Here is a 72,089-nt window from a genome sequence, read left to right as displayed (position 1 = left end):
AGTATAGTTCTATTTTTAAACTCTTACCTCAGGTGTCTAAACAGTTCTTATGAGCTTTCTACTGCTCTGTTTAGTCTAATTCAATACAAAGCAGGAAATAAGTTATAAAAACCCTTTCCTAAAAACATGCAAAACAGATGCTTGAATTAAAATACAGGTACATGTGAACACAACTGATAATATTGAGATAATCTGATAAAACAATGGTCAGCATATTTAAGTAGCACTTGACATGTTATGCATTTTAATAATGTTACATATTAATAATATAGTTGGCTGCTTCTCTGTATAAAATCAATAACTGTGTTTGTTTTGAGTTACAGACAACAGTGGGATTAAACATTGTCCTCTTCTGGAACTTTGACTTAATAAGTTAATTCTCAGAAGGAATAAACACATAGGTAGGAGGCAAGGTGAACACAGTATGCCAAGATAGAGATCAATAGTGAGATTTGATATCTTCAGAATATTGCTATAAGCCAGTTCATGAAACTACAGAATTAAAATTATACTGAAAACTCAATAGCAAATGAATTTATGAATTGTACTTGTTGGAAAACTTGAAAGCTCAAAAGGTTTATAGAAAAACAAATGAGAGAAGAACCCAACTTAACTTGACTAGAGATGCGGTCATTATGGCTTAATTTCCAAGTGATCACATGCTTGTCAAGAGTTCCCTAAATAAAGGCAGAGGGAAAAGTGGAAATGGGACTAGGGATTGTAGATTTGACAAACTCCAAAGAGGGAGAGAAGACTGTCCAGAGACTGTATCCTCCACCTTTGTACTCCTTGGTTTGGTTCTTGTATCTGAGGCAACTCTCATTGTTCTAAATTTCATAGCGAATTCAGTGTTGGTGACAGGAGGTGGGACTGGGGCTGCTTGATTCCATAAATAAACTCAAGGGACTATTTCCAGTCCTTCAGTAAGGATGTAGTATTGTAGAATGACTGTTCCCTTCCCATACTCCCGGTGAATCTTAAATTTTGGTAAGGTCAGATTTTGACTAAGTAGCTCAAGGCTAAGAAAAGTTCTATATCAAGGGATTCTCCCATCAACCTCTAGGAGAACCAAGTGAGCTTGTGTGACTCAGTACAACCCATGACTACAGAGGACAAGTCAGCCCAAAGTATATTTTTCTAATATTGGCAGGGGGTGGGGATGGGTGGTGAGTAACATCCTCCTCACTCAGGCTTCCTCATACACAAGTGTTCAGGAAACTACTTAGGTAATAGCCACTGTAATACAACAGAAACTTATTTTTTACCAAGATGCTCCTCTTAGGTAGTTCTTCCCCTGGGAAAACAAAAATATGCTTATCAATGTCTTGGAGTTACTGACCTGAGCCTGAACAGAGCCCAGAACTTACAAACATAGCAATGTCTTCCAACCTCAAATGTGATTTAAATTATTTTGTTAAAATATTAATTAAATACAGGCACACTTGAGAGAGAGAGAGATTGAAGGTTTAGTTTCAGACCACTGCAACAAAGTGAGTATCCCAAAAAAGAGAGTCATATGAATTTTGGGGATTCCCAGTGCATATAAAAGTTATGTTTATACTATACTGTAGTCTAGCAAGTGTGCAATAGCATTACGTCTAAAAAACCAATAATACACCTTAATTAAAAAACTCTATTGCTAAAAAGTGCTAACTACCATCTGAGCCTTCAGAGAGTCATAATCTTTTTGTTGGTGGAGGATCTTGCCTTAATGTTGATGGTTGCTGACTGATCAGGGTGGTGGTTTCTGAAGGTGGGGATGACTGTGGCAATTTCTTAACGTAAGATAACAATGAAGTTTGTCACATAGTTTGGCTCTTCCTTTCACAAATGCTTCCTTTGTGGCATAAAACTCTTTTTGATAGCATTTTACTGACAGTAGAGTTTCTTTCAAAATTAGAGTCAATCCTTTCAACCCCTGCTGCTGCTTTATCATCTAAGATTAGGTACTATTTTAAATCCTTCATTGTCATTTTAACAATTTTCACAGCATCTTTTCCAGGAGTAGATTTCTTCTCAAGGAACCACTTCCTTTGTTCATCCATAAGAAGCAAATCCTTATCTGTTAAAGTTTTATCATGAGATTGCAGCCATTCAGTCACATCTCCAGGATCCATTTCTATTCTAGTTCTCTTGCTAGTTCCACCACATCTACAGTTACTTCCTCCACTGAAGTCCTGAACACCTTGAAGTCATTCATGTGGGTTGGAATCAACTTCTTACAAACTCCTGTTAAGATCAATATCTCTTGACGGCTTCCCATCAGTCATGAATATTCTTAATGACATCCAGAAGGGTAAATCCTTTCCAGAAAGCTTTCAATTGACTTTGCTCAGATCCATCAGAGGAATCACAATCTATGGCAGCTATAGTCTTATGAAATACATTTCTGAAATAATAAGACTTGAAAGTGGACCCATGAGCTGCAGAATGGATGTTGGGTGAGCAGGCATGAAAACAATATTAATCTGGTTGTATATGTCCATCAGAGCTCTTGGGTGACCAGGAGCATTGTCAGTGAGCAGTCATGTTTTAAAGGGAACCTTTTATTCTGAGCAGTAGTTCTCAACAGTGGGCTTAAAATATTCAGTAAAACATGTTCTAAACAGATGTGCTGTCATCCGAGCTTTGCTGTTCCATATCACAGGTAGAGTAGATTTAGCATAATTCTTAAAAGATCTAGGATTTGGGGGGCAGTAAATGAGCATTGGCTTCAAATTCAAGTCACCAGCTGCATAAAGTCCCTAACAAGAGAGCAGCTTGTCCTTTGAAGCTTTGAAGCCAGGCCTTAACTTCTCCTCTCTAGCTGTGAAAGTCCTAAATGACATCTTCTTCTAATAGAAGTCTGTTTCTTCTACATTGAAAATCTGTTGTTTGGGTGTAGCCACAGAGTATCATTCCAACAAATGGCAAGTGTTACTTGTGTCATAGATTATAAATTCATATTTTATAATGTAAAGAGTTAATCTGTCCTAAATAGGAAAGTTCTGTTGATCTCACTTAAGTTCATTCCCCTCAGAAATAAAGAGATAAGCTAGCCAGAGGACTATTTCAGTAATCTGCTTTGTTCACACTCTTTCTTTGTCAAGTTTTTCTCAGCAATGTTTATGGTGTATTTTCTCAATGATATCAGGATATACATTATTTATACAATCATAGAATCTTTACTTATTTATTAAAGCTGGAAATACTTTAAAGATCATCCTGCCTTACTCATCTTTCTGGTAAACAAGATGCAGCCCAAGGAAATATGCAATTTAAGATGACAGAATTAGTGGCAGAGCTTATGCAAAATCCAGCCCTGAACTCTTAATTTTCTTGTCTTTTTATTTTCCTAATTTTTCCCTTCTTCTGCTCTCCCTCCCTAGTCATACACTGGCTTTTTGTTGCTATTATGATTAGCAAAATGGTATTTACATATGGTTAGTTCTGTTCACAAGCCAGTGATATGACTGGTGATTTAAAGCCTTTTAGGCAGATTACAACATAGATGATCAGGCATTGTTATGAACTGAATACTTATGTCCTCTTTAAATTCATGTGTTGAAGCCCTAAACCCCTATGTGATGGCATCTGGAGGTAGGGAAGTGATCAGTTTTAGACGAGGTCACTTTGGGGAAGTGATTAGGTTTAGATGAGGTCATGAGAGTCAAGTCTTCATGATGGAATTAATGCCCAATAAGAGACCATGTTCTTTCTTTCTGCCATGGAAGGACACAGCAAGAAGGTAGCCATCTGTAAGCCAGGAAGACAGCTCTCACCGGAACCTGACCATGCCAGCTCCTGATCTTGGACTTCCCAACGTCTGTTCTTTCAGCTACCCAGTCTATAGCATTGTAAAAGCATCCTGAGCAGAATGTGACATTTAGGAAATGCTGTATCGTTGGGTATTCACTAGGGTGGATGAGAATAAAGCAGTAGGCTGGCTGCCGCAAGAAACCTGACTGACACAATTAGGGGAATTTTCTTGGCCAGTTTACTAAAGTTTTCCCATCTTGATGGTGAAGTGTCAGTTTCAAATTTACGCATACCTGCTTAAAAAAATCTGCTTTAAATCTGGTCACTATTGATATTATGATGTGAAGGCAAAAGTTGAAGATCTAAAAGAAAAATACATCCTAATAATATTGTATTAGGGGACCTGGCAAGGTCTTCTAATGACTGCTCCCATCCTGCTGAAATACATCAGTGTCAGAGAACAGCTGTTGAATTATTTGGGCTTGATGTAGGTTAAAATGTAGGACTATTTTGTGCTTGTAATTGAGAATTGGATCTTTGCTAGTAATTTTTTTGGTGACGTATGAGTCAGAGGAGACTACAATTCGCTTCAAAAGCTATACTGAAGATATAGTGCTGACACTGGGGGCAAACGGCTTTGTCGGTAAATAAATACTATACAGACGCAAGGAATTGATGTATATAGTAAACTTGGTCCTCTGTTACTTTTATAAAGTCCCCTGGCCTCCTGATGCTTAAGAAAATATACTCGTAAATAGCCCCTTGAAAGGGATGAATTAGTTGAGATACTGCTTTTCAAAATTTAGACTCAAGTCCTCGCCATAGAACAGAAGATGCCTGAGTGCTTAGAACCAAATATTTAACAAATGAAAAATAAAGGCATCAGTTGGCCATTGCACACACTGTCTTTGTATCCTATTATATTTACGAATTTGTTTGCAGAATATCTGTAGTAATTCTTCAATACTGGGGTAATGGGAACAGCCTTTGGCACTGAAGACTCCTACATACTAATCTGAGATTTGGTTTTTTTAATCTTTGTAATAAAAATAATAACGCCTACACTGAGGGTTGTCCTAAGAGTTAAATGAGATAATATATGTGAAATGTGGCCTAAAAAACCCACTAAACAGATATTATATATCCCCCAAATTAGTTCACTTCCAAATTGGAAAATTCAACACAAAGGAAATAAAAAGTAGATCTGTTACCAATATTGAATGAAGAATGAGTGGCTTGTAAGCCATGGGCATGTGAGTGGAAGGAAAAGAATCCAGCGACTAAGCTTGTTGAAGGAAGCCGGCTTAAGAGGTCTCAACATCCAGAGCCAGGCAGGAAAGCTCTTCCAGCAGAGCAGTTAGCTGCCTCCCTGGAAGCCAGTTTGGAAGGAGAGCTGGGGGCTCTGGACAAGGATGTGGGAAGCAGTGGAGCCTTCTTTTCACCTGGTTCCCAAGTGAGGGCCACTAGAAGCTGGCTGTGCACGGGGCGGCCTGTAGCAGCTGAGAGCACTGAGGCCTAAGTGGAAGGAGGACTTCTCTGCGGGGTGGGCTGACGGGTGCAGTGGGCAGGGGGCTTTCCTTCCACCAGCATGCCCACTCCCAACGCCAGTACAGAGATCTTAGTAAAAAGCTAGCTGGCCCTGCGAACAAAGCCTTAAGGCAGGTCTCTGTTCCATCCAGCTTGCCTGTAAGACCTTCCTACTTAGAACTCCTGCAGCTGTCATTCTTTTCTGCACTGTTTTAGAAGAAAAAAAAATTTTTTTTCTTAATTTATTTAGAGTTTATCCTTTTCACCAGACAATAAGCACCATGGGATGTTCGTATTGTCAGTTTTGCTTCCCACTGTGTCCTCAGAGACTGGCCCAGTGCCTGGCAGAGAGCAGAGACTCACAAAGAATGAATTCATAGCACAAAGTAAGTAAAAGGAATATGTAAATAAGAAAGGGGTATGGCCTTGGAGATGCAACATTTACTGACTCTTCATTTGCATTACTTTACTCACAGTACTCTGCTTCTTCAAACTACCCTGGAGATAAATGTGACTGAACAGTTTAGTAAACAAGGAAACGGAGACTTGGATAACTCATCAAACTTATTTCTGGTCTCACACCTGGTAAGTGATATAGAATTTGGACCAGATTTGACCAATGCCAAAATCTACGATCTTCCTCTACCTACCAAGGTCCCCCCAACCCTGGAATAGCCTGGATGATGCCACAAGGAGGGGCAGATCTAGATTCTATTCTAAAGAGGCCCCAAGGCAACTCAGAAGCCAATTGTGATTCCGGGGAAGAGAACTGAATATTCTATCTGTTATTAAATAAAGCTTGCATTTGTTTGAACTGATTTCAATGTTCCCAGTGAGTCAGTAACATGGATAAACATACTTAAGACATGGTAGAGACTCAACACATGTTTGTAGCACAAATGAGTGAAAAAAAATTAATGAAAGAAAGAAAACAATAAATCAACCAGAGTGGCAATTTTAACCTAAAAGCCATATGGATGAGCATGACTAGCTGCAGGGAAATGGAAAAGTCAAAGGGGAGGAAACCGTAAAAATGGGGAATTAGAGCAATCCCTGAGCCTGCAAGTCATAGAAGGAAACAAGAAACCAGGCAAACGCATTTAAAGCCCACACGTAAAGGTTCTCTAAATGATAATAATGTGTTTCTTCAGTTCATTAAGTAATCTATTAAAAAAAAACCCCACAGCCTTTAGAAAGTCAATGAGGCTTTCTAGGGTGGGTTTCCCAGAATCAGGCAAGGAACCTTATGAGCCCTCTGGTGCCCTAAATAGTTACTGCTTGTGGATTGCAAATGTTCCTTGTGCTGTAATTATAATATAAATTGTAAGCTTTATTCATTCACTTTTACTCATTAGGCAAGTCGTTTGCTATTGGCTGTGACTAGAATGAGGCCCTTCACCCCCAATCCTGGCAGGTCAGGATGAGGGAGAGTCACAGTTTCCTGATAAAGGAAATAGGCTGCTAGATATCAATGTTCCTAAGAAGAGCTGCTGTGCCTGGCTTGTCCTCTGACACTTCGGAGTGACTGACATCTTGCTGTCCTACACTCCATCCCTTGGTACCATTCCCAGAGGCAGAATCTTGACATGAAAGGGGCAGGGGCCTTCTGATGCTCATCTGCTCTGTCTCCTTCCTGTGAAAGTGATGGTGAGTGAGGATGGCGCTGTCCTGGACCAGCTCAAGCATCTGCTCGGGTGTTCCCTGTGTCTTCCATTTGCACTAGGGAAGCTGAGGGAAAGAGCTGAGTGCCTCACAAAAGCTTAACTGCAAGTTGTTTTCCATTCATTCTTATCATTTGAAATGGTTCCATGAATTTAAATATGGGAGAACCAAGAATGTGTGAGTTGTGATTTATCCAGCTTGGTACCAGAAATAATATTGATGTATGCGATAGCTACTCAGTGGCCTGGCCACATTTCTTGGAAAAAGAGTTAATAAAATGATACTGAGATAAATTGATTCTTATTAATTAATCTTAATGACTTTTGCTGGCTACTGCACTATTAATTAGGAAGCATTTTGATACACTGATGAAACACATGGGATTTGGAATTAGATAGGCTGGCCTCAAATCCTGGCTTATTTTCTAGCTCTGTCATTTTCAGGAAATAACCTTACAACTTCAACCTTACAACCTTTGTAAAATGGGCATAAGAGCTGTAGCTTCCTAAATTGTTATGGGAATTAAACCATGTGAAGAACTTAGTTTAAAAGGTCTACCACATATTAAATCTCAGTGAAAGAATACTATATACTTGCTTGATAGCAAGAGGTACATTTCCCACATTTTGGCATTTCTGAAATTAGAGTGTGTCTTAAAACCTTTCTAAAGAGACTCCAGGTGCTAGCCAGAGACCCTGACAAGTTACCATCGCTTGGCCATGTTCATGTGCCAACTTCACCAGGTATTAAAGGTAGATATTCACCCCAGTTGAGTTAGTACCATTGGTAGAAGTACAGGTGCTATAATATTTAAATTAAATTTGGAAGTGTAATTGTAAGAATCAACAAAAATATTTTTAAACAAGCTTGTACCATAGTGCAGCTTAGAAACACAAAATTATTGTTTCAATAGAAGACTGCCTTTTACACGTCAGGCAATGCAATTAAAGACATCAGAGAAGGTCAAGTTTTTCATAATACATCTGAGAATTTTCAAAGCTAGGAGAAACATGCCCTATAATCAATTTTATGAAGGTCTATCACTCACGCTCAGAACATTAGAGGAAAGCTTTTAGCTGACTTTCAAGAAAAGCACTTTAAATTCCAGTGATATGTAAGTCAATTAAAAAATCCTATAAATATAATCAAAACAGAAATTTAGACAAAATTCCAGATTCTTTGATATAGTTTTAAATTATATAACCAATCCCAAAATTGCTACATCTGTCAAGGCAATGGACTTAGGTAATAAAAATTAGAATATCATTATGATCCAAGAGTGACTCAGAGTTATTTTTGTACTTTGTAAATGAAGCTTAGTGTCAAATTTTGACGGTCATACTGATTCTGGAGAAGAGAATGGTATGTGATTATATGAACAAATACAAATTTTTATAGACTCAAAAATATATATATATTTAACATGGTGTTTCCTTTTTCTGAATAGTTGTCAGTAATTGATGCTTTTTACAATGGATGATGTCTTAGAATCCAGGGAATATTATAATCAAGGTGATGAAAAGCTTCATGTTAGATACAGCAGCATCTTTTTGGAGTGTGTGCCCAGCTCAGAGCACCTTCCTGGCAGCCATTTTATACAAGAGAACACTGCTTCCCTGGCCTCAGTTGATCAGACAAGGCATGCATCCCTGGTTCAGGTTGAGCCAGCGTCCCCTCCCCAGGAATGTGGAATTGAGGCACAGAGAAGGAGTCTCTGAACTTGGGAGGGATGGCAATGCCAAACACACAGAGCATCAGAGGGGCTGCTGCGGCAAGGAAAATAGCAAAGCAGGCTGCCGAGAGAAGTAGCAAGGAGAGATGCAGAGAGAGGAACCCCTGTTGCTTGTGACTTCCTACTTCTCAGCTCCAGCCATTCTCAGGCCTGGCTGATTCCAGTCCCGCGTCCCTTCAGTCACCTCTGTGTTGTTAAATTCTCCATATTTTTGCTCAAGTTTGTTCAGGTTGTTTTCTACGATCTTTAACCAAAAGGGCCCTAACCGATCGGTTTGTCTACTCATGGACGAAGCCAAGCCTCACTTAAAGAGACCTTCAGTGACTTGCAGTTACAGCTGGAACAAAGTCTAAACTCCTAACCACAGCCTCCAGGACTTGCATGGTCCCATCTCTTCTTTTCCAACCAAATAACTTGCCTTTCTCCTCTTTGGTGAATGGAATTCACCATACTTTTCCCTTGCTCAAAAATGCCATGGTCTTCCCTGCTTCTTAGTCTCTGCGTGTGCTATTTTCTCAAACTTAGATTCTCTTTTTCTTTTTCCTCTTTTAGTCTCAGTTTAAGTGACATTTCTTTAGAAAGGTCTTCCTTGACTGTCTAATAGAAGGTTCCCTTTGTGATTCTAAATGTAAACCTGTTGCTTTTTTCCATAATGGCTTGAACCATATTATTAAGCTATTTTATTTATTTGACTATTTTCCCCCTTAACTTTTTCTCCCTGATGTCAGGGTCAATGTCATCTCATTTGCTTTTCTACTTCTATGACAGTGCCTGACTCAATTTGCTTTATGAATAGACAAGACATTTGGAGAAATTAGTTTATATAAAGGCAGAAGCTCAGCAATCCTTCCCTTTCTGTAGGGGAGGCATTTTCTGATCATTTGAATGGCATTAAAAGCAGTGGTAAAATTTTAGTTATGGAAATAGTTGGGTAGTTTTATAAATAGTAAAACTAATAGAAGAATACGTGTAACTGTGGTGTTTTAGGAGCCTCTGAAACTTGAGATGGTTGAAATCAGTCTTGGGGAGCTGGCCCCATGAAACAATATCCTGATACTGCCACAAAATGTCCCTTGTATCACCTTTTGGCGGCTGGTGGTATATTTTATTAAAAAAGAAATATGTTTTCCTTGGAATTTCTTGTAGAACTAACAAAACTCTGCTGATTTTTGTAATTGCTAAACTTCCGTTTATTTTTCTCCCAATGAAGATGGAGAGGAGGTAGAAACTTGTTAAGTGCTATGATGTTTCTTTCTAATATATTTCAAGCCCAGGTGTTGAAGTGAGCCTGTGTCAGGTTTTAGTCGTTGGTCCTTGTTTTTTCACAGGGCATATTGCTATTTTGTGCCTCTGGATATCAGATATTCCTCTTCTTTCTCAGTTCTCTGTTGATCTAAATCATTAATTTTTTGATTTTATAAAGTATTTTTTATATATTTTATAAAGATATTCACCGTAGGTGCAAAGATCTTCCTGGACATGTCAATTGATGAAGAAATTTCTCTTCAGTGATTTTTAAAGAAAAGCAGACTTTACCCTAAGGTTATTCAATAGCAGGAGTTCTTAATTCTACTATGAGCTACTGATTCCTTTGAACATCTAACCTGAGCTATGTGATCATATGGTAGAAAAGTGCATCCACCTGCCTGTACACACATTTTGGATGTTCATTTATGAGTTTATGGACTGACTGAAGTCCATTCATGCCCCTTAAGCTAAAAACCACTGTTTGCCATGATCTCTCACAGACCCTGGGAAATTCCTTTAGTTTCCACATATAAATCTGACAAATCAAGTGTTCTTGATGGCGAAGACATCTTTAAGGCCAGAGCATGAGGGTTCGATTTCTTTCAACCCTCAAAGAGTTAGGGGGTCTTCCTTCATCCTGAGGTTAATCTTCTAGTCTTGAGAGTTACATTACATAACGTCTACCATTGCTGGAACACTGTCTAAGTGCCAAGAACTGTGCAGGGCATTTCAAAGTATTTCATTTTTATAACATACATTGAGATAGATAAAACCATTCTTACAGGAATGAACAAAATAGCAGAACTAAATTCCAAAGCCAAAGAGAACAAGATTAGGCTAGCAGAGGGAAGCGCTTCTGCTCTGAGTAGGTCATGTCCCTGTTTGTTCATTCAACAAGTATCTCTTAAGAGTGTACAATGGAATTTGTACTATGCTGGAGTATTTTGCTATCATCAAAAATATCAGATATAGTTCATGTCTTCAAAGAACTTGGTGCCATTAGGGAGATAAGACAAAACAGCTTATTAGTTCTAGGCACTGGGCTCCTCGCTCTGGATGACTTCAAAACAAGTAAGACCTATTTTTGTACTCAAAACACCTATGATCTGCTTAGAGGATATTGTAAGTAGACATATGGTATTGACACAGAGGCAAATAAAATAGGTGTTGGAGGAGTGGAATAAATCGAAGGAGACACCCTGGATGGGAAAGTGAGAGGTGGAGGATGGCAGACTGCATCTCTGTGCTTGCTCTGTGTTAAATTTCCTGGGGGAACCATGGGGAACACGCTAGTAGAAGACACTATCTGTATCAATCCCCTGACGCTGAGTTCTTGAATATAGGGCCTGAGCCTTGTTATTATTTTTAAAACATTTTTTTCAGGTCTTAGCACAGTATTTGCCAAAGAGAAGGTGCTGGGTAAATGTTGGTTGCATGCAGTTGGAAACAAAACAGAAAAACAGTACCCTTAAAACAAAACCACCAGTCCCACCAGAATGATACATAAAAGCCTATTGACAAGTGCTCTTGTCCTAAATGCTGACCAAAGAATCACTTTGGTCCCTGACCACTAGGACTTGACAGTCTAGTATAGACAGACTACGGTAGACACAGGAAATACTGTGTATATATCACAGGCCTCCTTACTTTGTGAAGAAATAATCCAACTCATTGGAGGAAGCAGTGTAAAAGGAGGACCTCTAATTGGTTACTTCTATTTATATGGCTGTGTTTTGTTCATTGCTTTTTTCTCTTTGGTACATGATGATTTGCGAGATCATCATCTAAAAAATATTGATTTGCTTCCTGGCTGTCATAAATTACTTTATCCACAGACCATCCTGTATTATAATATGGGGATATAACAGTTTGATAGATCTTGTTGCTTTTATTTGTCTTTTGTCATAATTTCTAGTAATTTTTTTTCATTATTGGCAATGCTTACATAACCACATACTAACACCTACAGGAGTGAATCACAGTTCATCTTGCAGATTTATGGCATGCCTACTGAAAAAATACCTTATATTAAGGTTGAAATGATCTAGAAGTCCCACAGCCAGGCCGTGTGGTTTAGAGGCGAAATTAAAAATGAATCAATTTAAACTCTTTTCTTCTTTATTTAAATAATGAGACAAGTAAAGAAGGATTGGGAAATGCCATTAGCAAGCAGATAAGTCATTTATTCACAACACAGTTGAAGCAGAAAGCTTCCATGCGTGGGAGGATGCGTGAATACTTTCAGCCAGTAGATAGTTTTTCAAAGCAATGACTTCTTAGCCATTTCCATTTGCCCTGGTACCTGGTTGCTCTACCTAGTTTTCTCCCATTGATAGGCATCTTCAGAATTCCGCAAGAATTAGCAGATATTTTTGTAGGAGTAGGGAGTTGTGTAGTTATGTTTATGAGTTAATCATTTTTCTTCATTTTTTTTTCCCCACCATGGCTTCTCCTCCCTTTTTTGTTTCTCTTTCTGTGTCTTCACTCCTATTTCTCTCCTTCTCTCTTCTGACTCTTTTTATCTGCATCTGTCTGTCTTCTGTCTCTTCTTTTTCTCCATCTGCCTCTCTCTTCACATATGTGTTATGTGTGACCACATGCCAGGCGCTAGAGATTATAGAGATTATGCAGAAGGCAGTTTCTACTTTCCAGAGTTCTCAGTCTAATCGGGTACGGGTTGAGAGGAGGGAGATGGCACAGGAGGAGTAACAATATCAATTCACAGAGGCAGAAATGAGATGTCACAGTATCACAAATAAGCATCTTACTCTGTCTGAAAAGGTCAGGAGGAAGTGAAATTTGAAACAAGCCTGGAGAGAAGCTACTCCAGAGGGGATAGCTGTGCAAAGGCATACAGGTGAGAAAATAGTGAACGTTGTGGAAGTGGCAAACAGGACATGTACTTTGTCCACTTAAAACTAGAAATGGAGTGTGGATCACAGAGCAATGGTGCCTACAATCCAATGGTTCTCCTTCCCTATACACATATGTTACATCCTGTGAAACTGATGCTTTTGGTTTGTTTTTGGCTTCCTCTCAACAACCACTCTGAAATATATGTATTGAAGCCATGTTGGGAAGCTGTTCTCCCCTCAGCCTGAACCAGAGGCGTCGGGCTGAGGGGAGCCCTCGATTTCTCTGATGAGAGGGGTTTATGTTTTTTCCTAAATTGAAAGTAGAAGCCAAATGTTGGAGATTTGAAGGCAGCTAATACACTATTCTACTTTCCTTTCTATGGACTTCTGAACCAGTTGAGAGATAGAGAGAGAGAAAGAATAAGGTGGATGGAATTCCAAATATCCCCTTTACTAGTAGACTTCTGGTAATACTGAACTTCTTGGTTTCTTATCTCAGAATTAGGGAGGCCCACCTAACCAGTTATAAACAATGTACTTCTTTACAACCCCGAGAACATGGAAGATCAGACGAAAGTTCTTCGCAGGCAGGCAGAGGAATGGGGAAATGAGGCCGAAGTGCTCACCACCCATGGAAATTACTCCACCACCATGGGATAAGGTGAGTGAGTGTGAGGAGAGGTCATGAGCTACCCTGATGATGTTCTGTGGAGACCTGAAGCCAGGTCAAAGAAGATGGTGCATAAAGTCCAAGTCCAATATCTGTCTGTCCTCTTCGTCACCGTCAGAAATGGACACTTGGGTGAGAAGCCTGTGTGGAAGGTGGTCTTGTGACCATTGTCATTTGAACCCCTGGTGTGAACTGGTGTGGCAAGCAGAGATGCCTTTTGTAAACAATATTTGTAGCTATTTCTTCCTTAAAGGAAAGGAATGATGTGTTCGCTTCCCAGGAAATCTGTGACTCTCGAGTATTGTGTCCTGTTAAAATTAGTGGATTTGAGAAACCTAGCATTATGGTTTAAAATGTGTGAGAGACCCAGGTCTTTAGAATAAATCTAGAACTGAGCTCAGGATTGCAGATCTGTGGCAGGGCGACCTTTTGAGTAAGCTATAAATTTGGAAAGAAGGCTTTCAGATTGTTGCTGAGACTTTCAGAGTCCGTTCAGGACATTTTGTTCTGGTGACATTTAACGGCAGTCTATCAAGCTAACTCCCCTCTCCAGCTCTCACAGACTTTTTGCTTTCCCTCTGATGTAGATTTTATTGGGGTGCTGTATTCTTTCAAGATTAAGACACAACTGGACTCTAGCTAGCTTTGAGATGCCTGCCTTTTAGTGTCTTCGTTTGTTTTTTAAAGTGAAACCAGATTTACAATTTAATTAGTAAGGAGCTGTAATCTGTTTGCATACCATGACTTTGATAGCTCCCGAGACACGCCTGGAGGGGAAGGCAGACTGCGGTTTTCCAAAGAGGTGCTACTCGAGTCCAGAAAGTGTACTGAGACCCTGACATCACCTTTCTGGCTCTGTGAACTTGTCTCGTGTCCCTGCTGTTGCTGCTAGATTTGCCCACAGTCTCTGCTTTATAGCCTTGCTCCTGCCCAGAGTAGGCATTTTGGCTTATGGACTCCAGTTTTCCCTGACCCCACTTGCCCTTGAAGTCTGTCTCTAGTGTTGGTGAGCACACCAGTCACTCGGTGCTTGTTCAGAATGCAGGCTCCGGGCTGCGCCTTAGAGATTCTGATGCATTAGGTCTCTGTTGTGCCCCAGGAATCTCACCTTGAACTGGCGCCCCCCCAGAGATGCTGAGGAAGGAGGTCCACAGGCCTCACTGAGAAACACTCGCCAACTGTGGTGCTCTGCTCCCTGCTAATGTTCACTCCAGTGTGTGGCCTCGGTCCACCTCCAACTTCTGTGCTCACTGCTCTCACTGAGGTGCGGAAAACCTGAAGGGGCTGGGCTTCTCCGGCTTGAGGTAGATGCTTTCCATGAAGTACGCTGAAGAGAACCAAGTTGGTGAAGTGTTTTGAGATGAAAGGGTGGCCTAATCAGGTCGTTAGCATGCGCTTCCCCTACGGTTAGAAGGGTTCAGCTCTGGCCAGTTCAACTCAGCCTCTGTGCTTCGTGACAGGGATCCAGCCCCCCAGGAACCTGGAGTTTGAGAGGACTCACCGTGAGAGTCTTGTGCTTCCTCCCCAGGCAGCCGGCCAGGAAGCTGCTTGGCTTCTGTGGTTGTGTTGTCCATGATGGGATATCTTGGTTTGGTCAGTAGTCGGAACTGTGGTCTACAGACCATACTGTGAGACACTCTGGGGACCACTTGCATCTGTTTAGGGATATTTACCAGAGATATCAGGCCTCGTGAGACTGCAACGGTGACCTCCAGGTCAGGAAAAACTACCATTAGTCATCCTGCTTCGAGGGACTCTGTTTACTTCTCAGAAGGGCATTGCTCTCAATAGGGAATTAATCACAGGACTTCTGAATTTCTAGAAATGTTTGTAATTTTATTTTCTTGTTTTCTGGTATTCTTTTTATTGATATTTACTTTTAAACTATTCTCATGCTACTTAATTCTTCTAGAATATCCGTTTATCTAACATTATTCATTTTTATTGGTCTTAAAACTCTCAGTTTACCATTTGCCATTATCTTTTAAATTGTCTATTTAATCATGCTTTGTTTATGCCATTCTATCTTTCTTATCCACTTTTTAAGCTTTAATATTATTTATTTAACTTGATCATTTCATAGCTATGACTTTTTGAAAACAGTGAAATTGAATTTTGGGTGAATCCTTTGCATTTTTGTTCGTATAGGAAATTACTTTCAAGTTACACAGGTTTGTTGTGCCAGTTCTTCTGACTTACTTTTCATAAGCTCTGCTCCTGATTTATACTTTATAGAAACCATGTTTTACTCAAGAGTTGTTTGAAATCCAAACTAGTCACTGTAAGCTGCCTCCGGGAAGTCTTATGAGAATCCAGTCTGTTTAGGAGAGTGTTGGCATGGTGCTGGCACGTCAGCTATTTTCAGTATAGACTGTACATCAAGTTGGCGTGACCAGAGGCCAGTAACTTACAATTCCTGAAATTGTCATTGTGCCAACCAAAGCACAAAATTACCTTGGCCAAAGGGATTGCCTCATGGTTGGAAATACAACCAAACCCAAGTCAATGAGAGCCCTTCCTGGGATTTCTGCTACAACTACAAGGAACAAGGCATTGTCTCATTCTCAGAGTCTGAGTGCTAAGTCCCCATAAGCGTGGAGCTGCAGGGACCATCTTTACTCCCACATGGGGAAAGCTTGCTTGAAAATTAAGTCAACCCAGGGGAAAGAAAGCCGGGCTGAGAGATGGAAAACAAGAGACCATTTCCTGCAGACATTATACAAACGTTATTTGAAAACCTGACTTCAGCTATGTTGATCCATGGATTTATATTTTAAAGTTATATAAGCCAATACCTCCTCCTTTACATTAAAGCTAGTTTAATCTGAGTTTCTGTCACTTGCAACTGAAATAGTTCTGATTTATACACAATCTGCTGGACAATGTTCTAGGTGCCCCAGGGACAGCCACTTTCAACAGTTTTAGGTCTTTCTTTTCATATTTATTTCCAAGTAGCTAAACAATAGGCCTTTACTGCTGTTTCTTGATTGGTTGATTTTAGTCAGTAGTGATCGATTTCCTGCTATGGTGATGAATGCCCTCCTCCCTTTCCATTTCTCCCTCCCTTCTTCCAGTCCCTCTATAGTTATGTTACAATGTTTAGCTAAATCATTAGTTAGGAATCACATTATTCTGACTTCAGCCAAAAATCAATTTATCCTATATAATATAAAGAATCAAAACCTTCTAAAAAGGCAAAGGATTAAAAAATAATTTAGGAAGAATTTTACATAGATTCTTAACAATGTATCAGGTAAACTTGAAGAGCACAGAGAATACGTATAAGTTTCTTCTAGTTGTTGAATTTGCTGCAGGCCAGGAAGTAACATTTATTGGTATCTACTTGGTGCTATGCCCCATGTTGGTATTTTATTGGTTATGTTTTTGATGCTTACAGTAACAAAAGCATCATCATCCTTTTCAATAATATAGGAGTAGTCCACGTGCTCATAAACGAAAGGTAAATCCTTTTTAGGAAATTTTATTTAGTTATGAAATAAGGGCAGAGGAACTCAATTTAACAGGGGCTCAACTTGCTCAGATCTGTCCCTTTATTCTAAATAAGCATAGCTAATGACCCTGGTGGATATTATGGGATTTGGGCTGGTAGATTCCATTTTAGAAGCAGTAAGAATTCAGCCTTGTGGCGTCAGTGAATATTTTGAGGGGCAGAATTGGTGGCTTCACAGTAGGTTAAGTAAGAAAATGGAGTGAAAAGTAAAACTTTCATTTGGAAATCAGCAGAACTACAAGCGATTCGAAGTTTTTCAATTGTGGTTAAGGTGGTGGAGGAATTGGAGAAGAAAGTTGATTCAGGGATGGGGGAGGGAACTTGATATTAGAAGGAGCTCCAGCGCTCTTGTCTAGAGACCTGAATTGAAATCCAGCTCCAGCAGTTACTTGATTGTGTGATCTCGGGCAATTCACTTACTCATTTTTCTATTTCCTTAGATATAAAATAGTTGTAGAAACTGCTGTCTTGCTTCTACTACGTGATTGCTATGAGAAGCAAATGAAATGTGTGTAAGTAATTGTGGATCTGTAGTCGACACGAGTGGAAGCTGTGTTCATCTTAGGTTACCTGAGGCCCAGGAGGGCATATCTACTGGCGACTTATTTATATGCTCAGCCACCCAGAACCCTGAGAAATGGCTTATTTAAAAAAAAAGGGATAGAGTGAAAGCTAACGTACACAAGTTTGATTCAAGAGTAATGGCCATAGGGAGGGTGTCCCGATTCAGAGCATAATAGGACTTGTCTGTCCTGTGGAGGCGGAGGGTGAGGGTAGTTTTCAGTAAATAAGCAAGCCAATACCGAAAACCAGAGCTTTTCTCAAATGTCTGGGCAATGCTGAGACCGCAAGGAAGTTCTCAGCAGGTTGGTGGCAGCAGTGATGGGAAGTGGCCTTTGAAGTCGTTTGGAGCACTCTAATTCTCCCTTCAGCATGTGGGCTCCAGCAGCTGCATCACCAAGAAGAGTAGGCTCTGAGACGGGGCCACCCCGTGGGCCTCACTAGCGGTGGCTTTGTGGGCTCCTGCTAGCAGCAGCTACTGGGGATTTTACCAGAGTGAATAAAAGTGGGAAAGGAGGCGAATGTTTCCATGTGCCTGAGAAGGAGTTTAGTTCACACAGCATATGGGAGACAGCCCCAGGGAACAACTTCTGTGACAGATTTGAAGGTGGGCAGGGAGTTGAATCAGACAGCCCTCTCAGAGAAACTGGGAGCAGAGCCCCCCAAAGTTTGCCATTTTATGACTTTTATTATAATCCTATTTTTATCCCAGCAAGAATGGCCCAGGGAACTTGAGTGATACTGGTTAGGTAGCTATGCAAATGTATGGGATCATTATGAAGGCATTTTACAAGCTCATGTGTGCTTCTCTCTGCCAGGTAGACCTCAGAGTGTGTATAAAGCAGGGACCAAGAGTCAGCAAGCTTTTATTGCTCAAAGTGAAGTTGCATTGCATACTCCTGGGCCTCAGATTTATATCCTTAAGTTTTGCTAGGTTTTCATTTATGTATGTCAAATTAATGCTTTGAAATAAGAATGTTAAAATATTGAAGTTGTTAACTGTGTCATCAAACTGAATAGAAAATGTAGAAATTTGTAATAATTTAAAACCAAATTGCTGTGCATTCATTCAGCAAATACTTGCTGAGAACACATGAGGCACCAGGCAAGTTGCCAGGAAGCCACTCATTCATATGTTTATTTAATGAGCATTTAGTGAGCACCTTGTTCTTGTCGCTGGGATACAGTGGAGACAAGAAAACAATGTCACTGCTCTCATGAAGCTTAATTTAAATGAAAGGAGCAATCAACAAAGAAACAAGTAAATATCATATAGCAGTAAGTTCTATGCAGAAAATTTACAAAGGGGAACATGACAGGGAGCAACTAGGTGGCTGCCTGTGATTAGAACATCAGAGGTGGTGACTCTGCTGGTATTTGAATGCTGAGAAGGAACCAGCCATGTGAAGGAAGGTTGGGGGCAGTGCCTTTGAGGCAGAGAACTTGAGGGCCAAGGCCCTAAGGCTGGGATGGACTTGACCTAGGGCCCAGGCAGAAAGAAGGCCTTAAAATGAGGTTGGCATGGCATGAGGTGGGAAAGGAAGGCACAGGTCAGGTTTTGCAGGACTTTGGAAATCAGGTCAAGGGGTCTGGGTTTTACTGTAACTGTGTTCTGTGGCCATTGTGCAGAGAAGTATTTTGGGGTTGCAGGAGTAGGAGCAAGATGCTATGGCAATAACCCAGATGAAAGGGGATGAAGGGTTGGCCATTGATGACATCAGTGAAGATGGGTGTAGTGGGAGGAGTCAGGATGTAAATTAGGAGGTAGAGTTGATTGGATTTGCTAATAAGATTCTTAGGTGGGGCGGTGTTTAGGAAAGACACAAGTCAAGGATGACTCCTTGAGGATAGAATGTGACCTAAGACAGATATGACCTCTAACTTCCTGGAGGCTGGGGAGACATAACATATTAATGAAATAACCCCATAAATACAATGGAAAATATAACAGTGAGGAGATCAGAGGAGGCTTGTTTGGACTAAAAACTAAATCTGAAGCTATACATGGAAGGGAACATCGCATTTTCTCCAGTGTGGTAAACTCTGCTTTATCTGGGGAAGCTGTTCAGCAAAGGAAAGAGTCAAACTTGTACCCGGAGCAACCTCACTCCCATACTCCACTTCCCTTATTCCCACGGCCTACAAAAGTATGTTTTGTTTTGTTTTTAAGAAAGTGCAAGAAAAAAGGGGAAAACTGTGTGTGAGAGAGTTCCCAGAAGTTGCCTCTTGCCAGCAAAAGAGCCTGTTCTTTTTATCTGTTAGAAGGTCTACTGAAAAGAGCACAACCTTTCTTTCCCATGAGTCCACCAGCCAAGAGGTGGCAGGGCCATTTCTTTTTCTCTCCCTGTCATGACTACCTTGTGAGCCTGCCTTCACCCACATCTAAGAAAGGTTTGAAATGATGAATTGCGTGGGACTTGGCGTGAGGATCCCGAGCTGGATATCTGGCTCCCCCACTTACTAGCTGCGTGTGTGTGCCCTTAGGTAACATTCCTAATGCTCAATTTCTTTACCTATAAAAGGGGATGATACTAGCTGGTGTTCCCCCAGCCCTAGCCCTCAGGAGTGATCAACAGCTGACTTCTAACCCCATTGCCTAATGTTGCCCATTCTAGAACCTCATAAAAATACATTCTCGTGTCTGGCTTCTTTTGCTCAGTGTTATATTGCATGGAACTGTGGTTTATTTGTTCCTTTGTATGAATTCATTACAATTTCTTTCTTTCGTTGATGGGCATTTGATTTGGTTCCAGTTACAAATAATGCTACCAACGCACAGTTCCTGGCTTTTGGTGAGCGCGTTTGTGCCTTTCTGTGAAGTATGTATCCGGGGATGGACCTGCAGGGTGAAGGACTTACACAGCTTCAGTTTTTCAGTAGACTCTTTGAAATTGTTTTCCAAAGCTATTTTTTTTCCAATTTATACTCCCATCGGCAACATAGGAGCACTCCAACTGGGCCACACACTGACTTGGTATTGCCACTATTTTATATGTTAGCCATTCTAATGATATTGTGACATTTATTGCAGTTTTAATTGCATTTCTATGATGACTAGTGATGTTAAGTGATTAATAAGCCCATGAAAAGATATTCATCTACTTTTCGTAGTTTAAATATTTTGCCTCATGAATAAAATGGGATGATAGTAGTAACTGCCCCTGAGAGCTGTGCGGCAGAGTGGAGTAATGAGGGCTAAGCTTTTAGGGCAGTGTCCACCTCGTTGTAAGTGATTAGGATGTGCTGCTATAACAAGTTGCCACAAACCGGGGGCTTGAAACACCACATTATTATTTCATGTTCTGGAGGCTAGAGTCTGAAATGGGTTTCACTGGGCTACAATCGAGGGGTCAGCAAGGCTTCCTTCTGGAGGTTCTGGGGAGATTCCTTCTCCTTGCCCTCCCAGCTCCTAGAGGCTATCCATGTAAGTTGGCCTGGGGGCCCCATTCATCTTCCAAACCAGCAGCTGCACCACTTTGACCTCTAACCTGGACAGTGGGAGAGGCATTGGGAAAGTTGGGGAGCATTCCTGGAGGAAGGGGTCTAGACCCATAGTGGGCAGGAGGGGAGCTCCGTGGGCTCTTTTGGGGGAATGAATAGTAAGGGGTGGAATGGGGATTGGATTGACATTAGGTTTTGGCTGATCTGAAGCATTTGGACAGTCTCTCCAAGGCAAGAAAGACCCTCTGTAGACTTTAGAGAGGTTGGTGGCATGTTCCAACAGTGTTTCGGGAAGATTAATCTGACTGATGGGCAGGACTGAGTAAAGATGGTGAGGCTGAGGACTGGGAGTCTGGGTAGAAGGCTATTGCTCTAGGGCTGGAGTGAGGCCAACAGCTGGGGTGAGGGAAGTGGAAATGAAAGGAAGGGCTGATCCCTAACAACGAAAGGTGACTGGATGTGGGGGATAGAGAGGAAAGGGTTGGAGAAAGCATTGTCTCAGATGACAGGTGTTACTGTGAGGGGCAGAATCAGCCCCTTGGCGTTGGCAGTGATGGAGTAAGTGTAAGCTGTAAAGATTTCATGGCAATTTGCACCATGTCAGCACACCTGTTTTTATACAGTAATATTTGATAACTTTGCAAAAAAAGAAGAAACTCGGCATGCAGACGGCATGAGTCAGGCCTCTTTCAAGTGACATAAAACTCTAATACTTTAATACTTTTTGAGCCACTGTAAGATCTTTCATCTGTGGCCTAAGTGTTCACTTAGGGCAGGAGAGGGTGTTTTTTCCTTCCAAGAAGTTGCCTAGATGAAAAGGAGTTCTATAATGTCAAAAGGAAGACTAAAATTCTAATCCTTCTCTTCCCTTGAAAAGGGAGAGAGGTATAAACCACAGTGCAGCCTTCTCAGTTGTCTGAACCCCCGAGGCCAACGCACAGGGGGTGGGGGTAGGCTATAGGAATAATTAACGGAGCTACTTCTGTGCCTGTGACGTCAAGAGTTGACCCCAGGAAGACACAGATGGAGGCGGTCAGATCATTCCAAAGGGGCATGGAAAGAGCTGTGGTATGAACAGGAAGACGAAGTAATAGAAAGCCCTCAGGTTTGTATATGGGGACAGCAGTCAGAGTTCTTGAGAATTCCCAGAGAGTGTTTTAGTATTTGGACACTTTTGCCAAACCCACCAATGTGGCCCCACTGAGCATTGTGTTAGATGCAAATACGAATCCTTCTCTTTCTTCCACTAGTGGCGCATGTTGTGAGTACAGGAGAAGGACCATGGCTAGAAATGAAGAACCTCCACGTATTATTCTAACTCTCCTCAAAGTCACAGGGAAGGCGTGTGGCACTGGGAGCCACACTCACCTACCTGAAACGGGGAGTCTGTACTGTGTGTGGCTGTGACTGTCCCGCTGGGTTGCTGAGTGCTGACAGAGGCTCTGTGATGGGTTAGAGCTGACTCCTGCTCTATCATTGCTTGGTCTGATCAGCATCTCTCACAAAGCCAGAAAAAAATCCTCCTAAGTCATCAGATGGATTACTAATTCCCCCATGTAGACATTGGCCAAGGGACAGCTCTGGTTTATGCCTGTTTCCTGACATAATTAGAAGTATCCAGGTTTGGATGATAAACGCTACAATCACCCTCCAGTTAGTGCCATCCTATCTCACTGCGCAGTTAATCTGTCTCTGGTTATGGGTTAGCTGAGCCCACAATTCCCTTATGCCCGGAACTTCCCTTCTGCTCTGCCTGCAAGATACATCCTCATGGATTCCATACTTATAGACGGCGACTCAGACATCATTCCTGCTTGGAGAGGTGTCCCCCTAGAGGGACCCAGAGAGAGCTGCACTGTGGTGGGCAGGGACCTGACTTGTTCTTTAATGCACACTGGAGAGTGATACTTACTCACTTGTCTCAGCTGTTGCCCTGAGTCCTGAGGGCCCGATTGCATTTCTTAGAGGAAGTGTGTGAGTCTTGCTCAAGCTAATTGTGGTTACTCTTAAGGGAGAGGAAAGGAGGTGGGGATTGTCACCTCCACCCTAGATCCTCTCAGTAGCTTCCTGGAAGGCTGACTCTCAAGTCTTAATTCTTTCATCCTAATTACACACAGAGTCTAACAAGATATCAGAAGTATGTAGCAGTTTAATAAGAAATAAATGCAATTATAAGAGCCCAAGAATTATTTCAGTCTCACGGCTGTGCCCCAAGCCTCTCTGGGTTTTACTAAGCAGACTCAATTTTGTTCGGCAGCCAGAAATACTGCTTGTAATTTACCAAATTCAAGGCGCTGTTTCCCGCCTTGAGGTTATTTATAATTTGTCTTCCTTTATTAGGAAAGGTTTTGTAAAGCAGAGTCTCATAAAGGCATTTTATAAAGAATTTTACAAAGGTAATTATTACCAAAATTAAGATGAGTAATTATGACCTATAATCAACTTGGAAAATGGTGTGCTTTCACAAGGAAGCAGTGATTATTGCTATGTTCCTTGTATAGTTTCCAGGCTGGCAATTAATTGGTCTTTGGTGGAAGGAAGTGACAGCTTAGCTCAGAATGGCTCCCTGGATTGATTATGGTCACATTTCTAGACAGAATCTTGAAGAATCTGTTTATGTGAGTACCTGAATTTAGAAGTATCCATTTCAGTGATTAATATGACTACATCAATAATGGTAAAAAAAAAAAAAGTAACACTTCTGAACAATTTAATTATCTGAACAAATATATTTTTGGATTAAAAAAAATTTTTCTCTTTATCATCTTCCCCCAAAAGAAAAGATAAAAGCTATACTTTTTGCCTCCTAAACTTAGTAAGTGAAACTTAGGGATTACCTTGTGTCTTGTGTCTTGTGAGAGCCAGACTGACCTTCAATTATCTAGCAAGCTACCCAGCACAGGGAGATCCCACCACTGACTTTGGTGGTCCCCGGACATCTTACGGAAGCCTCTCATTTACATAAGGCAGAGGCTCTGGTAGATTGCAAAAATGGCCACAAATTCCTGCACCGCCTATATCCACAAGCTTGCAGTATCACTTTGTAGCTCCTCCCATCAAGAAGTAGAATCTTTTTCTACTCCTTGCTTCTGGCTAAGCTATGGGACTTGCTTTGGCCAAAAGAACAACAGCAAAAATGACACAAGCAGAGACTTGGAGCTTTTCCTGATGACCTCCCATAACTGCTTCCTCCCCTCAACATCTCTGTCTTTAGCTGGACATGGTATTAAAGATGGTGGCTTGAGCCATTTCAGGGAGTTACTCAGTTTTCCTGGGTATCTCCCGTGCATACAGGAGGAATATGTATTGAACTTTTTCTCCTTCTGTTATTCTTTTATTATCGGTGGGGGGAGTCTCAGCCAAGAACCTAGAAGGGTAGAGGGAAAACTATTTTTCCACCCCTAAACTTGCAACATTAATACAGAAGACAAGCCAACAACCAGAAAAAGAAAAACATGTCCCTGGAGTACTCAGGGCTGTTATTGTTTGCATTAATTTTCTTAAACAAGGAGTGTTACAAGGACAGTAGGTGGTCACCAAATGTCAACTCAAACTGTTAAACATGGTTTTTTTTTGTAAAGTTAAAGTCCCCAACTAAAGATGGCTTATCTTTAAGTGGTCATCAAATACAAAATAAAACCAGGATTTTGTGAAAATCTTGCCATAGAAAGAGACTATTGCCCTTCAATTCTACTTTATCTAATTATCCACGGGAAAGTTCAGGGTGTGCTCTTGGGGCACAACATGCACACACACTCTCCATGAAGAACTTCCTCTATGTGCCTGTTATTCTACCTGAAATCTCTTACACTTGAGATGTGTCTTCAGGTTAAGGCGCTACAGGGATACGAATGGGAGGGGCCACAGAGTAACTAATATCCATTATCTCTTACCAGAACTCACTGTTAGGTTTGCTTTGGAATAAGATTCTGAAGAAATGAGACACAGAACAGGTAAGCTCTGATAAGAGAGGGGAGTTGGAGGTATGGAATACAATCTAGGAAGACAGACTTACAGGGTCATCAGGTGGGTTTAGCTGACCTCTCCTGCCAGAGGCCAGGCTATAAAAGGAGGGAGAGTTAGCAATTGAGGGAAATTACAAGTTAATCTCTGGTCACACAATCTCTGGCATCACAGTTTTTTGTTTGGGCATTTCTAAGCCTCCTTTTCTAGGTAAAGGTGAAGGCCAAAGTGGAGTTTTTCTCTCATCCTGAGCATCACCCCTCATCATTTCAAGACCTTGTGTGCCTCCAGAAATTCACCCTAATAAATGGGTGGTTAGTGATAGCTTTTATTCTCTCCACATTGTTTCTTTGGACTTCTTTTCCTTGTATCTCTGTTCAAGTGTAAGAAGTCTTTATCTGTTTGCAGTTTTCCAACATAATCAGCATCAGGACATGTTAGATAACTAGTGATGAATATGTGTTTCAGAGCAAGGATTTGTGGAGAGAGCCTCCAGCAAAACCAGTTCTCCGTGGAGTAGTCTGTAGTCCTCGCAGTGACTTGTGAGATGTCATTGACCTGCCCTGGTTCCCAAATCCTCCCCTTCCCTCCCACATAGCCTCCAATCCCAATCATTAGAGATTAGTTCCTCTAGATTAAAGATGAGGGTTCTGGGAGTTCCCTTTGGAAGTTAAGCTCCTGTGGGTGGGACATGAGGTGAGATGGGGAGGAGGCATTTCAGCACAAGTGAATTCATCAACAACTAGCAGCTCAGTTCTGTACCAGGGCAAAGGCAGTGATGGGTGCGGAGAGCCTGCAGATGAGCAAAGACAGGATGAGTCCAGAGCACGTGGTTCACTGCTGAGAGGAAGTGGAGAGTGCTCCCCGGTGGGGAGGAGTTAGCTAGGGCTTACACGGAATAGCTCAGAGGGAGGCACCTGAGCTGGTATTTGACAAGCCCTAGAAACAACTGAAAGAAATTGAACAATCTCACTTAGTTCACAATTTGGCCTAGGGTTGTCCCCGCCCATACTAATTTAAATAAGCTCTGACATCCACAGAGCCCAATACTATATTAGAGGTTTTCATGATTTTTATTTTATTTATTTATTTATTTATTTTAAAAAATCTTTTTTTGTGTGTGTGGGTTTTTGTTTGCTTGTTTGGGGGGGTAATTAGGTTTATTTAGTTATTTTAATGGAAGTACTGGGGATTGAACCCAGGACCTCATACATGCTAAGCGTGTACTCTAACCACTAAGCTATACCCTCTCCTTCATGGTTTTTAATAACATGCAATGAGCACTGTTTTAAATTCTTTACATGTATTTAGAAAGTTGGTTTTCAAACAACCTTTTGTGGTTGGTACTATTCATTTTCCATTTTACAAATGAGGAGGCTGACACACAGAGAAATAACCCAAGGTCAAGTTCAGGTAGATGGTAAGTGGCCAAGCTTGGAGTTGAACCTAGACTCTCTAGCTCCACTGGCCATGTTCTTAACAACTGTCCACTCTGTCTTTCACACACGGTATTTCTTTTAGAGATGACATGTGCCACTACTCCTGTCTGTTCCTTCATACAAGAACTGTTTATTGAACTCATTGCTAGCACGTGGGGACCACCTATCCTGGTTTGCCTGTGACTCAGAATTTCCTGGGATGCAGGACTTTTAGTGCTGAAACTGAGGCAGTCCCAAGCAACCCTGAATCGTACATTACCCTAAGCTAGGAGTGTGATGGTATAAAATACCAGTATAAAAATAGACATAGGGGGACAAACTGGGATTTCAAAATGTAGAACAGATAAACAAGATTGTACTGTGTAGCACAGGGAAATATATACAGGATCTTGTGGTGGCTCACAGCAAAAGAGAATGTGACAATGAATGTGTGTATGTTCATGTATAACTGAAAAATTGTGCTCTACACTGGAATTTGACACAACATTGTAGAATGACTTTAACTCAATAAAAAAAATGTTTAAAAAAAATAGACATAGGACCTGCCCTCATAGAGCTTACAGTCTAGCAGCAAATAATTACATGTGCAGTTATACATTTGGATGTGTCTGAAAGAAAAGACAAGGTTCTCTGAGCAGGTGACAAAGGAACTGTGGGAATAATGAGGATGCTGCCTATTGTAACAAAAGCAGAATCGTTCCTCATGTCTGTTATCTCTATCTCGTGGCCCCAAAAGAGAAAGGGGTGGGTTAATTTTTCCCATCGGAGTGATTTTTCTTATTACTAACATTATAAAGCCAGAGAAGAGTAACCAAGAGTCAAAACTTATACATCTAATGCCTCATTTATCTCAAGGATACATCATATTACATACTGTTTAAACCTAATGTATTGCACTTTAATTATTCACAGCACATGTGTAATTTTTTTTAAATTCTGCTTTTGTTTTTATAATTTACAGCTGCAGAGAGCCCCAGGCACTGTTTTTAAAGAGCATTAAGGAACTGCATCAAGAAGACTCCATTTCTAATCAGCAAAATCCATTGTAGCCATGGAATTAAAATTAAATATCATTACATGTTTCCCAAGAAGTTTAGGAGAATATAGAGGTTAAAAAACAGAAAGATTAAAAGCAGCAGGAATGTAACATGTGGGTAAGAACTCCAAGGGCAAATCTCCTCTGGCTTCCTGTGATTGGAAACAGGGCTGTGGATCCACCAGGGCCTGGGACCTACCAGGGAAGGATGGCCTCTCTCCCGTGACACACTCCTCTCTCAGCTCTATTTTCAGGACAGCACTGGTTAGTCATGCATTACTGAGAAAAACCAAACCAGGAGGCACCTTCGTTGCAGGTCAATCAATGGAGAGAATGAATAAAATATCAATCTCCACGCCCTCTTTGCCTTCATTACCTGTGTCTCACCGGCGCGGGTCCACCCTCCTGAGGGTGCACCCACTCTCATTCACACACACACAGATCTCAGGAACAAACTGTCCCAGAGCCCTCCGGGGCCCCTCCCTGGGGTCTCTGCAGGTCTCTGCCCAGAGGCATTCCCGCTGCTGACAGAACCACTAGCTGCCTCCTTTAAGCTCACTGTTCTGGCTCTGAGCCTTTGCAAGCTCTCTCTCTCTCTCTCCCCACCTCTTTTTTAAAAGAAAAACAAGACAATGAAAAATCTCAGAAAGTATCATGTGAGTGAAGAGACATCACTGTCTTTGGTCATGGAGAACTAGTCAAATAGGTGAGGGGTGACGTCCCTCTGATCTGGGGCACTGGCCCTACAGCATGACTTCTGCCAGGACTGAATAAAGTGTATCCCCCTCTTCACCTCTCCCACCCAAATAATCAAGTTGTGTGCTTATGTGTTAGTCTGCTCTGGCTGCCAAACCAGATAACACAGACTAGGTGACTTAAACAACAAGAAATTATTTCTTACCATTTTGGAGACTTAAAGTCCAAGATCAAGGTACTGGCAGGGTTGGTGTCTGGTAGGCTATCCCTTTGGGTTGCAGACGGCCTTTCTTCCATGCATGCGAGGGAGGGAAGAGAGGAGAAGCAAGCTCTCTGGTGTCTCTTATAAAGGCACTAATCTCATCCTGAGGTCCCCACCCCCATGACCTCTTCTGAACTTAATTACCTCCCACAGGCCCAGCCTCCAAATACCATCACATTAGGGATTAGGGCTTCAACATATGAATTGCATAGGTGGGGAATACAGTTCAGCCTATAGCAGCTCATATTTCAGTTTAGTGGCACAATTAGAAGGAAAAGTGTTAGTTTCAAGAACTTAATAAAGAGGCAAGATGACTTTTCAGCTGGTTTGAAGAAGATGGTTTAACCCTAAACTAAAGAACCAGCTCTGCTTTGAAGACACAGCACATCCCTCACCTGGGAAGAGTTCTGGCACAGAAGCAGTGAAGTGCAGTCAGTGGGAGGCTGGATTCTGCAACTGGCCTACCTTGGTTTGAGCCTCTGTGCTGCCACATACCAGCCAGATGAATGGGAATCACTTTGTCAAGTCAATGGCAATGATGATGATTTTTAATGTCACGTGTGGCTGGATGATTAAACGGTCAATGGAAAGTAAGGAGTACCAAGGGCTTCTACAGCAAACATGAGTGAGGGGGTCTCAAGGCAGAGACCGGGAGACCTACCAGTTAGGGAGTCTAACCAGCTGTTGAGGCTGCACTCGACAGGGCATGGACTCTGTTCAATCTGCTGAGATTGTGTTTGGATCAATGTATATGAAGAAAATCCAGCCTCACACTGATAGGTAGTTGAAAATGAGAGAAGTGCATCCAGAGCTTTTTCAGATGACTGTGGATTTTTTTTTTTTTGATACTACACCAAAACTTGACAAGTTGTACTTCCTTAAATATTATTTGCAATGTGGAATCTCAAACCACATTAATGAACTTTCCTACTCTATTACATTAAAATCCATTGGTCTGTCTTGCTCTTTGAATGAATCTTTTACACATGTATGATTTTGTAACATCATGCATTGGTAATTTGGAAAATACTGATTCACTGAGTTATATAAATCTTCCAAATATCATCACATTTAATTATATAATATAAAAAAGTCATATACATCAATGTCACCACTGATCTTATTAAAAAAATCTGTAAGAATTGAGAAGTGTCAAGCTAAGATAGTAGATTCAAATTATCCAAAATTCTAATTTTTGCTCGAGAGCTCAAATGTTATTATTGGCAACAAACACTGTCAATCATTTTTCTTGAAGTGACAACCTCTCTATTTTCATTTTTGAGAAACTGTCTGCCATGTCTGAGTAACTATAGTTTATCTCTCAGTTGTTGTTCCAAGTCAACATGGTTCTCCATAGAAAAAGCGGCTAGTTCTACTCAAACTCAAATAGTTACATACGTGCTTTTCCTTGAGACAATATGGCACCCCTGTAGGTAACAGAAGGGCCTTATGTGTACTTGGTGCCATGGCCTTGTTTTATACTAAGGCAGCAGCAGTTTTTTTTTCCTTTTTCAGTTTTATTATGTCGAATTATTACAGTTCAACTTCATATACACATTATATTGCATGTAAATACATATATACAGTATACTGCACATTTTTTTTAGTTTATATATATGTACTGATCATTGTTTCTAAGAAGAGATTAGAGCTTTAGCTTTTTTAACTTGCACAGTTATCAAAGGAATAAAGCCAACTACAAAATAAGAATCAATATAATGTGGTAATCCAATCATTAAGGACAGTCAAATGTGCTTACTTAGTTATAAGTAATAAGTAGTTCATTTGTGTTCTTATTATTATTGTTACTAATTTTTAGATTCCTCATGTAAATGATGTCATATGGCATTTTTCTTTCTCTTTCTGGCCCACTTCACTTAGAATGACAATCTTCAGGTCCATTCATGTTGCTGCAAATGGCAATATTTTATTCTTTTTTTATGGCTGAGTGGTGTTCCATTGTATATACATATCACATCTTCTTTATCCAGTCATCTGTTGATGGACATTTGGGTTGTTTCCATGTCTTGGCTATTGTGAATAGAAGGCAGCAGCAGTTTTATCCACTATTGCTTTTGTAAATGTCAACAGTGAAAATGTCTTTAACATTATTAGGAATCAAGTTTTGACCTTGCAGATGCTCTGAGGAAACAGTGCCCTAGTGTGTTGATGCCAAGCCTCTCCATGTGGTGAAGTACAGTCTCCTGAAAATCTCTCTGCTCCAGCTATACCAGGTCAGGAACAAGTCTGCAGGGAGAGGACCACAGGAGGCTCAGCTTGAGGTCAGAGGCGGGGCTGCAGTCTTGAGTTTCACTGCAAAGAGTTCAAACTAGCAAAAGGCATAAAACAGAAGTAGTAGGCTGCAAGAGAATCATGCATAAAACTAAACAAAACAAAGCACTACTGACAAATCCACTGAGTAAAGACAGGTATGAAAATATTGGCAGGAGGCAAAGAAAGATAATTATGAAGTATTTAGCAAATAGTATAGCTAGAAATGTAATCTTAAGGAATTGTTTTAAGCAATGATGTTTATATAAATTTTTGGCTTAAGATCTCAAAGCACATTATCAACATGGTTTTAGCTTTCCCCTGGTGGGGTTGAAGGTAAGAGTAACTTCTGCTTCTTTTGGTTAATTGGTATTAGTATGACTGTTGCACTTTAGTTCAATATAACTAACATGTTCCTTTTTAAACTGTCTATAACAGAGTGACAAAATGCCAAGAGTGTCTTTGGTGAACTTTCTCAAGGAATGCCACATGTCTTTTGCTTGAGGGCTGCCTGTTGTAGAAGCTGGCCTCTTCCCAAGAACACTGGTGTGCACAGGGAAGGGAGACCTACTGCTTCCTAAGGACTGGTGATGGATGGTTCTTGTGATTTAAAAAGATGTTCACCAACAGTCTTCTTCTGGCAGCTGGGGACCACAAATGTTACTCATTCTCTTTTTCAACTAGATTGCCTTGTCATTGTGATCAAGATCAAACAGAGTTAGAACTGCATTTGTTTGAGAGTTATTTGTACTCAAATCTTGAGGTTGCATTCATGACCATAAGAGATGTTAAGTGTGAAAGAGAAAGAAAGATGTTGACCTTTTAGGGTGGCCTCTAAGAGGATCTGCTGCCTCTAATAGAGAATTCTGTGTATCTTCTGCTTTATATGGTACCTCTTATATAGTATTTAAGTCATATGTCTTCTGTTTTAATTTCCTTCTTGACTCTCACCACCTCCCCATGACATCCTCCTGCCCCCACCCCCATCTTGATCTTTTTCTTTTCCTTGAAGTGATGGCCTAGGTGAAAATAGGAGAAGAAAAGAAGGAATAGCTCTGTTTTGCTCGCTTTCCCCCTTTCTCTCTCTCTTCTCATACTATTTGCTGTCTACATATTTTCGCGTATACTGAACCACGTATCACTGCTTGCCCACCACTTACAGTGTATCCATATTGTATCCATATTGGTTAGTGGTTGTGATGTTTAGAGTCGAGTAAGAGTCATTGTTTTTAAGATTAGAAGTGTCCTAAGAGATCACCTAATCTAACCTTTCTCATTTTCATAAGAGAGGAAATTGAGGACCAGCGTGATGAAGTGATTTACACAAGTTCGTAAAGTAAATGGCAAACCCAGATGCCCTCAGTGCAGGAGTGAGGCATTAATGACTATAGCGTGACATCTGTGTTTCAGGTGCTGTTCAATCACTACATTATTTCATCATGGTAAACATTCCCACTTTTATAAATGATGAAATTAGGCTCAGAATGCTTAAGACATCTTCCCAGCTCCAAATTGTGGAATACAAGTCAGCTTGACTGCGAATTCCACATTTCATCTCTGTCTCTTAGCTGTCTTCCCTTGTCCCCCTAGAAGACCAAGGAGCAATATGTCCCATCAGTTTATGGGTTTACGTTGGTAAGAGATGTGGTTTAAAAATATGGTTTAAAAAGTGGCAGATCTCTATTTCTTTAAGACTTAGAAAACTGATCTATAAAAATAAACTTTCTTGGAGACCTCTTGTATGACCCATAAGTTCATTAAAAACATCTCTTCAGTACCACCCCACTGTAGAAGGAAAACTGTTAAGTATAAAATTTATGCATCAGTATTTTAATCAAGTCAAAAACCTCCTTCTTGGTTGCTCAACATGGGAGTTAAAAATCTGCATTTAAATTGTGGTTCTAAAATATAAATCCCAAGGACCCAAGAGGCTGTTTCCCAGAGGAACAGTACATAGAGAGAATGAACTTTTTGCTTATCTTTAATTCTGCCAGCTTTCAGAAAGTTCAGGGATGAGCTGGAAGGAGGAACAGCTTTAGGAAATAACAAGAAAATGCTTAGGGATTTGGTAGAGAACTTCATTTAATGATAAGATTTTCCCACTCATTTATAAGGGCTGAATCTGCATAATCTGACATGAATTATGGTGTGGGACTGCAAATAGGCAATTTACTCAACAGCTGTAGGAAGGGTTATTGCTTTCTGTCAACAGTCACACTAATTTGTTTTGTGGCGATGCCGGGCTGCTGCTGGAGAAGGAGAAGGGTCCCTTAAGTGATGCTCTGCATGGGCTTCTCAACAGTCAGCCTCTGCACAGGCTCTGCTTGCAGGAACAGAGCCTGGCGTGATACCATCCAGAAGGAAAGGAAACCTCAGTTTAGGAACAGCTTTGGTTGTAAAGGAAAATGGCGGATATATATGCACACAACAGAGAAAATTGTATTTGTCACCCTATGAACTTTTCTCCAAAGTTCCTGCCAAGTCTCAAGCTTTTCCCCTTGTGTGCAATCTACACATCATGATGAAATTAACTTCCCTAACGCCAGTTCTGAAGGTGTGTGATCAGCTTGCAGAGGTGTACTCAATGACTTCACCTTGACCATGGAATCCAAACACACCTTCTCTGCCTGGCATCTAGGCAGTCGTCCACAATAGGTACCCCACTGCCTTCCCATCCTGACCTTCTCCTCTCAGTAATGAATACTCATCCAAAGCAAACAACTCTTCTCAAGTGTACCTTATACTTGTTGGCTTCTACTATTGCTCATTCAGGCTCCTCTCTCCCTTTCTTCCTCCCTTCCTTCCCACTGTTCATCAATGCCTCCAGCACCACCTTGAACAGACTCTTGCAAAAAACTCATCACTCCATAGTGGTTGTGAATGAAATGAAACTCTGTGGGGCTCAGTTCCTCGCTGGAATTGTTATTAGCATCAAAAGATATGTGGAAGTGTTTTTAAAGTGTAATCAAAGTCTGGGTTTTGTCTTGATGTTTCTGATGTTGGAGGGAGGGCATAAGAAACCAATGAGAAGATGAGGTTGGACCTTAACAGTCAGCAATGTGTCTAGTCGGAAGTATAGTCAGTAGGAGGTGATACTGCCTTCCCCGGGCTCCTGTCCTCCCCACTTTTTATAAGGGACTTTCCTAGTCACTGGCAAATGTTGACTTAACTTCTAGGGCCTCTTGGGTGCCCTGGGGAAGGTGGGGAGCTGGACTACTCATCAGACGAGATCTGCTGGTCTCACTTCCGATTCATTGCGGTCATCATGTGGCTCACGCTCTTCACCCCCACCATCCTTTCCCAGACTCCATCCTGTCTTCTTCTATGTGTCCTATGTTCCTTTTTAATACTCCGTGGACCTCCTACCACAGAACCCTCTTTTTGCACTTATTCAGAAGACTCCAGATTTTGCTTTGCCAGTAAATTTAAGAATTTCATCTTGTTGCACAGTGGTCTCTTTTAATCCAGAGTTCACACTATTTTGGAATTTATTATACCTGTTTAGGGATAATAAGCAGCTCTTTGCTGTGTCAGTTAAGTTCTAGAGTTACTCCCTCCCCTCCCCTTGCCACCATCCCCTGCTGGAACTAATAAGTCCTTTGAAGCTGACCTGGTTACTATGCCTTGATTAATTCCATGCTGCAGCCCTGCCTCGCTGGAATTGCGGCATGCCAAAGCAAAAATCTTAATGATTTACACCAAGATCGGATGCTGGAAAATTGCTTTCGACGATGCCATTGAAGATGATTTCTCAGGGGCAATGTTTGCGGTAAACATTACCTAAATGTAGCAGAGCTGTGTCATCTGGGTTTAGGAAAGTCAAGAAAGTGATGAGTGGAAAAGCTGACTGAACAATTAAAGGGGATAGGGCTATATTTTTTTGTTTTGTGTGACTGTGTGTGTGTGTGTGTGTGTGTGTGTGTGTGTTGTGCTTACATATTTTTCTAATGTAGCCCTTTGGATTAGGTTTTGCTTCACATAACATAATAACCCAATATGAAAAAGCCTTGAACATTATAGAAATTATTTCTTTCTCTTGTAAAACAAAACAAGTAGTAGTGCAGGCCTGGTATGTGGTCCTATGAAGTCCTCAGAGACCAAGGCTTCTTTGAGGATTATTTGCATATACTTGTATGTATATTTTATTTATATATATTTCTCACAGTTTATCTACTAGCTCCAGAGATCTGAGAGCCTGTTTTAGGCATGATTGCATCCTCAAATATACAAGACTTTGCTTTGATCATATTCACTCATTCAACAAAAATTCGTTGAACAACTTCCATGTGCCAGGATGCTGTTGATGGGTGGGTGTGACGTATCTTTTAGGGGAGAGGGACTAACATGCAACTACAGTGTGGTGTGGTAAGTGCACAGTAGGGAACTTGGTATGGAAATAAATGAGTTTTACCCCTTGCTTCACTTTTCTCTAAGGAAAGCAAGAGGGCAGCTGTGACCCTGTGGTCAATCCAGGGACAGACCCTGACTCAACAGGACAAAGTAGATTCTTAGAGCAGAAACTAGTCCCGGGCCATTAAGAGCATTGAGCTGAGAATCTACATGGGATTCTGTGCATTTGGAAGAAAAAGTTTGGGGTTCAATGTCGAAGGCCATTCCTTGACAAGGGTTTCGCAAAGGGCATACAAGGAATAAGAGAAGACCCAACACCCCACCCATTTAACAAAATCCACCCTCAAAGTTAAAGTTATTGTACTTGGTTTTGTTTCCCATTGACCCAAATTCTCCTCCATGTAGCAGGGAGTGACAGAAACAGCTCTCAAATACCTACCTCTGGCTCCTTTTCAACCCTGGCACTTGGTCAACCTACACCTTCCTAAGGTGATGAGGCCTTGAACCTAGTAAAACTATCCACAAGAAACAAGGATCTCATTTTCTCAATCCCACCATTTCCAGAAACTACCAGAAATGGCAAGCACAAATATAGATTTTTTTCCCTCTCAGCTGGAAAACAAATAGATTTTCCAACCACTGCAAATAGGTGTGCCTACCAACAGTTTACACCAAAACAGATCTCAGTAGATATGTCCTTTGCAAATTCTCAGCCCAATGCTCTAATTAGGATCTGAAAGAGATCATTTTATAACATCAAAGCTAGTTGGTTTCAAAATCTTACTTCTGTATTACTCCAAGAAACAAAGTCCCGGGATATCTGGACCACTGATTTAAGTACCTCAGTCTTCTTGGAGAGTCACTGTGTCAGTGGGACTTGGTACCTTCGTTTATGGGAAGGCTTTGGCTTCATGACCCTGTGCAAGGTCGTGTAAGGCAAAGAGGGAGATGAGTTTTCTGCTCAGGCAGAAGAGAACCCAAGAGATTTTAGGTTGGCCAAATTATTATTTGATATCTATCACCATATTTTCTTGAAAACACCTTGACTTTAGTCACTTTCAGTGCTGGAAGAACTCACTGATTACTAATTTACAGGCGAGGCAACCTTATTGAATTATGTCTCCTTAAGTTTGCATATCCAGATTCTGTGTTGATGGATTGGGCTTGGAAGTTGTGCTTTGCCACTAACTGAACTCTTCAGCAGATTTTTAAATTAACGAACCAAACTCTTTCCTTCTAGAATTTATTTAAAAAGAGTCATGTCGATATAACAGGAGCTTGTTTTCTGCCCCTGCATTTCCCCGCTAAGGAAACCATATAATTCATTGAGTGTTTGCAATGGTTACTGGCTATCAGTAAAAACGAGGTGGGTTGGTGAGTCTGAGTGCTGCCGCCCATCTGCTTGTCTGGTTTGTGTCCAAAGCATCCTTTATCTAAAAAGGGATTTTACTAATGAGCTTACTTGATCATATCTCAGGGACAAATCGGAAGCGAAGGACTGGGTTAATCAACTTTGTAAGAATTCCTGAACATTATTTACGTTTATCTGTGCTTCGGGATCCTCAGGGGGCCCTGGGGTACAACATTCAGGAGGGTTTCTAGCTGCTATTAAAAGCTGAATATTCAGCAAGTGAGCTTACATAAATGCTTTTCTTTCTTGAATGTGGCCCTATAAATGGTATACGATTGTTTTTTCAGTCTGTTTGTGAGGAACCTGCTGTTTCGAAGCCAGGGTTAAGTGAAAGAGAAGAGATGAGAGAAGTGTGTACCGCGTTTCCTTTTGTGCACAGCTGATAGAACCCAGCATCGGCAAAGGAGAATGCTCTTGGGAATGTTTTTCCAGGACAGACTTTAGGTTAATGCCTAAATTCTTTCTCTTGGTCTTTTGATGATTAATAGCCCACAGTCAGTGGGTTAGGGAGCTATGATTAGAGTCCGGTGTCTGTTCTTGGAACAGAGAGAAGGTAAATCTGCCTGGTATTCTTAACTTCATTATTATTAACATGCCAAAACACCAGCTTATGTATCTATTGGTAGGATAATTTCTATGCCAAACAAAAAACAGAAACGAAAACAAAAATTGAAAAAAAACCTGCTTATGTATCTACTGGCAGGGTCATTTCCATAACAAAAATAAAACAAAATAAAAACAAAAGAAAGAACCAAAAAGCAGAGGTCCATAATAAATAACAAAAAGCCTTTGAGAACACAAGTTGAGGGGAGCATGGTTTTCCATAGGTCCTCGTACAGGGCAGTCACAATCTTACTGATGCTGGTGGTCCTACCACTGGCCGGCTTTGGGACTGGGGGAAGCAAGGGAGGGCTGGAGCCAGCATTGGCTACGGTCAGAGGTCACAGCCACAGAGAGTGCGGGAAGACAGCCAAGCCCGAGACGCAATGTCATAATAACTGCAGCCCTTCTTATATCCTAGGAATCGTAGATTTTGGGCTTGAAGGAAACTTGCAGAGTCTAATCCGCTCATTTTTCAGCTGAGGAATCAAAGATTCAGGTGTTTACATGACTTTCCCTAAATCAGACACCTGACTGTGTCAGAGCTGTGACCAGAACAGAGGTCTGCAGCCACCCCCACTGCCAGCCCCTTTCCCGCGGACACTTTCATCCCTGGATGCCGTCTCTGTGTGGCAGGTTGCTCGTGGCTCTGGTGAAAGGCTGTTCGGTGGAGCACCCAGAGCCCCCGCGTTCGCTCAACGCCTGCGGACCACGAGCCAGGCCTTGCTCCAGGCACTGACGTTTTTAGAGGGACCTTTCCATGTTCTTCACTTTCCCCTGTGACTTTCCTTCCTTCTCTGTTGTTGGCACCTCTCTGAGACTCATTTTCACTGTGTGCATTGGCATCCTGGTGGTTCTTGAAGGAGTCGTGGTGTTGGGGGGTGCTACTGGCAGTTTCAGGGGAGGGGGGTGCCTGATATTGATTGGAAGTGATCGCTCATAACTTTGTTTGAAAAATGTCTAAAAGGCCTACAAAGGTTTATTTTCTTAAGTCTTTTGGAATGCCAAATGGGCAAGATGGATTTTCACAGAGAAAGCAGAACCAATAAATCTTGGTTGTATTCTGTTTCAAAAGCTGCCTCCTGAATAAGAATTTGCATATAGATTTCTCAAGAAATTTGAAAAAGGCAAAGAGTTCGAAAGTGAGCTGGAAACAGTATCGTTTATATCATGAAAAGTAGATAGATGATTATTTTCCCCCATAAAACTAAATATTATGCTGTTTATTTTTCTAGGACTCTCATGAAATTCCAAGTGGAAGATTTTGCAAATAATCAGAGGTGAGCATTCTTCATTTCTATCTGCTACCGAAGAAAGATGTACCTCTGCTACTTCAACTTACTGAGGAATATAAATGTTGTATTGATAGGATTATGACAGAAACTTATTTCACACAGAAATAAGTTACTTCCATAGCTCAGAGTTCAAAATTCTAATTATCTTAACATTTTAAAGAATTTGCCTATATATGAGACAATGACCTACTATTCAGATCAACACAGGGCTCATTTCACAGTCCATGAACACTCTTTCATTTTTCATCTTTAGGAAAATTCTACAAGTATTAATATAATGTATTAATTCTACATAGACTTAGCCTTCATAGAAGAACCGTTCAGATATGGGATTAGCTGTTGCATTGTTAGAAACTGCAACAACCAACACAGAATTTGGGGGATGGGTTTTTGGAAGGAGAGATTATATCCTGGCCACATAACCAGCATCTTTTCACCAGGAATCATATAGAGAAAGGGAAGCTTGTTGTGGCTCACTGCAGTTTTGTTTATTTTTTTTCCTATCTGATGATATACTTGTATTTAACTTATTTTTAAACTCTCCAAATATTTCTGAGTCTGTTTTAATGACTTACTGTAGGTTGAGGATGAGAATGAGGAAATACATTTTGTTATGGGTAGATGTGGTGTATAGAATAATTCTCCCCATTCCTACCCCCGCCCCCAACCCCCAGAGCCTGTGAATATGTTACCAACTTGGCATACAGAATTTTGCAGATGTCATTAAGTTAATGACCTTGAGATGGAGATATTATCCTGGGTTATCTCGGGGTAGGGGGCAATCACATAGGTCCTTAAAAGAACCTTCCTGGGCTGTGATCAGAAAGGGATGTGATGATGGAAGAAGAGTCAGAGAGATGCTGTGTTTCTGGCTTTGAAGATGGAGGAAGTGGGTCACAAACCAAGAGATGTGAGCAGACTCTAGATCTGGGGGAGGCAAGGACATGGATTACCTGTCAGAGCCTCTGGAAGGGAATGACACAGTCCTGCTAACACCTTGAGTCTAGCCCAGTGAGACCAGTGTGGCAGTCCTGACCTACAGAGCTGTAAGATAATCCATGTGTGTTGTTTTAAAGTCACTGAACTTGTGGTAATTTGTTATAGTGGCAATAGGAAAATGATACAATAGAGATGTGATTTCACCAGAGAAAATGTGGGGCAATGGTGAATGGGCTTTTCTTTAGAGGGAGAAGTGGTAATATTTGGAAGGAGTAGTAATGGAAACTGGACTTCTTAAATGAAGGTTTTTATACATAATTTGGAATTAGGATAGTACAGTGAAACTACAGACTTTCTCATCATTGTGCTCTCTTCTATTGAGTGAAATGTCAAACTTCACAAACGGGGAGGTGAGCTTCTGTGTGGGCACATGGCAGATCATAACTTGAGGGGAAAATGACCCAAGTTATGTAGTAATAAAACCACTCAATTACATGTTTTATGGGCTGTTTCAGCTTCTGACCTGGTATCTTTAAATATAATTTTTGAATCTTTATCAAGTGTTGCTAGGGCAACCTAGACAAAAGGCATACATTAACCTCAGGCATCGTGTGCCCATTAGGCACATCTGGAACAGGTGCAGAATAGCTATGGTGAGTTAGGATGCCCTGCAATGATCCTGTTTTCTTCTTCACATGAGCAGAAACTTTTAGCCAGGAGAAAGCTAGAGGGAGAAAGAGATCCCTGACTCAAGAGAGGGTGACATGACTTTTCTTAGAATAAACTCTGAGGGAAGGGAGAGAAGCAGATCCCTTAAAGGCAGAACCCCTCAACCTGGGATGTGAATGCCCTCAGAGGGGAGCGGCTGATTCTGTGAAGTGTATGAGGCTACAGGATACTGGGGAACATCTTCCTAGAAGTCAGCTAATGGAATAATTTTGAGAAACACATTTAAAAAATGCAATGTAATAAATTATAAGCTAGAAATCATGATTTGTACCAGTATCTGAAGTAAAGACCTCAGAGGAATTTCATGCTGCCACAGACAATGGGGTTCACTGGGCTCCGGTGGAAGGTGCAGGAAGCACTGATGGGAAGAAGGTAAATACCTCCTCACCAGTCTACGTTCACTTACACATCCTCTCTCCAGGGAGCGACAAACAACAGGGATTCTCCAGATATTTCCTTCTAAATTATGACCGGAAGGGTGTTTTCTGAACTAGTCCATCTTACAACATATAACGGGTATGTGTATATACATATATTCTTCATAACTTGACCTGAATCTTTCTCACCAGACGGCCTCCCACTTCTCTTTGTTGTTCACCTTGTGTTTCAGAGCAATTGTTATCAAAGTAATGTGTGTGTGTGTGTGTGTGTGTGTGTATCTCCATTTTAAAATTTTTTTATGGAAACCATCCCTATCCAGCAAGTTAACTTACTTGCTTACTTAAGTGCATGTTTTGCAACTGGAATATACTAAAAGGTTGTGTGACTCTCTGGGAGTCTTACTAAGAAGTTGTGTGGCTCAGATGAATGTTTGGGTATCCTGCTTAGGCTAAAATCTTTAGGGCTATTAATCCAAAGCCTAAACATCTGGGGTAATTATCGTCTAATTGTCTTTATGTTAACCTGGGCACCTAATTTCTTTCTGAGAAAAATCTTGGCTCTGGCCAGGGTTCATTTCTTGGGCTGTCTTTGCAGGTATCAAAAATTATTTTCAGGAATATGTCATTTTTAGACTCCTTGTTCTAATTCCTCACCCAGATTAGCTGAACCAAACCATATAGCTGTGCACTTCATAGGAACGCAGAATAGCTATTTCCCAACTGCTTTCAGGAAATATAACCTCAACCTGTAGCTTCATCATACCTATCAAATCTTTATTTATGAAAGATTGTCCAAAATATGTACCTTATCGATTCCTTCAGATATTTTGAAATTCGTATCTTGACTACCGAAAGCTGCATTCTTATACCCTATTGTTTTGACTTTCATAGAATTGCTTTTAAAAAAATTGTGTTTTAATTTTATCCTATGTTTATCTTGAAGAATATAATATGAAAGAGTTCTGGGAATCCTGATAATAATAATAATAATAATAATAATAATAATAATAATAATAATAATAATAATAATAATAATAATATGTTGATAATAATGATAATATTCACTATTAATTATGTGATGATACTTCACAAATTCATTCATTCAATAAATACATATTGAGCAACTTCTATGAGCCAGAAATTCTTTTGAACCCTGGGAATGCAGATGAGTGAGATGAACTTCATTGCCTGCATTCATTGAGGTTATATTTAAGCTAGTGGTGGGGGGAAGACAGATTTTGAAAAAGAGATAATCTGAGTTGATGATAGGTGTTCTGGGAAGAAACAAAGAAAGGGGGTGGGGAGCTTGATTTTAAATAGGTGGACACTGAAGATTTCTTCAGTGCTGCCTGGTATGATTCACATGTTTTGCTGAATATTTTACATCAGGATGCTTTTCATCACTTAACCCTGCGAAGACGTGTTCATTGTATTACAAATGTCCTCTTTCTGAAAGCCCATGGGAGAACTTTCCCTTGAGGTAGAAGTAGCAATAGTTGGGCTTCTCCTGAGTAACTGGTTCCTTTTTATCTACTGGACACCAAGAATCATGTAACAGATCATGTTCACCTGTTTGTTTAGACTACAAGGAAACTTAAAACTTTGGCGTGAACTGGGAGTACTGACCTTGCTCTTGGCTTCATCTTACCTTTTCTACTTCATTTTAGCCTTTAGTCCCGGTTGACTCATCTACTTATTTTAAATTTCATTCTATGTTGTTATATTTATTTTGGTAAGCTTCCTTAAATTTTTTTTGAACAAAAGAAGGCATAAATAAAAATAAATACCCAATACTTAGGTGCACACATAATACATAAATAAACAAATCATCATGTGAAGGTGTCCTACGTTTTCCTTATTTCACTGCACCTTGAACCTGGAGTTCTTATTTGAAAAAGATTTTCATGCTTCAGGGTACCTTGCGTATTACTAGTTGCTCAATAAATATTTATGGAATAACAATATTAGTAGCAGTTACAATTTAAATGACAAAGATATTCATGAATACATTCCATTTGAATACAAAACAAGTAAAATTTTTCTGGCTTAGTTTTTAAAATAATGATATTTAAAGGATCATAAACCCATTTAATATGAATATGTGGGTCAAATCTGAAACATGGTCAATATGTAATAACGACTCTTCTAAATCATTTTCTGAAAGTTTCAAATCAGTGGCTTCTAACAATTCTAGGATGATGAAACCCTTTGAAAACTATCACTCTCTCTCCAGGCAAACTCAGTAACACAAAAAATTATATGCAGTCGTGGAGGAATCCTGGACACGTGAAGCTCATCCCCAACCAACCCCAGGCTATAACTGCTTATAAATTATTTTTCTTTATAACTTTAATATCGAAAAACTACCTTTAACATCAGCACCAAGAGACATATTTTCACAATATTTGGACATATTTATCTTGTACTTTCATTTTTAAAAATGTGTTATTGATAAAATTTTATATTCTGATATTTTTGCTTAACAGTATATAGTAAGTAGTTCCCAATGAAATGAAAAACTCTTTGTAGACATCATTTTAATGGTGGATATATACACATATTTATAAATAGTATATAGACTGAAATATTATATAACCATTACAAATGATGTATAAGAATATAATGTGCTTTAAGCATTTTTCTAATGTGAATTAACTTACCCTCTTCCTTTTTATTTGCTATAAAGTTGCTATGAACATCTTGGAACAAATCTTTGTTGATATATCCAAAAATTTCCTTAAGGATTCCTTGAAGGAGAATTACTGGGTGCAAATGTATGTCACAACTAATATTAATGATATACATGGACAAATCGTTTTTCAGAGAGATTGTTGCAATTATATGGCAAGAGCAGCGTGGGAAAGTATCGAAGTAGCTGTCTTACCTCACTCTTGCCAGTGTTGGGTAGTACCATTAAAAACAGAGACTTAACCAAGTAAACAGAAGACCGCGTTTAATTCACTAGGTGAAAAATGGTGTCCTTTTCGCTTTAATCTGCATTGCTTTGATTGTTAATGAGGTTTACTTTTAAAAATATGTTTTCAGGAGTTTGCCTTTTCTCTTTAATGATCGTGTGTTTGGTTGAGGGGTGTTTTTTCTTTCTTTCTTATTTTTTATGTGCTTTTTATACAACAAAGGCTTTTGGTAAAGTTTAGTTCTTTTTCATGGAAGTCCTACTTTTGAAAAGTTTATTACTTGGTGTTACATTTTTTGGTTTTTTTTTTTTGCTGTCATATGAAGGGAACTTTAAATGATATTTTCTAACTAGTTATTACTGCCATACATAAAGGAGACAGATTTTTATGTATTTATATTTCAATAAATTTTCAGTGGATCCTTTTAGAAATTTTAGGTGTATCATTTCTCATCTGCAAAGAAAGATTCCTTTTTTCCAAGGTTTATGACTCTTATTTCTGTTCTGTGTCTTGTACTGGCTAAAGCCTTCAGAATATTAAATATTGGTGATGATATTGGGTATCATATACTTTGCTTCTTATTTTAATGGAGATAGCTCTAATATTTCATTGTTAATGTATTAGGTCTAGGCTTAAGATAGGGATAAGCTTAGAATTTTATTAAATGCCTATTCTGCATACATTATCATGATCTTATAGTTTAGCTCTTACTGGCTTATTGGTTTCATATTTTAAATTTCTTAATATTAAGCCATTTTTGCATTTTGGTGATACATTTTATTTGATCATAGAGGGCTATTCATTTAAAGTTCAACTGTGTCAAATTTGCTAGTATTTTATTTAGAATTAGCATGCTAAACTGTGAGACCAGTAGACAGCTTTCTTGTTTAAAACATTTTTGTCAGGATTTAGAGTCAGAGTTGGTTATGCTAGATTCACAAAATGAATTGGGTCACTTTTAATCTTTTTCTATGCCCTGAAAAAAGTTAGGTAGCCTGGGAATTATCTGTTCCCTCAAGTACTTGGAGATGTAGCTATAAAATATTTTAACTTAGACTTGTTATGGAAAATGATTATTTGATAACTTGTTCAATTTCTTCTGTGGTTATTGACCTCTTCAGGCCAATATTTTTAGAATCAGTTTTAGAAGATTAGATTTCCCCTGTCTCCACTTTCCCCTCATATCTGTGCTCCACTATTTAATTTATTAGGTTCATGTCTGTTATAATATTATCATGAGTGATGCTTTAATTACTGTAAAATGATTCATTGTCCAATTTAATGACTTTCTGCCTTGCCTTCTTTCTACTTTGGTAACTATACTGCTTCACCTACTTCCTTGTCTCTTTATTCCTTCCCTCTCTCATCTCCTTTCTTCCTTGTTTTCTTCTTTCCTTCCCCTACGTTTTGGTATTTTTCTGATACAGCAGTAGCTGACCCATTGAAATCTGTGAAATGTTTGGGACACAATTAAGAACAGCTTTACTTCTCTCAGGTCTCTGCCTTTAAGTGTGCCCTGCATATTTCTCTTCCCTGCTCTCTGAAGATATGACCAAAATGTTCACTCCAGTCTAATGTAGACCTCCAATTTCTCAACCGGTGGCAGCTTTCTCCAGCACCCCCTCCTAAGTTCAGGACACTGATGGGACAGGCAGGGTCTATCTTCCCCGCCTTTTCCCTCCTTTCTCCTTCCTTTTCCAGCTCTTCTGGGTTGGGGTAGGGGTGTGTATATAGGAGAAGCAATAAGAGTAAAATGCAAAAATCTTTAAAAAAATTACAACTGATCTGTTGTAATCTCTTGGCTAACACCCTCTGAACCCTGTATTATAAGGGTTCTCCAGAGGAACAGATCAGTAAGGGGGGTGTGTGTGTGTGTGTGTGCGTGCACGGGTGCGTGCATGTGTGTGTTTGTGCAGGAGACAGAGAGACAGAAACAGAGAGAATGTATGAATATGAGAGACTGATGGATTTTAAAGCATTGGCTCACATAATGTGGAGGATGGCAAGTCCAAGTCTGCATGGCAGACCAGCAGTCTAGGGATGCAGGGGTGAGTTGATGCTGCAGTGCGAGTTCCGAAGCCTCTGATGGCAGAATTCCTTCTTCCTCGGGGGAGGTCAGTCTTTTTTCTTTTAAGGCCTTCAGCTGGCCAGATGACTCCCACCTACATCATGGAGGCTAATCTGCTTTACTCAAAGTTTACTGATTTAAATGTTAATTTTGTTTAAAAAAATCTTTGCAGAAACACCTGGAATAGTGTTTGACCAGCTATCTGGGCACTGTGGCCTATCCAAGTTAAGATTAACTGTCACAGACCCACTGAATCACTCTATCATCTTATGTCCCCTGCCCACCACTCTTACCCCAGTAGCATACTTCTTCCTGCTGGGTTTCATCACCCTAGAAAGCCATTCTCTTTGGAAGGCTATCCCCAAGAATGCTCAAGCCCGGGCCTTCCCTGGGTCCTCCTGGCCCGTAGAAAATGCTCTCGCCCTTGTCTCGCCACACCGTTGCCTCTCTTCTCCTTTTCCTTCCACACTCCTCAAGCCAGGCTCCAGCTTTCAGGATTCTTCAGAGGAGCACCAGACACCTGTCTCTATGTTCATTAAGCCCCCAGATTCCCTGAGATACATGCCAGACTTGAAAGAACATCCTTACTACTTGCTCCTCTGCTCTGATGGCAACATCAGGACAAGGTTCCACAGTTTAGCGTGTTGAGTATCAGACAGGAGACCGAGAGGCAAGTCTCCTCTTCTAAGGGCACCGCTGTCTTTCTAGATTGTTTTCACGGAGCTGGGGGATTGTGCTCGCTCCCCTCCTCCACAAGGGGAGAGAAAAGCCTCAGCACACTTTCCTAACGAAGGCTGCTCTAAAGTCACTCCCAGTTCAGCCAAACTTCCTTTGAATTGCTCATTTTCCTTTATGTAAGCAGGCTGGGGCGTGGTGATGAGGGCCCCTTATGCTCCCTGAGGTGCATGAGAGCCACTTAACGCTCTCTCTAGAATTCGGCAATACTTGGCTTCTCAGCCTTGGGGCTCAAAACAAATTCCAAGACAACAGGAAACATCCTATTCAACATCAAAATTTTATCATTGCTATTTTTTGGGGCTTTTAATCTTCGTTGTTTTTGTTTCTCTGTAACTTTTATTAACATATATTTGTGTTTTAAAATATTCTAATTTGAGAAAATGTTTCTTTTAATAAAAGAAAAAATTATCTTTATAGCTTTTTTATGTACCTGTATTTGGTTTTCCTTGACACTTATTTTATTTTTCTATTTTTGTGTCTCCTCATGCTTTCCATTGTTTTTTCTTTGACTACATGTACTAAATGTTTAGTTTGTCTTCTGTTGTGCTTTTGAAATTAAACATTTTCCTTTTACCTGTAGTAGTGATTGACTTCGATATTACCAAATATCTAATTAATTTATCTCTTTATGGAAGTCAAGAACAGACTGATAACTTTGACTCCTTATGCCTGATGAGGGATTTCACATGCCTTTACCTGTTAAGTCTCCCCACGTTCAAGATTTGTTAATTTAAATTGTTATAAAGGAGCCCTATTTTTATTAAATATCAATTATTGTTTTAGTCACGGAAATTATCTTTTGAGACATACTGGCATCTTGGACTTTGAATTGAATTTTTCAAGCATTTTAAGAATAGCTGATTAATTTTTGTGCTCACTGCCAGTCTATTTATATTATAATTTTTCCTTTCTTGCATTTGTCATCTTGACCCATCACTAGTTTACTCTTATATCATGTTTTTGAGCAAGTTTTTAAGAAGGCTACTGGTGCACTTCCACAGTCTTTGTATGGCTGATGAGGTCTTTTTGTTGTTTACACATCTGACTGAAGTTTTTCCTACTTTTGAATTCTTGAGTCAAAACAAGAATTCTCACAACATTTTATAATCATTGTTTAACTGTACAGCAGTATGTAGTATTTCCAAGAGGTCTAAGATCAGCTTGATATTTAATTGTATCTTTCTGTCTGAAAACTTCTAGTATGTTTTCCTTTTCCACTGACATTTAAAACTTTCATCAAGGTAGACCTGAATGCAGGACTTTTTAAACTTAATTTTCTTAGAACTATTCTTAGTTTTTCAGTTTTTAGATTGGGCATTCTGGTTTGAGGGAATTTTACTAATTGAGGGATTTTACTTTTAGTATTCATTAAAATACTTTTGACTCTAAATAAAGAAAACTCATATCTCAGACTTGTTAAAACAATAAACAGTATCTGTTAGATCAAAAACTGAACAATCCAAAGATAGGAAATTGTACTAGCAACATATATGCTGGATTTATGTTGTTTTTAGGTTGTCAGTTCCCTTGGCTGTGCCCTTCCCTAATCCTTTGTAAGCTTCATTCTCAGCAGACATTCTCACTTTCAACTGTTGCCAGCAGTGTCTAGAGCTACTGGCTTCCTTGTTCATATCTCAGAGGAAAGATGGCATCTGTTCTGACATTTATTGAATAAAAATTCTGTGTTTCACTCTGATTGGATAATCTTAGATCACATGTCTGTTCTGAGCCAATCACTTTGCCGGGGGTGGGATGGGGCTGCCTTGATTGCCTTAAACCAGTCAACTTCTTTCTTTCATTTCTGCTATCACCTCTCTCAATGTTTGTATTTCCTACCTCTTTTTTGTTCTCAGAGACCTTCTCAAGTTTGTCCTCCACATTATCTTCATTATCAATGTTGCTTTTCATTGCCTCCAACGCGAATTTTAATACAGTTTTGTTAAAACTTGTATTACTTTTTGGTTTTTAGTCACCTCTCTTTATTTTATTTGTCTTTGTTTCAATCTGTTCTCTTCTATTGATTTCCTGTACTTTTTTTTTTTTTTATAACTCAGAGGCTATCTCTTTGTATTTTGGTGGTGGGAGGGTTATACTGTAAAGGAACATAAAAATACGTTCTGTACTGCATAACAATGTGAAATGTACTTAATGCCACTGAACTGTACACTTGAAAATGATTAAAATGCTAAATTTTGTTGTGTATATTTTATCACAAATAAAAATACACTGTTTCCTATAGAATATAATTTTAATGTATATTCTCCTTCTGTGTTTTCAGAGTAATATTTTTTTCCTTGCAATAAAATATTTTATTGGATCATATGTTTTTGTTTATTTGCTTGTTTTTCTGTTATCTCCAACACTGGTGGGATTTATCCAGGCTTAGTTTTGTTACAAGTTAGGGTCCATGCAGTGTCCCCAAGATTTTTTGACTAAAAATGACCCTTCTTCTCTGATCTAGACCTAGAGGTCTGCATGTTCAGAATCCCCAGTACCAATTCTAATTTTTGACTGGAATCTTCCAGCTCTTTTTTTTTAATTTAAATTTGAATTTTTGTAGAACATAATAAACAGTATTTAATTGTTCTGTATGCAATTGTTTATATAGTCATCCTTTGGTATATGTGGATTCTGCAGCTGCAAATTCAACCCACAACAGATAGAAAATAATGTTTTTAAATTCCGGAAGGTTCCAAAAAGTAAAACTTGAATTTGCTGTTTGCTAGCAACTATTTACATAGCATTTACATTGTGTTTACAACAGTCTACGTAGCATTTACATTGTATTAGGTATCATAAGTAATCTAGAGATGATTTAAAGTACACTGGAGGATGTGCTTAGGTTATATGCAAATACTACACCATTTTATATAAGGGACTTGAGCATCCAGTGATTTTGGCAGCAAGTCCTGGAACCAATCTACTGTGGAAAGAAGACTATATATGAGAGATTATGCCCTTTGCATGCCCTGCTCTCAGAAACTCTAACTCTGCTTTTATTTATGGAGCATTTCTAAAGATGTCTACATAACCAGGATAAAATATGCTACAGCCAGACCCTCCACCTGTGCTGGGAACTGAGATCATCAGTTAAAGAAAAGAGACTGTTAGAAGTGAAGGAAGTATGGATTTGTGGAGCCTAGGCAGACAATAGCTCTTGGGCATTGTGTGTGTGTGTGTGTGTGTGTGTGTGTATGGGTGGGGACAGCTGACTGCTTGGGTTCTGGTCATAATAGCTACTGTATGCTGGCATTGGGACAGACTGTAAGAGGGAGTAAAAGTTTTCCTAATTTATCTGATGTTGGCCCAGGTGTTCTAGTTCACAGATCTCAATTTATTTTAGTCAAGAATAAATGTTTTAAAAATTCCCATTGATTCTGCAACTAGTGTACATGGCTCTGGCTTTTGTCAAGTTTTCTTCAAAGGCAGGAAACATCTTTCCTTCCCAGATCCACAGGTAGGATGAATGAATACGCTACGACTACTTAGAAGAAGGTCAAGTTAGAACCTGGGGTGCAGCCTGAAACAGGAAACAGTGAGAAAGGCTGTTGTACAGACAGGAACGTGGGGTGGTGTTCAAGCTGTGTGGCAAGGATATGTAATCGACGTTGGTGTTGAGAGCTCTGACCTGAGCTGGAGGACATGAGCAAGAGCCAGGTAACGAGAGCGTTTATGAACACTGAGTCAGGTGTGCATGTGGGAGAACATGGAAATGAGTGAAAAAGTCTAGGGATTGTTATTACTCTATTGTCATTATTGAAGAGCAACTGCCCAGTATCTTTTCCTCGTTTAGAAGAAAACAGGAGGAATTTTAGAAAACCTGCCACGTTGTACCTGATGATGTTGGTCAGAATCCAAGCAGAGTTATACGTACAGCAGAGGCCAGAGAAGCAGGTGCAGTCGAGATGATGTTGGGTGGTACATGAGGTGCCCAGAACAGCAGGGAATTGCAATTTTGACAAGAGGCAAACTAAGGCAATGTCCAAAACCTCCCATTACAAACACATAGAAATCCTAGAGAAAACAATTTTGAATACATAGCTCTGAACACAAGAAAGAAAATACCAGGTGTCAGAAATGAAGAAAGAAACAAAACCAGAGTGTTAGGAATATTGATGTGTCTGTTCTTGATACAGGTGTAGGTTGGGCTGAGAGTTTCTATCTTGGTGACCTTAAGCCTGAGTGGAAAATGTGTTGTAAATGAGCCCCTTGCATAAAGTGAAAACCCTCCAAAAACTGTGCCCTCAATGCAGGAAGTATCTAGAAAACAGTCCACCGTGGTAGGTAGATAAGGAGGAAACTATTGGTCTGAGTTCTGGATTTTAAAAAGACCCTCCCAGGAAGAACCTATAACTCAAGCCTGTATCTCACAAGCGTGGATTCCTGAGAACTACCTAGGGGTCCTGCAAGTTCTGAACTGGAAAAGAATTAGAGTTAATCACTGTGTATTGATATCCTTGGGGTAGCTGGCAGCAGCAAGTGCACGACCACTTTGAAAATACACTCCTGTAATCAGCTCCACTGGTTTTCAATAGAAAAATCAAATCATTCTAATTATTATCTCACAATCCAAATATTAAGTCATGTGAGAAAACAATCAGTCTTGAGGCAGAGGGAGAGTGTGAGCAAACAAAATACACAGGGAGGTAAACTCGACGAAACAATCTGAATGAGAATACAGAATAAATTTTTTATAGGGATTTAAAGGGATAAAAGAAAAAAAGCTATTTAAATAAGTAGCATTACACTTTGAAAAAAATAATAAAACTATTCGAAAAAGAACGAAGTAGAATTTCCACAAATGAAATTTTAGCCAACGAAGTTAAGAACTCAGTGAATGGATTGAACATCAGATTAGACACTGCTGAAATGGTAACTGCTTGCCTGGAAAACAGAGCTGAAGAAAATATCCAGAATGCAGCACCAAGAAATGCAGAGATGGAAAAATCCAAAAGGAAGGTTAAGAAGCACAATGTATATAATAAAAAAAAATACAGAATCTATCTAATGGGAGTTTCCAAGGAAAGAATAAATAGAGAGGAGGAAATAGAAATGTCTGAAGAGATAATGGGTGAATGTTTCTTGGAACTGATAAAAGATATGAATCTTCATATTCAGTAAGCATCTCTAATCCTGAATAGAATGAATAAGAAATAAAGTTACAGAGCAATACTTTTGGAGACTATCAAAGGAAAGAGAAAATTGTAAAAGCAGCCAGAGAGAAGCAAGTTACCTTCAAAGAAATAAAATTTATCCCACAATTTTCTCAGAAATCCTGACAGAGATCAGAAGACAATAGAATAATATTTTTTAATACTGCCAAAGGAAGAAAAAAGAATACAGAAGTAGAGGGATCAGCCACCCGAGTTCATCCAGAACTGTTCTGGTTTTAGCACTGAATTTCTCTGTCCTGGGAAACCCCTCAGTCCAGGGCAAGCCAGGACGGTTGATCACCTTACACTGCTCGACACAACTAAACCGTCATTAGAGAGTTAGAGAGAAAAAGACGACACCTGACAAAGTCCACCCCTTGCAGACCGTTGCTGAAATGGTCTGATAGGACCACTGAAGGACAACCAATGAAGGGCTGAGTTTAGCAAAAATGAAATCTAAATTCAGATAGAGGGAGCGGGCTATACGAAGCTGTGGGAGACAAATAAGTGAGATAAAGTGTTGATCAACATAAATAGGCGTCGACCAAACAAAAGAATAATTGCAATGGCTATGAATTTTGGAGATAGAAAAAAGGAGGAAAAAAACCTTGACTACAATGACGTGTAAGAAGTTCGGATGGGGAGACACAGTGATGACCCAAGTTAAACTTTCTGAGATTCTTGAATTGATTAGGATGAAGATAGGATTACTGGCTAACTTTACACTCTGTTAAGTATGCTCGTTAAAAATCCCTGGTATCCCTTCTTCTTCTCCCTTTCTTCCTAAATAAACCCAGTTTTAAAGCTATTAGGGTAAGACAGGCATCCACCCTGGGGCGGGCAGGTGCTAGTCGCCCAGAGCGGGGTGCTGGAGCCCAGGCAGAGTAAAGTAAACATCTACACCATGAACAGCCTGATGTGCGTGTGGAAGCTCGAGAAGGGTGAGGGGTTGTCCATGCAGCAGAGTGAGAAAGGACTCTGCATAGGGGCTGCCTGGCATGGGGAGTCAGAGCCCAGGCCAGGGAAGGAGGGAGTCAATGTATGTTGGGGGAGGGTGTCAGTCTGGCTGGTGGTGGAGTTGAATGAGTGACAAGGGTGTCCATCTGGGAGTGGAGATTAGCACATATAGTGTATTGTTCAAATAAATAAATATATTAAGGAAAATTGGGAGCCAGATAGCCCACTATCAGAGAGGGAGAGAATTACGAAGAAGAAAGGAACAAAACTAAAGAACCCTGCAGTGATTGGATTGGAATTGGAGGCATCTGTGTGGAGTCGAGGTTCTCAGTGTAGATATAGGAATAAACACAGATTTGGACGTACTCATGTGTCACATGCAGACATATTTCTCAGCTCACTCCACTGAGATGGCCTGGTAGCCAGATAGGGGACCACTGGAGCATCACACTGAATGTCACTGTCACATTAAAGAATGATGGTAACAGTTTATAGCACAGCGTGTGTAAACCAATGGAGGTTACCAAATGAGTACACTGAAATTTTGATGAGCAATGAAAAATTTACATAATTTCAAAATCAGTATTGAGACAAATCAAAATCACATACATTTGAAAAAATGCAATAGTAATAACACAGCCTCACTCCCACAATATTCCTGTCAAAGATGTGTAATCGTTGCACAAACCTAGATGAAGAGAATTTTACAGAATAGCCCATTTTACAGAATAGCCTTTATCACCAAAGTTGTCATGGTGGTGGAAGTTGAGGCAGGAAGGAGGAACTGTTCCAGATTAAAAGAGAATACGGAGACATGGCATCTAAACGGAGCAGATTCTGACTTGAATCCTTTTGCTGTGAAGGACATTCTTAGGGCAAATGGCCAAATCTGAACAGGGTCTAGGGATTAGGATATTGTTGCTAATTTCTTGATTTTGATGGTTATATGAAGTTTTAGGAGAATTATTATTATTATTGTTATTTTTTGTAGGAAACATACTTTTGTATTTGAGTGGATGATAGGCATCACGCTGGTCAATTATCTTAAATGATTCTGGAAAAAAATCTTACTGTACTTGTAACTGACTGCTCTGTAAGTTTAAGATAGTTTCTGAAAAAAAATGTTCTCCAAAAAAATTCTTTTTCTGGCAACATTGTGAACTAGATGTCTCAAGAAAACTCTTCCGGGACAGGATACTTAAAATGTTGAATTTGAAACAAAAGGAAACAACTTCTTAAAAGAATGCAGTAAAAAAGAAAAATATTCAGAGGCCAGAAATGCAGGAAGGCATGATTTCCCCGGGAGTGAGCGAGCTCTGGACCCCAGGTCGCTCTGTGCCCTGGAGCCTCCACTTTATTTGGTCACAAGCAGGAAAGGAGACAAAGATAGCTCACTGCCTGAGAAGGGAAAGAGGTCTGATGAGCAACTTGAACCTGCTAAGAGTGGAAGAAAAGTTTCCTGCAGAATGAGACTTACCTGCCTCATCAGTCTTGGAGAAGTGTAGAGTGGGACGGTAATTTCAACAATCTTCTGAGAATTCTGTTGTAAGCGTACACCCACCCTACGGGGTTGGGGGTGGAGTTTATGGCACCTGTGTGATCAGAAAAACTCCCAGGTGTGTGTGAGTTTAACGTAACCCTGGGTAAGTGGTATGGAATGAGCTGGGCTTTCTGAAATACAGGTCCTGGAGTGAGGATTTAAAGTGCTGAGGCTTTATTTGGGAAGTGCAAATCCAGGGCAGCTAGAACAAGGGAGAGGGAATGGAGGCAGGGGAGATGGGGAGCAGTGCCGGGAGGTCTTTAGTGATGCAGGCGGAAGAGGCAGAGAAGCTGCCTGGATGCAGTTAATGAGGGGGGAGGGGAGGGAGGGAGGAATAAAGATTTACCCACCTGGAGCCTCCTATCTTCTGCTTCCCATTGACCAAAGTTCTCCTTCAGGAAGGTCGCTCTGGCACACTTCCGCGCTGAGCCACCTGCCCCCTCAGCACTGTTCAGGATGCCAGGTCCTGTGCCACATGGGGGGCTTCATTTGGGTCTGGAAGTGGTGAGGGAAGCAGAAACTACATATGCGGCTGATGGTCGGGGCCACGTGACAGCGATGAGGGGGCGGTCTGGGCGCACACAGGGCAAGTTCACGTGGCAGCATGGTCCAGGAGGCAGGCAAGGGAATCTGAGACCTTGGGAACGGTCAGGGTCAGATGCAGTATCCTCCCAGTGGCCACTCAGATCTATCTAATCATGCTCTCCCCTTATTTTAGGCTCTGTTACAATAATACAGAGTCTCCATTTTCATATTTGTGAGACCATGCTATCCCAATTTCTTCTCAGAGGTGGGAGGAAGAAGTCCTCTTCAAAGTGGTAGCCAGTTGTGATGTCTTGGAACAGAGAAGGCAAAAGGCTAGTGTTTCATGCCTGATGGCCCCACTTCATGCTGTTCTTTATAGTCTGTCTCCCTTCACCACACCCATCCTGGATTTCCCTCCTGCTTGGTCAGCGATTAAGCTGGTTTGGGTTGCTTGCCCAGGGGTCCAGACCTTCACCTGACCTTTTTGCTGTGCTGCCTTCACTGGGTTGTGATGGGTAGCAGATGGTTTTGGGCCTTGCATGTGTACCGTCAGCATACACCTCTACAAACAGCAGCCTGCTTGCTGGGGACTCCTGCAAACTCTACGACCGCAGGAGCCCCTGCTCCGTGGGAAGATTGGCAGCATCAGAAACAGAATCCTCTGGAAGCAGCCCTCAACCACCAACGGACCTGGAGATGGATAGCAACCCCACCATGTGGTCTCATGTGTTCTGCATGCACTCCGGGTTGCCCAGCAGGATTGCACGCCGGTTGCCTGGGGTTGTAAACTGATAAGATCGGTTTTCCCCTCCTGGTCTTGCTTCTCATTTCTTTACTGGTGTTTCCTGGGCTTACCCCCAAATAAACTCCTCTCACTCAGTCCTTGTCAGGGCTTGTTTCTCACATGGAGACACATTTGCTGTCATTGTTCATGGACAGTTAATAATACTAGGTTTGGTAGTACTATGAGACACCCCAGTGAACCCCAGTCTTTGGTGTTCAGACGTGCTCCTTCCTGCTCCCAGTGTGGATGGCAGCCCTAGTTCTTCAAGGATATTAGTATCGATGGCCACCCAGCTTACAATTACTCCTTTGCCTGCTGGCCAACTGGTCCTGCAGCTTCAGTTCAGTGCAACTCTTACTGCCGTCCCCTCTCCTAAGAAAGCCAGTACCTCTGAGTCCAAATTTAGGGTCAAAATTCTACAAGTGGGCCACTGGGTATGATTTTGAGAAGGGCTGCTTTTAATTCCACTCCTTGGTTACTGGAGTGGACTGATTTTCTTGTGATCAGAGACTAAAATATATTGGCTGTTGGTTCACTTCTAGCCAATGGAAACTAGAATATATAATTTGTTAAGTCAGTGCACATGCTACATTCTTGCTCCCTAACTTCACTTGGGTGAACCCCAGTTGGCAGCTTAGCCAGCCTTCAGCAGGCTGTCCCACCATTTCCACCCAATTGGCTGCTTCTGGTTGATGCATACATTTTCAGACCAAAAAACCCTGTGGCCACAAGTCTACAAACACACCACTATGACTATAAAATGAGTTCCTTATTCTGAGGCGAGGCTCCGTGGGACACCGTATTGATGAAGAAGATGGTGCTGGCAGAGGCGCTGTGGTCAAGAAGAGCAAACACGTGCCAAGAGTATGCATCAATTTCAGTGAAGAAATTGCTGCCCCTGGAAGTCAGAAGAGATGCTGTATAACCGACCCGCCACCAGGTGGCTGCCTGACCTCCTCAGGGAAGAATGGTTTGTAATGGGCCCTTTAATCTCTCTCGCTGAGAGCAGGGTGTTCAGCAGGGGCCATGGTGAGGTCAGGCTGGTGAGGGCCAGGCTAAGGCAGCCTCCTGTCCCTTCACTTGCCCCTTAGCAACAATCTCTTTTTACACTTCGTATGATTTAGACAGAAGCTGGCCCCAGTCCACCTGTCCGGTGTACTGCAGGAGTCACAGATTAAACTTTCCACGTTCCACTCTTTGGATTGAGGTGAGAAGCAGGTAGTTCCATACCCTACTCGCTCCCTGGTGGGTGTTCACAGGGCAGGCTAGGACTCAGCACAGTTCTCTCCAAGAAGTTCTTAAACAGTTCTCTCTCCATCCACAACAACCTGTCCTTTTATTCCATATGGATGGATGGTGTAATGGTTGTGAAACCACGGTACGTTTGGTTTTGGTCTGGCATCCCACTTTGACAACTGGTGTCTGTCATCTTAGGATTGCAGGTGAAGCTTCTAATTTTAATATTCTATAAAATGTGCGTAATCTTACATTAGCAAGTCAGCCTTGAGAGATTTTCACATGTGCACTAGATGACACATGCAAGCAGTTTCAACACAGTGCCGTTTAGAATAGAAAGAAAAATAAGAAGAAAACTAACCCTAAATAAAGGAAGGGGCTGAAGAACTCTAGCTATTCAAACAATGGAAGACTATATAGCAATTAAAATGAATGGATAAGTATATGAATTAAAATGTGTGCAGAAAGCAAGTTGGTTCCATATGGTATAGTATTTATTAGCAACCCTGTAGAAATCTATATAGTGGTTTTGAACACACACGTATGTAAAAATATTAAGTCCAAACATAAAAATATTACATATCAATCTCCAGGAAAGGGGAGGGGAGTTAGGAATGGGTGAAAAATCTTACCCTTTAAGGAAGACAGAAATAGATTTTTAAGCAAAGACAAAATATTTACATTTAATTATTTAATTTGCATTTAAATTTAATACATTAATAATATAACTTAGTAAGTTAATACATTTAAATATAACAAAATATATTTGATCTTGATGGCATTTTAAAAAAGGATTTTATAATTCTTCTGAAATTGCTCACAATTAAATTAAAAATTTTAGGAAAAATAATAACTGGATGTTGTCAAAAGCCTTAAACTGTTAGGTTCTAAATATTTTAGTATGAGGCCGATTCTTAGCATAAAGCTCCACTCCTTATTAATTACAGCAGCATTCCTACACATTTGAATAATAGTGGCACCTTGGTGTAAAGTAATATTTGTTCCATTTCTGAACAGTGAATGATGTTATTAGGAGCCATTTGTCTTGCGATGACAAATACTTAGCTTTTTCTCTGTATATCAATGTTTTTTCCAAGTTGGGAACATTTGGAGTTCCATTCAAAATACTGCTTCTACTCAGTTTTTTCTAATTCATTCTCTGCATAGAGACTCCCCCATCAGCTCCTTTATGGATCAAGTCCAGGGAAGTGTCAGTTATCGGGTCCCACCTGCCCCCTCCTCCCTGGGCTGCAATGCCTGGGCACCGGGTGCTGCCCTCCCTCCGCTCTGCTAGCACCGTGGGCCTGCGACTCCCGCTGGGTCTCCGAGGCAGGGTGTACCTCTGTCTGTTCATACGCTTCTATTGGTCTTCACACCACTGAGGGCAATTAGGGCAGATGTTAGCCCAAACTACGAATTTGGCAAAAATTATTTTCAGAGTCTCTGACTGTTTCCTCTTCATCACTTGAGATCATTCAGTTCAGCTTAACAACATTTATTGAACATCTTTGCCAGATCCTGGCAGTAAAAAAGATAATTAAGATATAACTCTTGCCTTCAAGACCTGGGTCTGGAGAATAATGACCTGTTTCTAAATCCCCTCCAAACTTTGAGACCAGGAAAAATCTGGTTTTGATTCTTCTTACTTTGTCTACTGAGTCCCAGGCTCATTATTTCCAGCTGCTTAGCAAAATTTTCCTCTAGATGTTTCATGGGAACTGCAAACGAAACACATGAAATTTGTTTTCTCTTATTTTCAGACTCTTTCTCATCCTGGCTTCAGTGTTTGTCTCTGACCTGGCTGGAAACCTCAGCTTTCAATCCTTCACCATCATTCTTCACCATCTTCACCATCATAACATGTCAATGGTAACAGTTTTTTTTTTTTTTCACTCTCAGGGCTGCTTCTCTCGGTACTCAGGTTCTGGCCACCTTAGTTCTGGACTGACTCCCCTAATCGCCTCTTAATTGGTCTCCCTGACTCTATTTTCTGCCCCTCTGATCCATCCTATTACCGTTGGCAGGCTGGTCTTCCTAAAATATTCCCTAAATCATGTCACGTCACTGCACCCAAACCTTCAGTGATTCCCGAGTGACTAGAATCCTCCTCCTGCCTTCATTCTAGGGCCCGATCTGCCTTTCCAATCTTACCTCTGGATATTCACTTTCTCGAACCTCACCTTCAAGTAAACTCAGTGCTACTACTTATGAGCATGTGAAGTGGAAAAAAGACTTCCTTGCAGGTTTTATTTGATTACCACATTAAACTGTTCACATTTAGTCATCAATATTTGTTGCTTCTGTCTCACATTTGTCTGCACATACTCAGCAAAGCTATCCGACAGCAGTGGACCCCTAGCTAGGGTGCACAGTGAAATCATCTGGGGTCTTTAAAGAATACTCACGCTTGGATACTACTCTAGAGTATTCTGAATTAACTGGTCTGGGTGTCAGGATTTCCAGATGATTCCCATGTGCTACCTAGATTGAGAACCCCTGGCTTCCAGGCAAGGTTGCTGTACACCGAGCTTTGCCAGAGTCGTAGGACAAACCACAACAGCAGCAAAATAAGTGGACGATGCATCTGTTGGCCACTGAGCGCTGCAATTTAGGGATTGACCTGGTTTGGGGCTAACCTCGCTAAGCTGTGGGCCCGGGAAACTTCCTGATAACAGCCTTCATTAACACACAAGTTGAAGAAAGAAGAATCTAAGCTTCCAAAAGAACTCGTCAAGGGGGTGGTCTTATCTTCTCATTCGGAGGCTGTATTTTTCCATCTCCATAGGAGGTCGCTAAGAAAAACACAAGCAGGGGCTCTCCCAGTACCTTCGCAGGCAAATGAATCATGTTCTAATTGCAGATTTTCAACAGAATAGCTACAAGTATGTCAGAAAAACTAAGAATATTATTTGCTACTGGCAGACAAAAGGTTCTGATCTTTTATGTTTATTTTTAGATAAACAAGAAGCCTATTTTCTGTTTGTAACCGACTTACTGCCTGAAATATTTTAGGCACTCCATACTTTTCTACGTGTCACATTATTCATTCCAGACTATAAAATTCCCTAAGATGATATATTTAAAATGAAAGAAACTTTCAGGGAAGAACACCATCCCCTGTGTGATGAACTGTAACTTAACAGATGGCCAGTTAGTTACACTCATGTTCAGAACGTATCAGGCTCGCCATCAACATGAAGTTTCGTTCTGGCTGGTAGAGTGGGAGATCAGAATTCCTCCAACAACCTTTAGGTTAAAATTAGCAAGAAATGTCATCGGGAAGGTACTTTAGAACGTTCACTTGGGAGCACAAAAGTACTGTTCTTCACTGAGCTGTGGAGTAGTTTCAAGTTGTTGAAGGTCTCAAGTGATGATTTTGACTGTTCTATGCAATTTAGGAGTTTACGGGTCTCAATTTTTCCATCTGTGAAATAAAGTTATAAGAATAAGGGGTGGCGTTATAAATCACATTGCTGGTTGAGTACATGTTGTTCTTTTTAACTCTAGACGTTGTTACTCTATAAAAAAGTATTGTTATATAGGGTTACAAACCAACAGTGGTAAGTCTCCCTGCCTCAGCGGTTGGAGGTCTCACTGTAGTTGAGCCAGTTGACCATGGATGACGTTTACCCCCAAGTGGGAAAGTTCTTACAGGTGGTGGGTCCGGATGTGGCTGTTGGATGGTGTGGAGAGGTCTGGCACCATGCCAGAGGTTGTTTTTGTTTTTGTTTTTCATGCAATTTAGCTCTTACCAAGCCATTGAACTTTGTTAACAGAAAATTGAGAATGATTTTGTCTTTTAGTGCTGGAATTACAGCAAAGGCATAAAACTGAGGATAGGAACAGCTAAGTACCATGTATCCTGAAGATAGTTAACAAACAGTCACCACGTTTAGAGCCCTTTGGGTTTGTTTACTAAGAGGTGGTTAACGTGCCTCATGACCACAATCGCCTGTCCCACCCCTACCTGCAAGAGGGTGCAAGATGGAAGGTGTCACCATGGCCCAGATAAGAAGCTTCCCCCACTTCCAATGGGAACATCTCTTTTCTCCAAGAAGCCAGGGAAAGGCCTTCAAGGGGCATCCTCCATAGGGGTTGGGGACACCTGTGAGAGGAGAGACCTGTACTTTCTCCTTGATGGGTGGGTACTGAGCTCCGGAAGCTGCAGGCTCATTCTGTGCTGACCTTGCAGTGGTGCAGAGCAGGGCAGGGAAGATTTAGCCTCCTTAAGTGTGGGGGACATAGGGACCTGGCCACTAACTTCTGGAGATTCCTGAATAGGAGATTTGTTAGGACAGCCGTTCCAGCAGAGTAAGGAGTGGCCATGGTATAAGGTGCTGAAGGAGGACAGGATGGGGCTACACCCACTCTAGTCCCTGAGGGAGAAGGGACCACACAGAGATGAGGGGACAGGCAAGAGTGCAGGGCTGCCCAGGGGCCACACAAGGGGCCACACAGTCCAGAGAAAGGGCTGGAGGCTCGTGCTGCAACTGGAACCATGGAGCAATAGGGTGTCCTCTTTTCCAGGAGGTTCTCAGGGTTTGGGGAGGGGTAAGGTGAAACTGAGCATTGCCTCAAGGAAACCACATGCGGTGTCTAAGCAGAGACTGGGAGGCCAGGACACCCGCCCTCCCGAACATGATCACGCCTTCACTCACTTCTCTTCCCTGCCCATGAGGGGCTAGAGGAGCCAGGTCTTGAAAAAGAGAGGAGAGAAGTTATTTCAGACTCAAAGCATGTTCATTGTTCACTCCAAGAACCCAGGACCTATGGCTTGTTCAAAGTTAGAGATGGAAAGTATTAAGAAGGGACATCCAATACCCTTCTTTTTTTGTTTTTATTTTATACCTAATCCTTGTTTTGCTAGTACCTAATACAGGATCACAGCCCCCTACTCTTTCCCTTCCCTATACAGGTGTTTTGGGGAGTCCCTGTACATTGAAAAACAGTGTCTGCTCAAGGCCCTGGTTAGTTGCCATATGGTACTTGCTACCCCTGGTACTCTGCTCCAGCCTCGTTACTTACAGGTACCTGAGGTGCCCTGAAAGTCCACTGAGCGCCACACTCCACTCTCCTGCCAGGCACCGTTGCCCCTCCTGCTAGGAGCTGCATCATGTCTGCTGTCTCGGAGCAGGTGTGGCCACTGCTGCCCATGCCCTGGACCCTTTGAAGAGCCAGTACTTCTTAAAACTGGATAAAGCTTCTTGTGGCCGGCTGCCTCTGGTTCTCTTGGGATGTACTCTCTCCCCAGAAAGGCTTAGTATTTCTAAGCACTCAGTTATTTTTTGGCAAGTCCCCCGTTAGTCTACCAGACATGCCCATACATATCTGGTCTTCAGCAGTGACCACAATTTAGGCATAAATGGAGATACCCTTCTTCAAGTCATGAAGACATGGAAATTGGGGAGATGTGAAAGTTACTTACCTGGAGCCTCATGATGTGTGTGATTAGAACTAAAATATCCAGTAAGCATGATTACTATCTATGCTTAGAGGAGCTGAGGGTGGAGGGAAGGAGTGAGAAGGAGGAAGAAATAGACCCAAGTCAGCTTCCTGAAGCCACAAGGAGATGGTGTGTGGACGGACAGCTGAGCAAGGCACATCGGAAAACGTCTGTGAGGAATTCTCCAAGATGTAATTTTGTCCATGGGAGGCCATTTGCATCCTGCCTGATACTAGGTGACAGCCAAGATTAATATGACCAGTTTGCTTTTACATTCATATCAAAATCTCTAATTATTTTTATTTTATGACTATTTTTTTCAAATATGAACACTTTCCTTGGCAAATAATGAAAATTGTTTTTCACACTGAGTAAACTTGGAGATTAATGATCTCAGATCTCTTCCATATTAAATTCCGTCATGGCTTTGTATTTTATTAAAGCAATTTTATTTATGACCCAAGTCTGGATGCCTAATGGTATCTGGAGCTGCAAATAATGATCTTGTTTCAGATTTTTCATGAAGCATTGAATACTGTTTACAACTTGGAACACTTCATTTTGATAGGACAGATGTACTGTTTCAGAGACTAGTTTCCTGGAACTGATGTGGGGGGATTATGATATTTGCTATAAAGTGAAGAAACTGTTCTTGAATATAGTAGTGATGAAATTCTTCTCTTCCAATGCACTTCTTGGGCCCTTTGTTAGAGAAGTTTCTTTTTTAAGGCTAAAGGACATATGCTGTGAGGTGTGGATGTCACATGGCTAACATTTTGGAAAATTCTAAGTCAAATTTAGAAGAAACATTGTTCTCCTATTTGATTAACTTCCCTCTAGAATTGTTCCAGATTATATTGTCTCTTCAACCCAGAGATGAGACAAAATCAGTGTCTCTAATTGAACTCTGCTGAGGACAGCAGGGACAAATATTTAAAGAATTCTTAGTTCTTGATGAAATGGGAAAAAGGGGGAACCAAAGGTCTCTAGTGCTTCCCCCTCCACAGGAACAGGCTTGACGAGGGTGGTTATTGAGCCCCTGGACCAAGCCGTAACTGAAATGCACAGGGTAGCTTATTTTATCTTTTGCTTTTACGGTAAAGGGGTGGGTGGATATCCAGATGATAAAAGAAAAATTCAAGAGCTTGGGCACTGAAGTTGGCCAGAATAGAATCTGATTCCTGGATCTTCCAGCAACTAGTCTTTGATCTTTTGTCTGTTTCTTGGCTTCATTAGCCTCAGTGTCTTCATTGGTAAATTGTTATTTGCGTGGTAGAATTGCTATGAGAGTTAAACGAAGTGATGCGTGAGTGGCCCCCAGCTCAGTGAATGACATACATTGGGTAAATAGTGAACATTTGATGGCTTGATCACCTAGCATCCGTCCTTTGGGCAACAGTATCTAATTTTCCCTTTTGAGAACCATCCCCTTCCTGTTGTCAGGGGAAGTGCTGCCAGTGGAAGTGACTCTACACCAGCTTCAGGAGTATAATGTGTAACTCAAAACTGGCCAAGTAGCGTCACTGTAACCCCTGCTGTATGACGCCTTTGGGGATTAATGTAAATCAGTCCAATCAAAAGACAGCCCTATGTGGGAGCTACTAGGCAGAGATGCTTTTTCCCCTCTGAACTTGAACACAGAGAAAGACTGACGCTGTTGGCCACCACTCACTAGCTGTTCCTTAATTACTCTGAGTTTCCGTTTCCTCATCTGTAAAACAGATATAATAATGATTTGTCTCATAAATTTGGGGGATGGATATAACACCCAAAACAACAAGCAACAAAATAAAAAAATAAACAAGTGGGACTACAGCAAGTGAAAAAGCTCTGGTAAGGATGAAAGGTATGAACGCATGTCAAGTTTTCAGAATAGTGCCTGGCACAGAGTGAGTACTCAGTGGACACTGATATTATTATTATTGTTACTAATCAACACTCAGTGTTAAGTGTCTGAGTCAGATATCAGAGTCTAATTTCAGCCTTGACACTAACTCATTCTGTGACCGTGGGCAGATCAGTTCAGCTGTCTGGGGGAAGAACGCCTACTGGTAGAAGGCAGGTACCTGGTTAACTTCCAGAGCGCCTTTAGCTCCAACGCTGTGAATGCCTGAAGCCACTCACTCCCTCTGATTCGTCTCTTCTCATGGGGGAGTGAGGCACCATGATTGGTCACTCAACACTCACACGGGACAGGATTGGCTCCCCAGAGGGGAGGCGAATTATCCACGCAGCTCCACAGGGTCCGTGTCAGATGACTACTTTTCTTTCTAGATGGACAGGGAAACATGAGAGAGAAAAAGCCTGATGGAGGAATAAGTGGAGGCATTCAGGGTGGGAAGTTTCCAAAGATGAATTTGGGAAAATGCCAGCGACGCCAGAAAGGATGGGCAGCAGATTTGGGGATGACGCTGCTTCCAGCCACTCCGCTGCCCTCTACTGACAGAGCCCCGTGACGGGGAGAGCATCTCCACCTCGGGTATCCTGCTGGTCTGAGGGGGCAACCTCGCCCTGAAAGGAAAGCTGAGCGTCCTCTTCACATCAAAGTAAAGATGATGCAGTGAAAACTGGATGTTTGAACTTTAATTTTAAAAGGGAAAAATGGTTCAGGCAACTCAAAAAGAGCTTAAAGTCTCTATTAGATGATGCACGTCAGGGAGCACTGCACAGTTAGAGAACTTCCTTAGCAGAAGCAGGGCTGGGGTTTTAACAGAGCCAGGCAAAGAGTCCTGTTATGTAGTTCTGATCTTGACCCAAGTAGCAGTTTTCTGTTACTGAAGCTGCTATAAAATGTGCGGCTGGAACGGTGGGAGAGGGTTTCATGTCCTCGCATCTCTTTGCTGGAATTGTTTGCCCAAGACTCCCCTTATTAGCAGCTATCAGAACAGTTCTTCGGAGATCTCTCTGCCTGTGGCTTGTTCGTTAACCGTCTCCTGCCACTGAAGGTTCAGGGGAAGGGGAGACAGGTAGGGGAGAAGAAAGAGGGAGAGAGGGAAAGAAGAGAGAAAATAAAAACAAGGAGACAAAGTCAAAGTAGGAAACTGTTTTAATTCTTTTTCAGCTTAAATAGGAAACTTTCCCCAGTCTTAAGAATTTTTCTCAACTTTGTTTCTCAGGAGGCTTTAAACATGTACCTTTTCCTTTGCACTTAATGTTTTCATTCTTATTTCCTAAATAGTCCAGTAAGTGTTTACATTAAGAGAAGAAGAGAGTTAAATCAGAAGAACGTGTGTTGTATTATTCTTTAAACTACGTATATGTGTAAACATTGTATATATTTCTTTATACATGATATGTTCCACAATAAAAATGTCAAAATAAAGAGAGAGAAAGAAGGAGAAATATTTAACTTAAGGCTGAAAAGGAAAACAAAATTTGTATCTTACGGTAACTCAAATCATCCTCATTTGGGTCAGCTACACGTTTTTATGCTTAGTGTCAGGTAGGGGAGGAACGGATAGGAAGCAACAGAGTTTCAAGAACTGCAAGTTCTGGGAACCATTCCATTGAAATGTGCTCTAAGATTTTGTCTATCTAAAGAGAGCTTTTGCAGTATATGAAGCTAATGGACTTCCAACAAACACTGGTGAGGAGCAATTTGGAGTATATCAAAGGGTAAGGGGGTTCCAGCACTAAGATGGGTGTAACATCTTGCTGATGGTGGCTTTCTGTTTTTGGGTCAAATCCCCATTCACAGACATGCACTGCTCCTTGCTCCGAACTGCTTTATGACTCTCTTTTAAGATGTGCTCTCATTGTTCTGCTCACATAAGGAATGAAGAGCTACTTTCTTGAGAAACCTGCTCTATGGGTGTACCTTAATGAAAAGGGATTGAACTGGAAAATTTAAGCCCATGCTTTTAAAGTTCAGTTGATAATAATCAAACAGAGGTGTCAAATTGGAGGCAAAGTAGAAAGGAGAGGAGGGTGCTGAGGTGCAGAGGAGGGTGCTGAGGTGCAGAGGAGATAGCCAGTAAGACTATCTTATGCTTTAGCCCAGGACTTAAAGCTGAATAAGGATGTGTGATGGACTGAACGTTTGTGTTCCTCCCAAATTCCTATCTGGAAATCCTAATCCCCAAAGTGGTGGTACTAGGAGGCAGGCTCTTTGGGAGGTGCTTAATGCACGAGGGTAGAGCCCTCATGAGTGGGATTAGTGCCTTTATAAAAGAGACCCTGGGAGCATCTTCACCCCCTCTTCATGTGAGGACACAGAGAGAAGATAGTCATCTATGAACCAGGAAGGGGCTCTCATCAGACACCACATCTGTAGTGCTTTGATCTTGGGCTTCCCAGCCTCCAGAACAGTGAGAAATAAATGTTTGTTGTTCAACCCACCTCATCTATGGCACGTTTGTTATTGCAGTTCAAACAATCTGAGACAGAATAGAAAAGAGTCACACCTGGCACAAGTTTATTCTTGGTGGCCCTTCCTCCAGAGTCCCCAAATCTCCCCGTAGCCTCATTTTTCTCTGGCCTGCTTCAGCTCTTCTTATGTTTATCATCCGTCTGAGATTCCATAACCATCCCCCCAACCCTTATTCCTCTCCCTCTCCCCCTCTTTCTCCAGTTACATGTGTCAAGCTTCTCAGAACTAGAAGGCATAACAGGACATGTCTTATAACCAGATTCAAGTTCAGCAGCATGAAGAACCTTATCTGTTTATTAGCTTTGGTGTTCACATTTTAAGTTAATTACATCCAATCAATATTTTTGAGAACTCAAGATATGTAGATGAGGGGAATAGCAAGGAAAAAGACATGGCCTCTGCCCCCTAAAGGCACACAGTTGGTTGTGCTTTGGAGTCATTCCTATTACAATTGCCAAGTCCTCTGAATAGAATGACTTCCATGTATACTTTGGCTTCTTGGATAAATTGAATCCATGTTTAATAACATCATTAATAATAATTGTTACTTAGTAAAATTCACTGAGAAAAAGTAATAGACCAATTATCTATTTCAATTACTTTTTTGCTTATAGAAAAGGCAAATGTGATGTGGAAACCTGGCCGAAGAAGAGTAAATCTCAAAGGAGCTGAGGGTGGGAAGGGTGGAAATGAGGAGGGTCAATGAGCTTCTATCAGGAGCAGTGTGAGTGAGCCACATGGCTGCTTAAAAACCCAGACTCTTCCCTGCAGGACTCCCAAGTGCTAACGGGGAATGAGAAGGAAGGAAAAAAATGATGACTTACTTGGTTTTAATTCTCAACAAGGACATAAAAAATGGATTTTGTCCCAAAGACTTGACATGTGGCTAATTCAAGCCTATATCTTTTTTTCTCTTGTTCTAGAAAATAGGGTTATTCACAACATGAATTTCATTCCAATAAATATTGAGCTGTGTTATACAAAATGCAAAGGGCTGAATCTCATAGTCTTGTATGGTTACATAACTGAACTTCAGTTATCAAGAAATGAAAAAAATGATTCAATTTGCAAAGCCTATTTAATTTTTATGTTCTGCCTTTTATGTAATGACTTTATTCATTATGATTAAGTTGCTTAGATGAAAATGAAACAATTCCGTCAACTGAAGCAGCTTCAAAATTCTGAAAAATCAGCAATATCGAGGTGGTAGATTAAACTTTACTTTTGATTTAGAGGACAACTCATGGAGAAGCAACTCATGTCGCTAATCACCATGCCAGGGATCTGGGTTTGACATCTGGCTCCTCCACTTACTACATTACCCTGACAAGTTTTTCAGCCTCTCCGTGTCTTATTTTGCGTGTCTATAAAATGGAGTTAATAATAGTACTTAATTACTAGGGTTGTTGTGAAGATTAAATAAGTCCCTCAAATAAAGCGTTTAGAAGAGGACCTGGCACAGGGTACCCTCATACATGTGTTATCATCCTCCTCCTCATCACCATCATCATTACATCCTGGCAGGTGGACTGACGCAGCATCATTTTTTTTTTTCAGTACTAAAAAGCGGATTTGCATCATTTACCTTTCAGTGGAGTTCAACCAGAATTGTCTGTGGTGAGACAACTGTAGCCTGCGGTTACAGTCACTGTACAAATGTTCAGCTCATGCTGCTTGTCATTTAACGCGTTCTCCTTACTTACTATTTCACAACCATTTAATTCGCAGCTGATTCAGACGACTGAAAGAACATTATTCCTTCTGTCTCCTTTTTTGCTTGGGGTTGAAGCAAGTAGTAGTTGTCTTCTAAAAAGATAAATTGGCAAGTGGGTTTATTTTAGATACATTCTGCTCTGTTCTCTCTTTCTGGCTTTGCAGAGTAAAGCAATACCCTCCTGAGTCAGTGGGACAGAAGGAAGCCTTGCTCTGACTCTCATCAAGTGCCTCTCCATGGCCAGACTCCACAGCTAGGGATGCTGAAATTCATTCCAGAAGAAATGGCTTTGGGATTGGCTTCAGAAAAGGCAAAAATAATTGGATTAATTTTAGGAATTAAAAACTGTTTGTAGTCTTCAAGTATATACATAGTGAACATGTAGAGAGTGGTAGAATCATTTAGTTTATCTACTGATGACAAAAAATGTTTGCTGGCTTGTCAGGAATACAATTTTATGCACTGATATAAAGTAAGCAAATTCTAGAAAAGGACTTTCTTGGGCTAAGGAATTTGCCCTTTTGTGGATACAGGCCATGTTTCTTATTTCTACCTGTTAATGGAGGACTTCCATCTAAAAAGTCTTCCCTACCCACTGCCTCCACTGCTAACACGTGTCCCCTGCCTTATCTCATATTTGCTAATTAAGAAGCCAAATAGGGGGGAGGGTATAGCTCAAGTGGTGGAGCACATGCTTAGCATGCATGAGGTCCTGGGTTCAATCCCCAGTATCTCCTCTAAAAAACAATAAATGAACCGAATTACCTCCCCCCCAAAATTAAAAAAAAAAAATTGAATAATACAGTAAGTAAAAAAAAAATTAAAAAAAAAAGAAGCCAAATAATAAGCTATCATACACTGTCTGTGATTTTTTTCCCCTCTCCCAATCTGGCCCTGTGGGTAGAAACTATTGACAGAATTTTCACTATCTTTAAAACTGCCTTAAGTTAACGGCTACTACCTTTGGGGCCCCCATCTGAGCTATCAGTGATTTCAGGTCACCCCACTAGGGGTGCGTGGGAAGCTGCCATAAGCCAAAGTACAGGAGTGTTCCCTGGGGCCTCAATGAACCAAAGCCATGCTGGGTTCTGTGCAGAAATGGATCTTGTCTCCTTTTCTCTTAGGTTTTTCATGTGCATCCCAAAGCAGAGCCACTTTTTTCCCAATGTCCTATAGAAATATTAGTGAACAGTCCCTTTACTTGCTTTGACCTGTAGCCCTCCCTGCTTCCCGGAATGCTGAGCACAAATCAACAAGAAATGATCTAGAAGGCAAATCTGAGCCATAGACATCGTGCTGAATTTGGCATCTGCCCTCCAAAGCCTGAGGCCCTACTACTGGGCCACGTCTCTGTGTCTGACGTATTGGGAAGGGGTTTTCTCTGACTTCTGATGGGCTTTCCATCTGCATCCAGATGTGTCCAGGGGAAGGTACTGCTTAGGCTCAGGCTGGACTTTTAAGCTCTCAGGACTGTGATGAAACTCAGTAGAGCGCTTGCTCATCAGGTTGTGACTTGGGGAAATATCAAGACTTTAAAATATCGTGAAAGACTGGTAGATAGTGAAATTTAAATCACAGTGTCAATGGATTACCAATGTTAGATCTAGCATGCACACTTAAAGAGAGAAAGGAAATGTACTCAATTATAACCCATTATCTCTGGGGTTGTGGAATCATGGCTGACTTTTTTATGTTGTATTTTCATTTCTGTTTACAAATAGTGTTGCATACTTGTAATCATCAGAAAGATATTAATTTTCTTTTTAAAGAGAATAAATATCAGCAGCTTAAGGGTAGCTGGCAAATGACAGAGGTGGAACTGACAGGTAATGATGAAGATGTAACACAAAACGCGCATCACAAATTACTGAATAGTTTCATAGTAGTTCCTTCATCTGCTGTCAGGCACACTGAGAAAACCAAACAGCTTAGCAGGCCCAATAAAAACGGCTATGTTTTAATCTCACTGAATGAATTCAGGTTGAGTTTGGTATCTTCAAGTCCTCAAAACATCTAAGTCATCCAACATTTACATTTAATGTGTCGCAGATCCCGGTGATTTCAGTTTCGGCTTTCTGTTCAGGTGCTTTGACACTGTACATGCAGAGTGATAATGACAGAAGCTGAAAGGAAATAATCTGGCATATGACTACAACTGCATCTTCTTTTTTCCCCTTTATTAATTAGGGCTAAAGGGCTGTCAGGAGGGAGAGCTCTGGAAAGGAGTCAGGAGCAAATATCCTCTTTCTCACAGAATTTTGTTGAAGAAATAAGTTCTTAACTTAGGCCAAAGATGTTCAACGAAAATAGAGTTCCCTTGCTTAGTGTTAAGTGTTCATTGCATCTAAATCCTTAAGGATACACTGTATTCAAATCAGCCTATTAAGAGTTTGTCTTACTAGTCTCTTAGAAACAATGAAGAGTGTTAGTAGGAGGTAACTCAGAAGCATCCGGAAATAAAAATGTTATGTGGTCTCCAAAGTAAACTCTTTTTCAGGGCCAGACCCCCTCTGGCAGGCTATTCTTCCTAGTTCCAGCCACTTCCTGTTCTGAAACCTTTAATGACTCCTGTTGAATTATTCACATTTTTTTTTCAGGATGAAGAATCTTTTGTTTAAAAAAAAAATCTCAGTAGACTATGATAGATGCAGAAAGTACACAGAAACCCCCAATATTGTAGCAAAATGTGAACTGCCAGTGTTTCTAGATTTTAAGAATTGTGTTAGAAATCATCTTAGAAGAAGGAATATCCTTTTGTTTTGGGAAAAAGAGTAATAGGTTATGTGAAGGCAAGGCCTAAGCATGGCCTGAACGGAGTGAGTGTAGAGAGAATCAGATGAGGCAAAAGGCTGCTTCCCTTGGTGTGAGGGGTTCCCAAGATGTTAATGAGCTGATTTTTCAGCTTCCTCTGGTGGTAGATGTGGGGCGGGCCAGGCCGAGGCCTGGGGAAGGAATGTGAGGCTGAGAACCCCAGCACCCTTCTCAGGACTCCACGAGCAGTAATAATGCTTTTGAGTTTGTTTTCCTTTTCAGCATTATCATTCTCTTAGGATATTCTCAGATTTCAGTAAAGCTGATTAGCTTAGTAGTCTCATGTCTGTATTGCGTGCAGGCTGCCTCGGGAAATGCAGCCGATGGCTGCATCCCCTCCACCGGGTGTGGAGAGGGCAATTCATGGAGAAGCAGGAGAGATGCCCCCAGGAGGGACCAGGGGGAAAGAGGGGCAGCCATCTGGATTCTGATGAGGCAAGAACCAATTAAGCCGTGCAAGTACACCCAGAGAATCCCCAGAAACATTTAGGAAGCGACTAGATTTTCTGTTTATCACATGGAAGTTTGGCCTCTTTTATTTGGTTATTAAGAATGGGCACATTTAAAAGCCTAGATAATTTGGAAGAACTCAGATTCTGTACGAAATGAATAAAAGTGGCGTAGCTCTTGTCAAAGCGGAACTCTTGGCTTTCACGGAGGGGTTCTCTGAACCCACAGAATGTTAGCACTTTTCTTTATATATTGCAGATGATCAATAAAGGTGAACTTAATGAATAATTAAACAAATGAATGACCAGTAACCCACAACATGAGGTTCACTGTCTAAAGATAGTGACTAAGAGAGGTTTTGTCAGAGTCAAAGTAACTGACTGAAAAAAATGTGATATTTAGACAATTGTGCCATTAGACAAGTTGTTTAGGCAAAAAAATCTTTTTTCCACATAATGCCAAAATAATTATCCCATTTCGAGATTATGAAAACAAATCAAGCTGGTTATGCTATCTAGAAAAATAATCAATTGATAAGCTGAATATTTTTCTTTTTACCAAGTAAACAGCGTTTTTAAAACTTACCTCGTTTTGGAATTGGCTGAGAAAATGAGTTGTCTGCTTCGGTATGTATGACTGAATGAATACAATTATTCATTTCACAAGAACACAGTTCTTTTAGACACGTTATCTACTGAATCCTCATGGTTTAAAAATTATTCATGTGTCTATTTTTTATAGGAACAAAAGAGAAGGACTGGGATGGATATGAATAATGTACATATAAAAAATTCGAAGACAGCATCGTATAGGTCAACTAGAGCTGCTTTTTTTATTTAAAAACAGGCAAAAGAAGGCCTTGTTAGAATTAAAACTCATGAGCTTTTGCTTTTGTAATGAACGTAATAAATAGTGTGTCCTGCAGAAGATAGATCAGGCGGTGCCCGCTCAGGTGCCCCACATAACATTGACCGGTAGGAAGGCCATCATGCCAGGGTGGGGTTCTGTGGCCTTTGGGCAGGGTTTTGGTAGATTTTGGCCACTATCTCCATGGTATAAACCCAGGGAAG

This window comes from Vicugna pacos, chromosome 7, assembly GCF_048564905.1.
Source record: "Vicugna pacos chromosome 7, VicPac4, whole genome shotgun sequence".
Lineage (NCBI taxonomy): Eukaryota > Metazoa > Chordata > Mammalia > Artiodactyla > Camelidae > Vicugna > Vicugna pacos.
Note: the sequence above shows the minus strand (reverse complement) of the source record.